The sequence below is a fragment of the Peromyscus eremicus genome, chromosome 2 (genome assembly GCF_949786415.1).
Source record: "Peromyscus eremicus chromosome 2, PerEre_H2_v1, whole genome shotgun sequence".
Classification (NCBI taxonomy): domain Eukaryota; kingdom Metazoa; phylum Chordata; class Mammalia; order Rodentia; family Cricetidae; genus Peromyscus; species Peromyscus eremicus.
This window is the reverse complement of record NC_081417.1, coordinates 117,551,143-117,612,090: the sequence shown is the minus strand read 5'-3', so window position 1 is coordinate 117,612,090 and position 60,948 is coordinate 117,551,143. Positions and strand designations below refer to the sequence as shown.

Below are 60,948 nucleotides of genomic sequence, written 5' to 3'. Positions count from 1 at the left end.
AGAAGTGCGAGAAGTCTCAGGTTCTGCAGAATGAAATCTTTGTTTACCGTTGAACCACAATTGATATTTTTTGTGAACTTCGACTCCCTGCAGGAGAGACCAAAAAGCGCATTCCAGAGAACTGAGGATGCAACAGGGCATCACTTCACGCGTTAAGAGAGCAGAAGGACCTCCGGGCCCGCAGCCGCGGCTCCCGCATAGCCGCTTGCTCCCCGCAGAGCGGGGGGGGGGGGGGGCAGCGCACACTCGTGCGCAGGCGCGCAGCCTTGTGCTCCGCCGCCCCGGCTCAGTGGTCCCGGGGTGGTGTCCCCGCTGCTCCCGGAGTCCCTGCCGGCTCCTGCCGGCTCCTGCCGGCTCCCCAGCTCCACTCTCCAGCACCAGCCCCGCCGCCGAAGCCAAGCGCGGCCCTTCCCTGACCCCGGGTGGCACCATGCCAGGGCAAAGTCCCCGAGGGTGTGCACCCCAGTGTCCCAACCCCTGGGCGGGAACGGCGGCGGCAGTGCGGGGAGCTGTGGCCAGCACAACCCGCGCAGTCCTGCCGCGAGCCGCCGGGTCCCCCGGGAGCCTCCGCCGCCACGCTAGGCCCGCACCGAGGAGCCGCGGCGCTCAGGGTCCGCGCCGCCCCGCACCGCCAGGCCCGCGCCCCGCAGCCCGCGCCCCTCCGAGGCCCGCGCCCCCGCACCGCCAGGCCCGCGCGCGCTCCTCCTCCGCGCCCCCGCACCGCCAGGCGCAGACCCCCGCCGCCCGGCCTGCCGGGCGAGCTCACAGGCCCGCGCCGCCGCTACCGCCGCCGCCGCCGCCGCCGCCATGGCGGAAGTCCACAGACGTCAGCATGCTCCGGTTAAAGGAGAAGCCCCCGCGAAATCCTCCACACACAGAGATGAGGAGGAGCTGGGGATGGCGCCGGCCGAAACGCTGACGGTCTTCCTGAAGCTGCTGGCCGCCGGCTTCTACGGCGTGAGCTCCTTCCTCATCGTGGTGGTCAACAAGAGCGTGCTCACCAACTACAGGTGGCCGGGCTGGCGGGCGGCGGCGGCGGAGGCGGCGCGGCGGGCGGGGACGGGGGTTCGAGCCCACCCGGGGATGCCCCTCGGCCGGCCGCAGCGGCGGGCTGGGGGCTGGGGACGGGGGTAGGCGGGGGTGGGACACAGCGAGGCCTGTGTCCAGGGACTGGCGACCCGCGCGGCTGACAACCTGGGGACCAGCGTGGCTGCACGCCCACGCGCCCGCCGTCGCCACTGTCACTGGGACTCCCGGGGCAGAAGTTTGTGGGGTGTGTGTGTGTGTGTGTGTGTTTCCCACCCCCAGATTTATTTAAAAGATTTAAAACCGTTGACGAGGGATCTCCGCCTTAACTTTCTGGAAAAATCAGCTGCAGGACGCCGAGGCAAACTGTAAAACGGGACAAGATGAGACAAGTGGCCGCCCTAGGCTACAGAAATCGAGGACTTTATTTTTGGATGAGGGGCAGGCAGGCATTGGTGTGGGTTGAATCAAAATGCATTTTAAGGTTGTCAGTGTGGAAGTTGAATTCACTATACCTTGAGGGCTTTCTGGCCGTTTTCAACCCCTTTCCTTTTCTTTTTTTTTTTGTAGATTTCCGTCCTCGCTATGTGTTGGACTTGGCCAGGTTAGTTGGAAGGAATCTTGGGCATTCCGTGGTCTGTGTTGTCAGAACTTCTGTGTGCGTCTTTATATGCAGAACAGTGCATCTGTGTGTGTTCTCTGTTTGCAGATGGTGGCCACGGTAGCAGTTCTCTGGGTGGGAAAGGCGCTCAGGGTAGTGAAGTTTCCTGACTTTGACAGAAATGTACCTCGAAAGGTAAAAGTGAGAAAGAAGGAATACTTTATTTTTATAATAAAGGAGCCATTCTGGCTTAAGGGGAAAAAAATCAGCGCCTTGCATATTTAAAACCGCAGTCTAGCCCCATCCCCACTCCACGAGGGCAGACAGCAGAGCTAAAGAATACAGGTAACAGTGCATGCCAGAGAAGTGCCAGCATCTCTTGAGAATGAACATAGAAAATCCTTCTGCTTTGATTAAGGAGTTTCTGGTAACAGATCTATCCACTTTAGTCACGATGCTCCTCTGTTATTTTTGCTTTTTTTTTCCCCAGAGGAGGGATGTTTTCATATTCTTCCCTATGCTTCTGTGAGACTCCGTGTGAGAACTAAATGCTTCCTCTCGTTCTGTGGACATGGGAGTCTCAGGCTCACACAGTATCATATTTTCAAGCAAGTGATGTTTCTGCCTCACGTGGTTGATCATGTTTATATTTCTGTGTCCTTTCTTCCTGCCACCCCCTTCTCCCCCTTTTCCGTCAGCAGTGTTGTGTATCAGAGGATAGTTAATGTTGTTTGGGTGTTTCATGGGGGTCAACACTGTTCATGAGAGCTAATCTTACGTTTCAAGTGGAAAGAATTTGACTACATAAACAGAGCTGTTTCTGTTTGAAAGGACTTTGTTGTCACGGCCTTTCTCACTGAGATTTGTTATCCTTTTCACTTTTCCAGACCTTTCCACTACCTCTACTATATTTTGGGAACCAAATCACCGGACTGTTCAGCACAAAGAAACTGAAGTATGGATAACTTTATTTTTCTAGTGGGGTTAAAATAATGTAATCTTAAACACCAATGTCATATTACTGTGTGTCATGATTGATGTATGGGGGGTGGGATTGACAACAAAACCACCAGGAAGCTCCCACTGTCAAATAATGAAGATCGGACCCAAGTTTTGGTTTCAAAGTTGTTTATTTGAAGCTAAGGGATGAATTGTGTTTTGTTTGCCTTCTTACTATTATGTTAGAAGTGATCAAACATTGTCAGGGGTGCAGTAGGTTTTCAGATTTATGCCAATCTTATAGGATTTTACATATATATACATATATATGTATATATTTATCTGTATACACACACACACACACACACACACACACACACACACATATTTTCCAGGTAGGGTCTTACTTTGTAGCCATGGATGACCTGGAACACACCATGTAACCCAGACTGGCCTTGAACTTGTGGTACTCCTCTTGCCTCAGCCTCCAAAATACTGCCCTCATGTATGGTTTAGGATTTTACTTCTGTAATACAGTTCATAAATACTATGTGTTTTAGGTGTGTTCCACACAGCAAGTCAGATGATGGACATAAGAATTTCCACAGGTTTCCTTTTAACACAAAGCAGCTAAAGTCTGATGGAATCTTGACATAAGCATGATTACTACGTCAACCCTGACTGTGTAACTGGAGAGCCATTCACTTTTAGAAAGGAGCAGTAGTTGTACTCCATGGCAATGCTACACAGTACCCGCTTACCTCCTAGGTCTTGGCTTCTGATTTTGTGGTGAGGGGTGTGTGTGTGGTAAATACACAGTGGGAAATAGTTTAGCAGAAACCTACATGAGCCAAATGAAGCCCTGACATAGTAAATGATTGTAAACAGTATGGAGGGGGGCTGGAGAGATGGCTGTGTGGTTCAGAACATTGGCTGCTCTTCCAGAGGACCAGGCTTCAGTTCCCAGCATTCACACCAGGCAGCCCACTTGAGATCCGACACTCTCTTCTGGCCTCTTCAGACACCATGGGCATGCGCATACCCACACACGTATGTAAAATTAGAAATAAAATCTTAACACAAAAACAGTATGGAGATCTATGAGGATCAGAGGCAAAGAAGTTTTTGTATTCTCCTTTCTGATTCTTTTTAAACCAAGCACCCTGAGAGAACGACCAGAATAACTCTGGGGAGAGTTCCTAGGAAGTCAGATTTGTCACGGGAAGGGAATCCTTTTCCATCTCATTACCCACTTGGAAAGAGATACAGGCCTACAGCAAAGTGCTGCTTATGTAAAATTTGCTTTTTTTAAACAGTCCATTGTCATCTATGCATTCACACTCTGCCTTTGATTGGCAGACAAGTAGAAAGCATTTTAGAGTGAAATATATTCAGAAATTCTTACATTGTAAGAGGCCGGATGTTTGATTAATGCAAGCAAACTGCTCTAAGAATTTAGAGGAATGTCCATAAAAACAAGTGTTTCATGGGTAAGATTTTCATAGACATTTTCTTAGTGGTCTAGAGCGTAAGAAGGGAAGTTAGGCCAGTGAGGAAGGAAGAAATAAGGAGAAAGAAAGAAATATTAAAGACTAATGTGGCTGGAGTCAGGCTATTTGCATAAATTTCAGAGTGAAACTTAAAAGCATATATTATTAGCCTGTGATAATAGATGCATGGTTTTACCATTTTGTAGTTAATGTTTTAAAGGCTTTTAAATAAAAAATATTTCTCCAGGCAAATGAGGTTAATCAGCATGGAACTTGCATACAGTCGGAAAGAGATTAGCGTTGTTTAAAACTACCGATTTGTAGAATTGTGGTTTACAATTACACACTTTGAAGCTTTATTTCACCTGCTTGCTTTTCTTTTCCAGCTTGCCCATGTTTACAGTTCTGAGACGGTTCTCCATTCTGTTTACAATGTTTGCTGAAGGAGCTCTACTCAAGTGAGCTTTATTTGTAATATATTGTCCTTGTTTGTAAGACTGACATTGTTATTTATGTGCATGTGTTTGTGTGGATGTTTGCCTGTGTGTGGTTGTTTGAGACCAGGTGAAAGAAAGCGTTACGTTCCCCATGGCTGAAGTTATAGGCAGTTGTGAGCAGCCTAATGTAGGTGTGAAGAATTTTAACTCAAGAGCCATTTCTCCAGTCCCATATGTTTATTCTTTAAATACTTTTAAACACCTTGAAAAGATATCCAGCATATGTGAAATATTAAATTATCTGTCTCGCTTCTACTTTAAGTTTTGAAAGCTTAAACAGGCTGATGACCTTGCTACCAGAATTAATGTAGTGCGGCAGGTTACAGACCACAGTTAGAAAACTGCCCGAACATGGGATATGCCGTCTAGAATTCTTTTGTCTGTTGCTACCATTGGGCAAAGCCAGGTCAGAATCTTAGGTATAGATTGTAAATAGTGTTCATATCTTGGCTACTCTTACTGCAAATGTGTGTGACCTTTTTCTACTTAAAAGAAACTTTGACAAGAAAATTCCAACTCAGTGATAATAAACAAATGGTATGAGTAAGAGAGAACTGGGTATAGTTATTTCTGTAACAAAAGGACTTTTTACCCCATCTTTTAAATACCTAGTTTCTTGGAAATATTTGGAATGTGATTGCATTTGGGTTTTTTGAGGAAAACATTCCCTTTGTTTTGTCCTTGATGTAAAATGAGTCTACATGGATGAACTCACATGTGTATATATTTTCAATTATTTTGTAGGAAGACTTTCTCCTGGGGTATTAAGATGACTGTATTTGCAATGATTATTGGAGCATTTGTAGCTGCCAGGTAAGACGTGGGCCTGTAGAGTTTGTTATTAATTATCAATAGTTATTAATTTAAATCTTAAGCATCTGAAAATTACTCAAAAGACTTCCAGTGTTAAGTCTTCTGGGCTATATTAGATCAAAGCTAGAGAAGTGGAGATTTGGAGAATTCCTAAAGTCAATTTATGTAATTTAGGATTTGATATTGTCTTCTGCTTGCTGGGCACATACCACATCCCATGCCACACGGTATATTCGGCATGGACACATTTATGTATTTTTTTCAATTCTGAGGGATATGGTGTTCCAGTTTTATAGTAGAAGAAACTCTTCTGTAACTCTCAAGGGCTAAACCAAGTCTGTCTGAAGTCAGGTCTGTGATTTTATACCATGTGTATCCTTTCATTTTGCATGCTGTTAAAGAAAGTAGTATCTGCCCTTCTCTGAGACGAGGCAAAGAGCAATGAATCTTTTTCCCTTGTGGAAAAGGAATAGAAGCATTGCCTCGTTTGGCCTTTCTGAGGACGTATCACAAATGTCTATTACATTGTTGAAGCTTTTCCAATGTTTTTAAAGGTTTAGTTTTAAAATATAGAGAGGAAGGCACAAGGTAGTGATACACTTTTAAGATGAGAAAAACATGAATTACGCTACTTTGATGATGACGTATTGTATACATATGCAGGCAGGCAGGAGGGAAGGTAGGTAGGCATGGGGAAAATACATACATACCCCAAGACTGAAAATTGAAAGGGTGTCTGGGAGCCTTCTAGACGTGGTCCCCAGCTTGGGGTGTGTGGGTAGATCTGCTGTTGTTACGAACCTGTTTCCCTTTGGGAGCCCATTGTGCGTCTTCGGCTCGTTAGATATGCTTTTATCATATGCCTGTGGTGCAAGTGTATGCGGTGGGGTGTCGACATCTAATTTGATCTTACATTAAATCTCCACTGAAATCCCACTCTTTTTAAAAACATTTTTTTTATTACATTTATTTATTTTGGATGTGTGTACATGTGCCACAGGGTGCACGTGTGGAGGTCAGAGGACAACTTGTGGCAGTCTGTTCTTTCCTTTCACTGTGTGGGTCCCGGGAATAGGACTCAGATTATCAGAGTTGCCTGTACCAGGTGACCCATCTTGCTGGCCCCTGAAATTCCATTTTTGAGGAAAAACAAAGAGGGCAGTGTCACTGGTTACTGGAGTTTGGAGCTGAGTCCCCTTCCCTCTGGCGGCCTTGCCTCGTTTTAGCAATGACGAGTTCAGTAATTCCACATACCTTTCTTAGAGGTGCCACACTGAACTCTGTGTATTCTAAAGTATTTCCTTGGTGTCAGTGAGAGCCAAAATTGTACTGAACAGCAAGGCCTCCTTGCATCTCGCTTTGGCCTGATGCTGCAGTGAGCTCGAGGATTTCCTTTCCTAGTTCAGCCACGAGAATGTAGTGTCTTTACAGAGCCAGAGGACTTGAGGGTGTCAGAACACACTGCAGGTAGGTAGACTCGGTCAGATTTTCATTTATGGCTTACATTTACTTGAGTTCTCGTGAGAATCACTCTCCTAAAGTGTAGGAACTTGGTTCTCTTGATCTCACTAGTTACACCTTGTCACTTCATTGAGCAGTTATTTAAGCACTTAAGTTCTCAGGACTTGCTTATATACTTTTGTGGTTTGATATCAGAGTTATCATCCATATCTCAGAAATTCTACCCAGTGACAAGTTAGTCCTATCTTGGATGTGAATCTTTGAGAAAAAAAAAAAACAAAACGGCTTGTTCACAGCTCCATCCTTTGACTTCCTGTCTTTGAAACCAGTGCCTTCTGCTTTTATAGACTGGGTGATGATGTTTGCTTGCTTGTTGTCTGACTTTGACTTTAGAGAAGTATACAATGAGCCAAAATGATTAGTGTGTGTGTGTGTGTGTGTGTGTGTGTGAGAGAGAGAGAGAGAGAGAGACAGAGACAGAGAGAGAGAGAGAGATTTGTTCTGAGGTAGGGTCTTAACTATGTAGTCCAGGTTGTCCTGGAGCTCGAACTATAGCCCACACTGACCTTAGCTCGTGACCCTTCTGCTACAGCCTCCTAAGAGCTGGTGTGACAGATGTATGCCACGATGGCTGGCTGGCTGTATGATTGACTCTTTGTGGTGACATGTGTAAGCACGGATGTTTCTCATAAAATTGCCAAATGTGGCCAGGCCTTAGGAAATGCTGGTAGCTGGTAAAATGCGTAAGGTCTGCCTGGACATGGACATGTTGCTGCAAGTACTTTAGGCCAGACCTGTTTAAAATTAACTGCATATTTTTAAAGGCGATCTTAAAGGGTTGCTTGTGTTCTGCAGCTCTGACTTGGCATTTGATCTGGAAGGATATGTTTTCATTTTGATCAATGATGTCCTGACAGCAGCAAATGGTGCATACGTGAAGCAGAAGTTAGATTCGAAAGTAAGTAGAACTCTACAGCTTCTCCATCGGATGCTCACCGATGGTGGGAACGTGTGGGATAAAGAAGCATACTCTGGAGGGTTGGGGAAGGACATAGGAGCTCTCTGAAGGTAATGTGTATATATGTTCATGCTAATATAATAAATTTATGTTTGCCAGGCACTGTGGCTCAGGCCTGTAATCTCTGAGGGAGGTGGATAGCCCCGTGTTCAAAGCCTGCCTAGGTTAAATAATGAGGCCAGCTACAAAGTAAAACACTAGCTCAAAAAAATATAAAAAAGAAAAGGAAAAAGATGTTGAAATCTCTTTAAATTAAATTGGGTTGTAATGCTGGCTTTTCTAGAAGAAAATTGTGTGTAAATATTGACTTAGAATAAGGTGGGTGAAATAAGAAATGTCCACAGAGAAAAGTGTCTTCATGATTGTGGTTGTGTTCTAGAAGACTTGGTGAGGGACCTAAAGAAATACAGGGAAGTTGGGGCAGTTGTGAGGGAAGTGAGTCCTGGAAAGGGCTATGGCACATGGATGCCTTTGAAGGCCGGGGAGCCCTGGGCTTGCTCTCAGAGAGCACTGCATCCCTGGGTCAGACCTCAGGTATGTACTCAGCTTTTTGTCTTCCATTGGCCGTGCGCACACGGGGGCTTTCCACACTGCTGTGTGCTTGGTCCCAGTCTACTCTACACATAGACACATTCAGTATTTGAGTCCTGTTTTGTTTGCTGCATTGTGAGGTTAAGTTACTGGAAGAAAACAGCTGTCTGGAGTTCAGCTTTCTCTGTCATCGAGCTCTTAGTGAAGCGGGGGTTGTCCTTAATTTCGTAATGAGCCTTATAAGGACTCACATCGATATTCATCTCAGATGTCACCCTCATTTTTCCTGAGCAGCTGATACGTGTTTATCTCATAACTGAAGCTTGTAACCAATGTGTGTTCCTGCTCATATTTTATCTTAGTAAGATGGCTTCATCCACTTGCTTCCTTGTCTGTATAGTATTTCTGAAAATTACTTCCAGTTCTTTCTGGAGCTCAGATGACAAGCAAAAGCAAATGTCCCACTCGGTAATGGTGATCCTGGTGGATTCCTGGTTGTTCTAGTTTTGAGGTGGTTTCCCATTGGCCAGGATTTTGCCTTTCCCCCAGAAAAGTGGAGTATAGATTATGTGGCTGTCCCTGCAGGTTTCCTCAGAGCTGTTTTTTCCTTTCCTCCACTGAAGACACTACAGATTTATGGCTGACCCTTTCTTTAAAATGCCTGCTTTTCCTCTTCCGCTTACCTGCTTTGATGTCTGTGTGTCTGTGTGATTACATTTTACTTGGAGTTACTAGTAACCATTTTTCATCCTTTTTAAAAAAGAGGAAGGAGAATAGCAATTTGCCCTCACCCTGATTTTACCGTTGGCCCCTTTGCTGTTTTACAAAGTAGATACTCAGGCAGGACTGCCATGAGCCGGCGGCTTCAGCTCTCTGAAGCCGTGCTGCCCAGCAGTCCTCTGTGATGATGGAAATCGTCTCTGCTCTCATTAGAGACATGACTTCTGGGAATGGGAAAAGTGACTGGTAGAGGTGAGAAACTAAATTAATGGTTTTGTGTAATTATAAATGAATTAGCTTCATATGGCTAATGACTACTATTTTGGACAACACAGTCTAGAATATATTCCAGAACATAGGACAAAATAAAGGTTTCAGAGTATTTTTGTCTTAGAAGAGAGCTCTTCAGTTCCACACTTAGAAATGGCTTTAGACTTACTTATATTAAAACTCTAAAGCTGCTGGGCAGTGGTGGCGTGCACCTTTAATCCCAGCTCTCAGGAGGCAGAGGCAGGTGGATCTCTATGAGTTCAAGGCCAGCTTGGTCTAAAGTGAGTTCCAGGACAGCCAGGGCTACATAGAGAAACCCTGTCTTGAAAAACCAAAAACAAACAAATAAACCTCTATGGGTCTGGGGTATAGTTAAGTTGATTTCTTTGGAGATGGGTTTTTTAATTACTTAATTAATTTTGAGACATGGTCTCTCTATGCAACCCTGGTTGGTCTAGAACTTGCTATATAGTATGGCTTTGAACTCACAGAGGTCTGTGTGTCTTGGCCTCTTGCATGCTGGAATTAAAGGCATGCGCTATCATTCCTAATGTAGCTTAGTATTACTTGCCTAATGTGCATGAAACCCTTTGTTTAATCCCTGTACTGTATGAGCCTGAGTCTCAGAACTCTAGAATTGGAGGCAAAAGGGTCAAGTGTTCAGCCTTGTCCTTAGCTATGTAGTGAGTTTGAAGCCTGAAATGTTTATCTAATTATTCTTTATCAATAAAAACTTGGGAGTCAGATATCGGAGAAAGAACCTGAATGATAAGAGAAGTGATGAGAAGTGACCAGTGACCTCCTCTCTCTTTCCTTCCTCCATCCAAAAGGGCCAAGAATCTCTCTAAGCCCTACCCTACCCTATTACTTCCTGCATCTCTCTATATGTCCTCAGTCCTCCAAAACCTCCATGGCTAATTTTGGTCAGCTAGAAGCTAGCTCTACCCTCTGATTCAAACTAAACTTTATTGGTAGTCTTGAGAGTGTCAGAATGCAATCAAAATATCCCACAACAGAAACCAGCCTGAGATATATGAGACTCTGTCTCAAACAAAACAAAACAAAACAAAACCTTTGGAATCTGGGTGTGTTAGCAGCATTGTAACCTGAGCACTCAGGAGGCTGAACCAAGACACTTGTGAGTTCAAGGCCAGCCTGTACTGTGTAGTGACATCTGATACACTTGCAGTGTCCTAAGGGAGAATGATATTTAAAATCATTAGAATGCGAAGGGAGCGATGAAGAGTATGGGCATTTGTGTTTTGTCACTTGTCAGTTACGTGGTTGGTATATGTGTGTTTGTATATCCTGCACACCCTCTGCTCCAGGCTAGTTTATGTTCTGGGTCATGGGCACCTGTTGTCTAAGGTTGTGTGGTCTCACTGTTGATCTTTTCCAGGTAGTACACAAAGAGGCACAGGTTTCTGGTGATACTTACAGTTATAACTTATCCACTATTTGGTTTAACCTAGGGCCAGTGTGATTACACTGGTTTTAGTAAATCAGAATTGTAACTTCAGGCCTGCTTATAACCATGGGCCAGTCAGCTTGAGTCCTTGGACAGAAAGACCGGGACCTATATTTCGGACTTGAATGTGATTATTTAAATTAAGACACTTTTTAACTTTAAAAACCATCCAGCATAATATACATATGTAATTGTACTAGTAATCTATGTATATTTAAATATACTTATCTGCTAGAACCAGCTGAAATAACTAATTGTTTACTACCTAGGAGCTGGGAAAGTACGGTCTGCTCTATTACAATGCACTGTTCATGATTCTTCCCACCCTGGCCATTGCATATTTCACAGGAGATGCACAAAAGGTAGGACTTTGTAATTATGGGTTATTTATTTACTGTTTATGGTCAAAAGTTAGACTTTTGGGTTGTTAGAAAGAGATGTGCTTATTAAGTGACCACAAACTGAGAAGTTACTCTTTAGATCCTTAGTCTGCTGATGTCATGCTAACCTGCCTTCTTGGCATAAACATTTTAAATATTAAAATGGCTCAGAATAGGTCTCTGTGCCAGGCCAGAGAAAGAAAAGTTTACCTTAAAAACACTGTTGATTGATTGATTTTGTACATGTATAATGTGTTTTGATCATATACACCTTCCCCTTATCCTCAATTATCCCCTCCCACTGCTGCCTAACCCCTTGTTTCAAACAAGATCCCCTCCTGCTGTGTGTGTGTGTGTGTGTGTGTGTGTGTGTGTGTGTGTGTGTGTTCATGTCCCATTGAGAATAATTAGGTGTGCTTGCAGGAGCATGGGTTAGGGGTTACTTATTGGGTAATTACCTATGGCTGCACTTCTACACTGCTGCCCTCCTTCCTGTAGCTGTTAACTGGGTACTCAGGAAGAGGTGAGACCTTTTAAACTCCTCCCTCACCCAGGATGGATTGTTGAAGGGCCGGTATATATGTGCAGATGTGTGTAGGTGACCACAGCTGCTGTGTGCTGAGCATCACAATGGCCGTATGTCCACAAGTGCTTCAGAGCATTCCTCCCTACCCTCTGGCTCTTAGATTGTATCCAGCTCTCTTTCATGTATTCCCTGAGGCTTGGACGGAGGAATTTTCACATTTTTATTAATCTGTAAAAGAGGAATGGAAGCAAACTATCCCTGAAAAATAAAAAAATTCTGAAGTATTAAAACTCTTGGAGACTCTAGAGTTCTGTTTCTTTGACAGGCATTTTCTTTGCTTAAATCCCACCGTGGCTCCCCATCACCATTAGGAGGGGCTTAGCATTACATGGTGCCTTGACCAGATCAATAGCAATTTATATAGTAGTCTACCAATTTGATGCAAAAATTTACTTAAATAAATCCAGAATAAAATAGCAAAATCAATCCTAGAGAATTTTTCTGTAGAATATGCCCATATTTATAGAACAACTGGTATTATATTGTTAGAAATCACACAGTTTTGTAAACCAAACAGAAATGCAAAATTCTGCCAGTGATATCTGCCCCAAGGTTCTGCCTCTCAAACTTGAGCTTCAGAATAAATATGTTGGTTAGGCTTTCTTAGGGCCGCAGACCATGTATCAGTGAGCATTTGAACAGAAGCTTTTGAAATTAAACTACTCATAAATTCTTGAAGCTGAGACAGAATTTTGGCAACATATGAAGCTTTTTGTTTTGCTCTTTTTTTTCAAGACTAACTCCCCCTTTTTTTTTTTAAGATTTTATTTATTATCTATACTATGTTCTGCCTGCATGCATGCCTGCACACCAGAAGAGGGCACCAGGTCTCATTATAGATGGTTGTGAGCCACCATGTGGTTGCTGGGAATTGAACTCAGGACCTCTGGAAGAGCAGCCAGTGCTCTTAAACTCTGAGCCATCTCTCCAGCCCCAAGACTAATCTTTTAAAGAGCTATCTCAAGTCATTCTGAATATAGGAATAGATGTTTTAATGAACTATGGCCTGACTACTAGCAAGCCTAAACATGGCCTCAAAGTAGAAATTACTATTGCTTTGACTAATGATGTTAAATCATTATTCTGTGACTTTGAAGAAAATGGGATGAGAAACTAACATTTCCTGAATCTTTATTGTGTACTGGTCACTTACATGAAATATAATCTTGCTTTCTTAATAGCTGTAGGAAGCTTAAGTTATCCCTATTTTGTTAATGTGGGAAGAGGTTCAGGACATTAAAAAATTTGCCTAAGGTCACACTGTTGGGAGATAAGACTCCTTCTGAAGGCCATGGTCTGTAGAGATCTGCTCCTTCTAGTAGACTCTGGCTGAAGCAACTTTTACTCTTGAGATTTAGAACAAAGGTGTAATAGATAATAACCTGTCCCTCAGGATAGGACAGATGGCTCCAAGTCTCAAGGCCAATGTGTACTTGAGACAGCTATAAGGATTAACATGTTTGTGTATGCTAAGGACTTAGCGAAGATGCAATTTCCATCAGGTGTTGACAAGTATTTTGTAGCTACTTGGAACTATTAGCCAAAGGAGGTATGTCTTCATTCCAAAATGATGACAATTTGTATAGAAGTTATAACATAATTTGTGCATATTTCAAAGTTCAGTAGCACTTTAATCCCAGGATTCAGGAGGCAGAGGCAGGCAAATCTCGTGAGTTCGAGGCCAGCCTGGTCTGTAGAGCCAGTTCCAGGGCAGCCAGGAATCTTGTCTCAAAAACGAGGAAAAATAACCAGAAAGAAAGAAATCCAAATAGATCAAAATTCAGTTAGTTCACATGTAGTTTGAATGTTCCAATATGGCTAAGCATGTTTATTCATAGCGTGAAAAGTTAATTTACCACATACAATAGGACTAGATTTATTTTCCTTTTCTCTTGTGTCTTTAGTCAGGACAGTACATTTGTATTTTCTTTTTGCTGTTTTATTTTTCTAATGACATTGTCAGATACAGGTCAATAGAATATATTTTAGAACACTGATTTTGTTGAGTATCAGTTCACCTAAAGATTTTCAAACTGGGATGATAAAGGTGAGTATAAAAGTGGAACTCACTGCTTTGTAGTCATATCCCGTTGTGTTTTGCATTTCACATGTTTGTTTAGATTCACTTTTGCTATTAATTAATACAGCTCTTATTAAACATTTATTGGGGTACAAATAGACACTGGCCATGCTGTTTCTGTAACACCCTCTGCTTCGTGCCCTTGTTGTCAATATTGTCATATAGGAAAGTGTTACCTGTCTCACTGTGTTGGACTCGGGTAACCAGAGAAAAGAGGATGAAATCACTGATATTCTTCCCTTTGAGGAGCATGTAGTCTTTCTGGGGAGCAGACCCACTAACATCAGAACTATACACTTGTGTAGGTTCTCAGGGAGAATTGTTTGGGGGAATCTTGTGTCTTTTTGTTGGGGTTAAGATAGATTTTTTCCATGTATATTTAGTTTATTTCATGTAAATGAAATAAGAACGTGTATAATGTAAGTAATGGTGTTGTGGTATGAATTAAATTTGAAGCTTAGGATGTGATCCTAACTTTGTGTTCTTAAATTCCCATGTATCTTTGAGACAAGTCACTATTTCATTTTATTTCGGAGCATCTTTCCTGTGTTAAGAGAGTTCTGTGTTAACATCTCTTAAAGATGTGTAAGAAATCTAGCTTAATGTTTAACACACAGGTGAGGTATCTGGTGTGAACCTGAGGTTGTGTAGGATCTAGTACTCAAGTGCATGCCTGTCAGAAAGTCTCATCTGTGTTCAGGTTAGGAGGAATTGGTGTGAGCTGAAACAGCAGTGTTCATTATTCCGGTAAAGCTAGTTCCTCGTTCTTAGCCTTCCTCCCTCAACAGCCACCTCCCCTTCTCATCTTCATCTGTAGGCCTGGATGGCCTAGACCTTGGTGGGAACATCAGGCCACCCTTGAACTGAGAGCAGTTCTCTTGCCTCTACCTCCTAGTACTGGGGTTGTGGTTGTGTAACACCATACCTGGCTGGTTCTTGGTTTTCTTGCCCACCATATACAACAAGAAATGCTAACCTGTTTGGAGGCTTGTTTTAGAGACATGACTCAGAGCAGTGACTTAGAACAGTGATTGTTAGGTGGAGCCAAGATGACCTAAGGCATCCTTAGGACCCAAAGCGTATTACAGGACATTGACTGTCACACTGTCAATCACACTTGTCCAAAGGCTTGTTTCAAGGGGTCCATGATAAAGTCTGGGATATGTGGCAGATTTCAGGTGTTTAGTAAGTTGGGCTCATTGTCAGTTTGTGTCTTTTGTAGGCATACTTTCCGTGTGTATGTGTGGGGGGGGGAGGTGGTGGTGAATAAATGTGTATAGATGTGTCTACTTTCTATAGAATTGATGCTTCATGTGTATGACACTTTATCTTTAAGGCTGTTTGCAAGTAAACAGTTTGAGCCTTCTGGCTGGAAGTCATACTTCACCTGTAGGGTATGATGCATTGTACCTGACAAGATGCTTCATAAATAATTTTCCTTGATCCTTGTTAAATACTCTGAGGAGGGTTGTTACCCAGTTTACAGAAGTTAGGGGGATTCTCAAGGATGTACAGTGATAGTATTTAGATTAGAACCTCTCTGATGCCTGCAGAGCCCTGGCTTATGTGCCTGGCTGCATGTGTCTCCCACAGCCATCTGCTGCACCTGCTGTATTTCTGGCCGGGTTGGGACTTCCACGTAGGACCTTCTTCCAGGACAGTGCAGGAAGCACCTCAGTGCCGCTGAAAGAGTGAGACCAGAGCAGAGTCGGCACCATGTCTAGGCCCTTATTTGCTCACAGCCATAGCATTGTTGTTCTGTGATGATTAAGTGCTTATGTGCCGGTGGCTGTTGTGAAAAGAAAGACCACGTACCTGCTGAAATGGAGCGTTTGATTCCAGAAGGTGAGACAGATTGTACAGGAATCATGTAGTAAGAGCTGTGAAGGGAAATCAGTCGAAGAGGGAATGATGAGAAAGTGCTATTTTGAAAAAGATGGTTAGGGAAAAAAAATCTCACCTGAGCAGACTCTGAAATAAATGGACTGAGAAATAGTTTATATGTCTCTGGAGAGTAACCTGGGCACAAGCAAAAGCAGATTGTGAGCCTTGAGGAGCTTAGCACTGTCTGAATTAGTAAAGACCGGGAAAGGTGAGGTGGGCCCTTACTGAGGTGGAGGGGGGGCCTGAAGGTTCTGTCCAGGTAGAACTCACAGTTGAGCCCAGGATGGCTGCAGGAGCAGATCCAAGGCTAGATGGACGGCTGAGAAGCCAGAGACCCGGGGAAGCTCTGCTTTTCCTGAACACGGAAACTAGTGCTGAGGAGGACCCGGGTCTCTGTTCTAAGACCAGTGCTCTTGCTCACCCCACCGTCCTCCTTCCTGCTCACATCTAATTTAGGCTTCCATCTAGACACAGGCATTTGGAGTTTCTTCTGCAGGCAGGAAGAAGTCGAGAAGAGTTTGACTTTAACTTGAAAAATGCAGAAGACTGACAGCCTCTGGTCCCACTGTTGATCATTGCCTGCCTGTGTATAAATCCTCTCTGTACTCTCACTCTGCTTTGTCACATGTAAATGAGTCACTAGGTAGGACCCTGCTGGAGCAAAAGGTATGCTGGTCTGGACACTAGGCTCTGTTCGCACAGCTGGTGTGAGCCCAGCGCCTGAGATAGTCAGGGCTGATAAACCGCTCTCACCACTAGACCCCAGAGCCACATGGTACAGGGATGTTTACATTTTCTGGGCTATTTAAATAAAGAAACTCTGGAAAAATAGAAACCAATAAAGTAACCCAAACCTCTTTTTTAATGCATGTGTGTAGGAACAGGGTAAGTATATTTTTTTCTATTGTGGAACCATGCAAAAGTACTTAAAAACTATACTTTATAAACTGGACCATAAGAAAAAGAAAGTATTCTGCAATGCATCTTAAATTTAAAAATAACTAGGGCAGGTGGGACAAACCAAATTGTTCTCATTACTCAACAATAAGGCCAGGAAGCAAACTGACGCCAAGTCCGATCAGGCAGGGAGACTTACTTTTTTCACTAGCAGTCTAGGGAGAGGGCTCTGAAAGGTCAGTTCCCAGAGAAGCAGGAGTGGACACAGCTGGTGATGCTGTGGGCATAGAATTTAAGTAAGATTTGGAGCTCAGACACCCTAAAGTTCTGTATAAATTACAAGACAAGATCCAACCGAAAACTCATCCCAGGGAGCACATAGTACAAGGGCTGAAATCGGACTCCTTTGTGTGTGGCTCTGTTCCTCCCCTCCCTTCCCCTTCTCTCCCTCCCCTCCCTTCCCCTTCTCTCCCTCCCCTCCCTTCCCCTTCTCTCCTTCCCCTTCTCTCCCTCCTCTCCCTTCCCCTTCTCTCCCTCCCCTCCCTTCCCCTTCTCTCCCTCCCCTCCCTTCCCCTTTCTCCTTATTTGCAAAATCTTGGGATTGCTAGAAAGGAAAGGACCAATATACTTAGCACTTAGTTTTGGAAAAGATGCATCTTACAGAATACTCTTAAAAAACAAAACAACAACAACTAAAACCAAAACATATCGAGACTTGGTTTGTACCTGTAATCTCAGCATTTGGGAGGCTGAGGCAGGAGGATGGGCCTGAATTTGAGGCCTGCAGTGTGAGACTGTCTCAAAATCAGCCAGCCAGCCAACCAACCAATGGCTAGCCATTGTTGGAAGCAGGAGGATCACAAGTTCAAGACCATCCTTGGCCACATACTGAATTTGAGACTAGCCTGGACTATATGAGACCCTGTGTATTATACAGAAATCATCTTACTGTTATTAAAAAAAATCTAATAACACAGGTGAAAATAGAATGGGTATCATTTGACTAGTGATTTTCTAGAGCGTTTATGCCCTGAGCTGCCACCGCCAAAAGGAACACAGCAGCACAAAGCCAGCATTGAAAGTGGCCAGGGTTGGGCCAGGCTTCCTGGCAGCACTCTCGGCTGGGTGTTCTCAGGTACCTGTGGAAAAACAGACCCTGCTGTGGACCTCACAAGGCCACTGCTGGAGCCCTGGCATGATGGTGTCTTCGTTATGTTGCCACTTGAGTGGCCTGGCGCAGAGGAGTTCAAGGAAGAGTTGCTGTCCAGGTCTAAGTAGTTACTAACCATTACTTCATTACTAAGTAATGAAGCCGTTCAGGTTTCCCACTTAGCCTGTTTGAGTTACTGAGTTTCTTTAGGATCTCTGTGTGGACCACACAGGTTGATTTCTTTTTGAGACCCTGTAGTATTTCCTCCTCAGACAGAACTCTTATTTCTAGGCTTTGGTGTTCTCCTTGTAAAACAAGTGTGTTGGATCAGAAATTCTTTACATACGTAGGGATGGTTCTTTCTCAGCTTGTATATTCCTTAGCTGTTCTTGTCTTTGAGGTGGTGCCTTCTAAACTAGGAGCAGTGACTCAGTAGGTAAGGTGGGACATGTTTTGCTACCACACGTATGTGTATAGGTATTAGAGCCCCGAGGGCAGGGAGGAAGTAGTGAACCAGTCTAGGCTCTAATTTTCCATGTAAGCAAGGAGCAGGAGCAGAGGGAGAGAGGTTGTGGCAGATGTTAGAGTATGCTGTGGAGTAGGTGGGTAGCCCGGGGCACTGCCCTCGGCCTAACTTTCCTGAGGTCAGGAGAGAACTGTGGAGATCATTTGTACTGCCATCATCCTTCTGTCTTGGCGAGGAATTCCCTGGCAGTTTACTTCTGGGTTAGGACTCGAGCTCTCTTCCCAGTAGTTTTCCAAGTGCAATGGTATCATTCTCACAGTTCTTGCTTAAATTTATAATGCTTATTTATATGGTTTGTTTATTGTGTGACAGTTTCATAATGTGTACAATGTATGTTGATGATTTTTATCCCCTGCTCCCCCTCTCACTCTCCATGGACACTCCTTAGCACGTCCCCTTTCCACTGCCATGTCCCCCCTCTTCCCCTCCCTCTCTCTTTTAAATTCGTGCTGCCTGCCGGAATAGTGACTGCTCCTGTTGCCTTGACCTTGTGCAGGAAATCATATTGCAGCGAGTTCATGAGTGCAGCCTTCATAGACGCTCGCCTCCCCTTTTTAAACCGGTTTAATTAACTAAAGAACAAAGATTTTCAAATATGTTTATTTAACCAGCAATCTTATTCTAACCAAGTATACCTGATTTCCAGAAGCAGCTAGTTTGTTTGCCCTTTGCCTTTTGATTAGTGTGTGATATTCCTGGTCCCTGTGTTCTGAGTGGCCCGAGGTCATGTGCTGTACCACCAGCACCCGCAGAACTAGGAACTTCCTCCAGAACAGAAGGAAACTCAAGGAAGCAGCTTGTGTCATCTGTGATCACAGCAACCACTAAGCAGATTGGAGACTGCAGGCCTTTGACCCAGTTCCCAGTCTGTTCTGTGCCACACACACAGCTTGACCAGGCTGGCCACCCTCTCCAGAATGCTCTTTACAGGAGTTTTCTCTAGAGGCAGAAGTTTTGTTTTGTTTAAAACCCCCTAGAATAGACCAAGTCCATAGTCACTGTGCCTTCTGTCTTTCCTCTTCTAGGAACTACAAAGGTTTGCATACCAGCTGACCACTGAGAGAGAGCAGTGGTAGACGCACAGAGAGTAATATCTCTGACTACATTCTGTAAATATTTCCTTCTCTCAGTAGGCCCTCTCAAAAGGCAGCTAGAGTGGACTTTTTTCTACCTCTGTAATACAGTTGAGGCCCACAGAAGTCACATGACTTTTTCATAGAAGTAGAGTTCCTGCTCTTTTGATGGGTGGTGGTGGTACTGGGGATTGAACCTGTGGTCTCACAGTTGCGAGGCATGTGCTCTGCACTGACGTACACTCCAGCCTGAACTAGTTTTAACTTGTAAGAGTTGCCATATAGAGGTAGAAAGGAGAAAAAAGGGCTATGTTGTTTTCCTGGTAGTATATGTTAATACAGTGGGGGAGAGTCACTCCAACAAGTGGTCTGAGAAATTGCACCCTAGAGGACCTCCATTTAGGTCATGACTGTAAACAAGAAAGGAAAAGAATTTCAGAATGCGGATGGAGCAGAGTTAGTGTTTGTTCCATCCTGTCTGGAGAAACTCTGTTATAGTAGTGCTTTTAGTTCTGAGTGAGTGGAGTTACAAAGTATAGCAACAGAAGTAAAAGGACAAATAGTGAGTAGCAGATAGAAGAAGCAACAGAAAGCAAAACACTGAGTCAGATGCTCACAATGTGCCGCAGAAATGGTTGGCATAGCCTCATGGAGTCCCACAGAAACTGACTGGGGAAGTTGAGGCAGGCAGCTGGAGTCCTGATTGAGCTTTTCTCCTGGGATGTGTTACTGACTAGGGTCTTGAATGGATTCATTTTCTCTGCCAGTTAAAGAATTAAAAGGCAAGAAAAACTCAAGTGCAGCAAGTAGCAGCAGCGGGAGAGATCTCAGACTCTGCAGTCAGCATCAGTGGGTGAAGAAAGGTTTTTGTTAGGGGTGAGGAGAAACACAGCAAAGCTCACCGAGAGAAGGCCCTCTACGCAACAGAGGGAGGACTCAGGACTCGGAAGTCTTTCTTGAGACTGGAGTTTTTAAGGATCTCTGAGCTATCTTTTTTCCTTAGTTTAGGGTTGGTCAGTTTGAACAAAGACAGGGTTGGCTGATAGGCCCACAACTTTGGCAGAAACATGGCCTGATCCAGACTTGAACGATTCAGCAATCCATCACCAGAGGGCCAGACTGGCAGGAAAAAAACCACATGGGGCTTTGTTTTATGCTGCCAGGTCAGCCATCTTGGAGAGGAAGAAGCCACCATCTTGGAAGGTTACCATCTTTATTACCTAGTTATGGCCCTCTCCCCATAGTCTTCATGTCAGGGACTCCAACAGATGAGCTTCCAGTCAGAGCACTTTCTCCATGGATGAGCTTCCTATTCCCATTGCAGACGTCTTGATAGCATAAACAGTAGTGACCTCTGTGGGAAATGGTTCACCTTTTAGCTGTTTGCAAGGACACAGTGTTTTTGCTCTCTAGCTGTTTTGTTCTTCCCTCTCCAAGTTCAGCCTGTCTCTGGACAAGAAGCCCTAGATTCACTTGAAGCAAACATGCTAGAGAGTGGCTCTCCTCCTGCCTGATGCAGGGACCTTTAATACAGTTCTGCATGTTGTGGTGACCCCCACCATAAAGTTATTGTCATTGCTCCTTCATGACTGTAATTTTGATACTGTTATGAATCATAATATAAATATCTGTTTTCGGATGGTCTTAGGTGACCCCTGTGGAAGGCTCATTCAACCCCCAAAGGGGTCGCAGCCCACAGGTTGAGAACTGCCGTGCTGGAGCCTGGCCTAGGAGAGCCCCGCAGGCTTCCAGAGTCTGCACTTAACAAGCAGACCCAGCACGTGACAGTTACATGTTCATTACAGTTGTGAGTTTCTGAAGAGAACTCAGAGAGAGAACATCTGTTAACAGCAGGCATCTGTATGATTTTGTGGCTTTTGACATTTCTCAAAGGATGTAGTTTACCAGGTTAGATGATTGTTGGTGCAAAAACAAGCTCTCACCTTAAAGCCAATAAAAGGTACTTTATTCTAGAGCCAAATGTCAGTGACTGTGGCCCAGGAACACATATTCATGTTACCCCAAGTGCAGTGTTCCTTGTGGAAGCAGTGTCATGAAGTTTTATGGTTTTATAGAACAAAGGAAGCCATAAATCAAGGCAAGTTTAAGATATATTGGTGGGTACGTCAGGGAGGCAGTTACATTAAGATGGGGAAGTTTGTCTATAGGCCTCACATTCTATCTGATGATACTCTTAGCTTTTGGGTTGGTGGATGCTAGTGATCTGCTACATTAATAGATTCCAAAATGTTTTTGTTTGGTAGTCACATGATATTAGTTCCTACACAGAGGTGGATAAGGAGTGGCTGTTCAGGGACCTAAAGGCAGCCTGAGATAAGGTAGTTAGCCTCTGGACATGCAACATTCCAACCTCTCTATTTCACTGCAGTTCTAATCGGTGTATCAGTCTTTGCAGACACAGCTTTTTTTCCGGGAATTCCCCTTGACTAAATTAAGCAGTATTTACAAATTATGTTTTTTTTTTTTTTAAGATTTATTTATTTATTATGTATACAGCATGTTTGCCTGCAGGCCAGAAGAGGGCACCAGATCTTATTACAGATGGTTGTGAGCCATCATGTGGTTGCTGGGAACTGAACTCAGGACCTCTGGAAGAGCAGTCAGTGCTCTTAACCTCTGAGTCATCTCTCCAGCCCCAAATTATGTTTTAAAATTAAGTGAAAAATTAGCTGAGAGTGGTGGCACATTCCCTTTATCCCAACACTTGGGAAGCAGAGAAAGGCAGATCTCTGGGAGTTCAAGACTAGCCTGGTCTACATAGAGTTCCAGGCTAGCCAAAGATGCATAGTATGACCCTGTCTGAAAAAAAAAAAAAAGTAAAAATATATGAGCTGGCTTGCTTCTCTTAAAGGATTATCTTTTGTGAACAAAAGTATAAAGTGGTTTGGAGCGGCCTTGTTCAGGTTTACTTGAGAGAGGCGAGCTGATATGGGCAAAGCCAATGATTACATGCTTTCTGGCCCAAAGCAAGCATGATCCATTTGTTGTTTTTAAAACCTGCATTTGAGGTAAGAGGATTTTAGCATCTTAGTGGTTGTGTTGGAAGCTTTGACTCTCAAACCAGCAGGACATGCAGAGTAGACCTTATGGCTTCTTCCCTTTCCAGTCTCTTACAGACCCTGGTTTTCTTTCTTGCTCAGTGTAGATGGGATGACTAGGCTATAGGGCAGGACACACACCTCCTTGAAGGATAATTGTGTTCTTGACATTTCTGAGTTTGGAGGCCTATGTGTGTTGTAGGGACTGGTTGGGTCATATTTATCCTGCAGCTGTGTTTTCAAGTGGCTGTTGCTTGAGTAGTTACAGCCAAAGATCTATTCCTGTGCTAAAGCCAGAATGCAGCAGGCTGACTAACTTTCTCCAGAAGCAAGCCAAGTACTTGGGGAAGGGGGCAGGGATCCCATGAGAATTGTTTGTCTCCTTTTGAATATTCATTACTGGAATAAATTCTAGTGTTCCATATAAAGAGAACCTTAAGGCTTAGAGTATACAAGCCCAGGCCTATATATTAGCTCTCTGACCTGCTGTTAGTGTTGTCTTCTGGGGATAATAAGACTGTGACTCTCCATCTTACACAATTGTTGTGGGAGCCAAATAGTGTGATTTGTGCAGAAGCCCCCCTCCCCCAATATCAGGCAGTACTTTGACTGTTTTGGTTTACTCTCATCAATGGCAAACGTGAATAAACCATCCTTAGCATAGTTTCCCAAGGTGTCAGAATTGCACACCCACATTTAGAGTTAAAAAGAGAAGGAACTCAGGGACATGAAGCCGATTATTTTTCACTCACAGGTGGCTCATAGGCTCATGTGTGTGACTTACGTATAATTAAGGATATTTACTAAGAATGTACCTAAAAACGTATGGAACTCAGTCTTTGGAAGACAAGATTTTAGAGGGGCCAGAGAGATGGCTTAGAGGGTAAAGGGACTTACCATCAAGCCCACTGACCTGAGTTCGATCATTGGAACCCACATAGTAGAAGTAGGGAACCAACTTTCCTTAATTTTCCTCTGACCTCTAACACATGGCATGTGCATTCTCCTCCCCCAAAATAAGTAAATGTAATTTTTGGAAGAGCTGGGGAGATGGCTCAGTGGGTAAGAGTTCTTGTTTTGCAAGCATGGGAACCTGAGTTTAGATCCCCACCATCCAGATTTTAAAAAAAAAAAAAAGTGAAACAAAAAAAACCAGGCAAGGCTATGAATACTATAACCCCAACATTAGGGGGTGGAGACAGGTAGAACTCACTGGCTAGGCATCCTAGCCAAAATGGAGCTTCCATGGTTCAGTGAGAGATGCTCTTTCAAAGCAACAAGGTGGAGAGTGGGAGTGTAGCCTCTGAGGTGTTGCTCTGGCCTCTGCATGGCCGCATGTACACATACAGGCTTGTGCATCTGTACACTCGGTTATGTATATGTCTCCCACACAGAGCAAAATATTTGGGCAGATGTTTCATAAAAGAAGAAATACTAATATTATGTAAGCACATTTTAAAAATGCCCACTTGTTAGTCAATAGAGAAATACAAATTAAGATTACAAGAGACCACTTCCTGCTTGCTAGATTGGCCCCGTTCTAAGTGGATCAGAATCAGGGCAATGAGAATCCCAAACAGTGCTAGTGAGAACCTAAACTTGTATAGCTAATTTGGAAAACAATTTGGCAATTTCTTACAAAGTAAAGATAAACTCACTAAAAGAACCATCAGTTAGTTGTACGGTCCAGGTTTTATATAAGATAAATGAAAGTGTGGCCACAGATGTTGCTCAGAGGTTCATTATTGCAGGTTTATTTTTAAGAATAAATTATGTGGGAGCAGTGCAAATGGAAGTCCATTGAGTAGTGGTTCAGCAAACTGTCTTATATTTTCTGGGTTTCCACGCTGTTATTGCTGATCGTACAAGTGAGTGCATGACCTGGATGAATCAGTGTTCTGCCAGAGCAAGGAGGAAGACTCAGAAGAGTTTGTACTATGTACTTGCTCTACCTGAAGTTGTTGGACAGCAAAACTGTCCTTGTGGTACTGAACTGCAGCCAGAAGATAGCATTGGATCCCTGGGGACTGGAGTTACAGATGCTTGTGAGCTGCCTTGTGGGTGCTGGGAATCAGCCCCAGCATGAGATTCTTGGGGAAATTCCCATTTCTTTGGGACCCATTGTTTCATAGTCCTTGACAGTCAGGTTGAGAGACACATGTGTGTCTTTAGAGTGTCTTTATTTCTGCCAGGCCTGTTATACTAGCAGAAGTACTTTAGAGGTCTCCAGGACTCGAATAAGGGAGATATTTGATTGTGATGAGCAGGGGACATTATTTGGGTTGAGTATAGTATTGTCCTTATCTTGCCTGTAATAATGATTATGTACTTTATATTTGTTGATTATTGTTTTTATTATTATTATTACTTCAAATTGGTGTTTTTTACTTTTATATACTATACCTCAAAAAGAAAAAATCATGAACAAGTGAATAACTGCTGTGCTAGGAGTATGATTAGGTAAAAAGTGGGTCTTCCCGTGGTAGGTCACAGTCTATAGACATGTTGGAGAAAGACAGTTGAGAGATAAGAGCCAGAGAGGGAAGTGCTGAGGCCCCACTGTAGTGCTTCATTGCTGGCTGCCCCATGATGGAGCCTTGAGTTTAGCTTGATGAGTGAACAGAAGTCAGTGTGGACAGGGAGGGCATTCCAGGCCCAGGCTCTCGGAGGTGAAACTTCATCTTGTGTTTTGTGAACAGGGAGAGCCTGGTATTGTGGGCTTTAGTTGGATGCAGGTTGGCACAGAGATAGAAGGTGAAATGTTCCTTACATTTGCTTATCCCTCCTCTGATGGAAGATGATCCTGCCTTCCTTTTTGGGTTCTTTATGTTTTGTCTAAAAACAAACAAGCACTAAAAACAACAGAATAACAGCTTCCAAGGAGGAAGTTTCTCCAGAGCGGCTTCTGCTACACAGGTAACTTAAGGACACACTTGAGCTTCTGTGCACTACAGGACAATCAGGAAAGTCTTTCATTGACAGCCACCTGTAAAAATGATGCACTTAGGCAGGTGTGACTTGGATCTTTAAGGAAAGATTGGTTCCTTAGTACCAAGATGGAGAAGTTCAAAGTCTCCTCTACATTTCAGTTTGGAAAGGCACAGACCTGCAGACTGGTTCAAGTATACATATCTGCAATTCTTTTTTTTTTATAATATAGTATTTTACTTAATTCTTTGAGCATTTCATATATACATATGATTTATTTTGATTATATTCACCCTTTATTTTGATTATATTCACCCCATGCTTCCCCTATTTTCTTATTTTAAATTTATTTAGTTCTATTTATTTATTTATTTATTTATTTTGTGTGTGTGTGTGTGTGTGTGTGTGTGTGTGTGTGTTTGTATGTGTATGCTACATGTGTGAGGTGCACATACATGGTGGCTGGAAGAGTGTCAGGTTCCCTGGAGGAGGTTTGGGAATTGAACTCAGGTTCACTTGAAGACCAGCAAGTGTTCTTAACCATTGAACCACCTGTCCAGTGTATCTCCCAGCTTCATATTCCTTGCCCTTTTTAAAAATAACTGACAAAAGTCCAGTTTGTCTTTCCCATGTACTCATGGGTGTGGGACCATCTACCCAGTGCCACACTGTTTAAAAATAAACGGCCTTGCCGGGCAGTGGTGGCGAATGCCTTTAATCCCAGCACTCGGGAGGCAGAGCCAGGCGGATCTCTGTGAGTTCGAGGCCAGCCTGGTCTACAGAGCGAGATCCAGGACAGGCACCAAAACTACACAGGGAAACCTTGTCTTGAAAAAAACCAATTAAACAAACAAACAAATAAATAAATAAACGGCCTCTCCTTCCCCCAGTATTGAAACTCCTGAGTATCACTCTTAGTCCTTGGAGTGATGTAGCAGAGAGATGACAAATGAACAGAAGGATTCCAGTCAATAACAGAGCTGTTGGGAGGCCTGCTCTACAACCCAGTGTTTCCTTGTGTATTGCAGGCTATGGAGTTTGAGGGCTGGACGGACACCCTGTTCCTTCTACAGTTCACCCTCTCCTGTGTGATGGGGTAAGCCTTTAGCAGATCATTTCCTAGAGAAGCAGGTTTCAGAAAGTTGTTATGGAGTTCTTCTCCCTTGTTTCTGAGTGTCTTGTTCAGTTTCCTGAGTGTGTCACGTTCTAGATCCTGGTGGCTTCATATCCCCTGGGAATAACTGAACCGATGATCCCAAGCCACACATAGATGGATGGAGAAATGAAACGTACATGTATCCACCATCCCACTGTCTGATAACAACCATTCTATTTCCATTTGTATCGTTTTGTTTTCCTCACCACTGACATCTAACGTATGTCATTGTCCCTCACCTGTGAGAAGGAAGGCTCAGAGCTTGAGTAATTATCTAAGTTAGCATGGCTTAGTGGTTGGCAGTGGTGGCATTTCAGTCTGGGGCTACTTGACTTCTGTGTAGAAGGGGAGAGGGTCTGTGCATTTTCCAGGTCAGTTAGGTTGTAGCTCGGGACTGGACATGTACACAGTGAGGCCGTGCTGCAGAAGCCGCAGTGATCTGGGCATTACAAATGCTGTTGGGTAGTTGTCGAGCAGACCTGCCACACCCTCTTATATTCTCATATAGTTTCCTTCCATTATTGAGAATCCATCTTGCCTTCATCCTGGCTCTAGGGTCACTTTATCCTAGTGGCAAGTGCCCGAATGATAGAGGCCTGTGAGCCTGAGCATCCTGTCTGACTTGTGTGAGTTAGCAGGAAGGATGCTCTCTACAGAATCCTCATCATTGTCAATGAGATGTTCATGGTTTTGGTAGCAGGAAAAACACCTGGTCAGAAAATAGACACGTGTTTCTCTTGAGTTCAGTTTCTAAGATCTGCAGCTATGGAGAGGCATGGAGAGCTCTCATTTGCTCAGAGCCTGCATGCCTGGCACTGGTTGTTTCTCTTGGTGAAGGATTGTGGGAAAGTAAGCTCTAGCCTGTAACAGACCCTTTTCTTCTCTGCCCTAGGTTTATCTTGATGTATGCTACAGTACTCTGCACTCAGTATAATTCTGCTCTTACCACAACAATAGTTGGCTGCATTAAGGTGAGATGAGATAACAATACTGTTTCTTTTTGGAATCTGCTTTATTTAAAAATGTTCCTCTAACTTAAATACTTGGGGGCCAGTGAGATGGCCTAGTTGGTAAAGATGCTTGATGCCAAACCTGACAACCTGATTACAGTGTCTAGAACCCACGTGGTGGAAGACAAGGATTGGCCTAGCAAGTTGTCCTCTGACCTCTATTTACATACTGTGGGATAAGTCCTTCCCAAAATAAATAAGTAAAAACTGTTTAAATTTTTTTAAAATTAAAATTTGGCTATGGGGCCAACAAGATGGCTCAGCAGGTAATATCACTTGCTGTCTAAGCCTGATGACCTGAGTTTGATTCTTACAATTCATGTCAAAGTGGAAAGAGAGAACTGACTCCACACAATTGTTGTCCAACTGCACGTGTGTCCCTCTCCTATTATATACACAATAATTATAATCAAATAAAATTTAAAGACTCTGTCAGTAACCTTGAGTCTCACAGCCTTCTTCCTGTGCGCCAGCTTACTGGCTGGCACCCTGTCGTGGTCATTTCTGAACTAGTTCATAAGAACTTAGGAAGGGCATGGCCTCTGGTTGAAGGAGTGTGGGAAAAGTCAAAGCCGTTAGTTATTGTGGGAGAGAAGTTGACTGCTTCCTGACGGAGTAATAGCCCCGTCCCTTCAGCCCCCAGTGAGAGTGGTTGCGCTCCAAGCACTGCTTTTCTTTGTGAGGTGAAACCTGCCAGAAGCTGATCAAGGGGAGTTTCCTGTCTGAGCCAACCCTCACATGGCCTGACATTTCCTATGATGCCTTTCCTCCTGTTCCATTTTACTTGAGGAAGAATCATTTGTCTTCAGGCAGAAAAGCCAAGTGTACTTGAGCATTGAGTGAATGCTCATCGAAACCTGGGGCCTCTTTTATCAGACTTGGTGATTCTAGTTCTTCAGGTTTAGGAATGCCCCCATGCTCAGATTCCTCAGCAATCAGCAGAGTGGGTTTGCTTTCTGAGAGCGGCTAGACCAAGAGAGGTGATCTGTGACCATTTTGGAAAAGGAAGGCAGTTGCCACGCTTGGTAGTCAGCAGTGAGGGAAGGGAATGCTGAAGGAAAGTCTTGACTGTCTTTAGAGTTTTCTCTGTACCCCAGTGGAATGGGCATTGACCTTATGAGAAACAGCAGGGGTTAAACCTCCTGAACATCAGGAACTCCCCATCATGGAGTCAGAGTTTGATATGATGAGTTCTAAATGCTTCCCAAAGAGCATTTCATTAGAAAGACAATTTTCAAAAGATTGGTTTAATACGTTTTGTACCCATCCCCATGCTGGGGATCAAACCCAGGGGTCTGCACATGCCAGGGAAGTGCTGCCCCGCTGAGCTGCACTCCCCAATCCTTGAACACACAGCCTCGGTTTTGTCTCCCAGGCTTATCTAGGACAGTCTATATACTAAGAATGTGGCATTCCCGGCTCATGGCAGTTTACTAGCCAGGAAGGGGAGGAGCTCAGGAACAGGGATTGACTTACTGTGTGAAGGAAGGAGAGAAACTGGGGAGGCATCAAAAGGTTGAAGCTTTAGGAAGCTGTATTCTGCTTCTGAGTGTGAGGATAATTAAGGACTCAGAATGTATTTGTACTTGGGAGTCAGAGAAAGGAGTTAAAAAAAAATCTTTGCCTTTTATTTTTAACTGTTTTGAAATTAAAGTATAATTATATCATTCCCCCCTTCCTTTTCTTCTCTAGACCCCTTCCTTCCACCTTGTATCCTCTCAAACTAAAAGACTAATGGCCTTTTTTCCTTTGTTATTGTTTTACACACATATCACACACACACACACACACACACACACACACACACACACGTACACTGTCTCACACATAAATAAATACATAAATACAACTTTATCAGTCCTCCTAATGTTACTTATATGAGTAGGATCCCAGGGCTGACCACTTGGTATTGGATAACAAATTGGAGGATTCATCCCTGGGGAATACTATTGCCTTTAGTTCTTTGTCTGGGGCTGGGGATGAGATTTCCCTCCTATTGAGTGGGCCTTAAGTCCAATTAGATAGCTGTTGGTTACTGCAAAGATTTGAGTGCCACTCTTGCAACCTCTGAGATCTTGCCATGCTGGTCATTGTGCTTCATATGTGTCACAACTGGGTAGGATTATTGTTTGCTTCCCTCCTTTAAAAGTTTGCCTATCACCTGCTGGTACTGTGGGAAGACTTTCAAATTGGATCCAGCTCAGATCCTCCAAGTCCCATGTCCAAAGTGCATGGTGTCTTTATCAATCAGTACTATCAAGTAGAACTGATTTTTAAAATGTTATTTGTGTGTGCGCACTCATGCACACACATACCATAGGGCACCTCTGGGGATCAGAGGACAGCTTTTGGGAGGTCAGTTCTGTCCTCCTACCATTTGGGTTCTAAGGACTGGACTTAGGTCATAGGCTACTGAGCCATTTCACTGGTCCACTAGAAGTGATTTTAAGTATAATACTTTGAAATGACTTCTTATATTTTTTGTTTTATTTTGATTTTTGAGACAGGGTCTCTCTATGTAGTCCTGTCTCTCCTGGAGTTCCCTATGTAAACCAGGATGGCTTCAAGCTCACAGAGATCCTTCTGCCTCTGCCTCTTGAGTGCTGGGATTAAAGGTGTGTGCCACCATGCCTGGCTCTACTTCTTGTTTTTTTAATTTAAGATATCCAGGAAAAGTCCTCAAAAGACATTCTGTGTTTGTTGGTCAAGTCTCCATCTTCCCTTTAAAAGAAGGAAAATGCTTGTAGTTAAGCGACCTTCTTTACTCTCCCCTCACAAGTCAACAGTTAGCCTAATGGGAGAAAAAAATCATGTTGGCCACACCAAGAACCAGAGCAAGTTTGAGGATGTGTAGTATTCTTCATGTAGGTGAGTGTTTATCTTTGGGAGATACAGACTGGGGAAAGGCTCATGTTAGAGATCCCTTATTCCTGCTCTTGCTACACACAGATGGTAGGCCTGTGTTGGTACTGTGTGCTTATACATTTTGTACTTGACTCACATGGACATTTCAAAACCTCAGTTAGACTTACGTAACAATATATCACTATTTTCTTTTTAGAATATATTAATAACTTATATTGGAATGGTCTTTGGTGGAGATTATATTTTCACATGGACAAATTTTATTGGCCTAAATATCAGGTAAGTAAAAATATTGAATTAAATATAAGTACAGCGGCAGATGGGGTTTAGATACTCAAATAGTGTCACAGCAAAGTATTGAGTGGTTCATTCAATTGTAAATATGTTCATTTATGAAACAAACTTATGGAGTGCCTGCAATGTGGTAAATATATTTTGATGTCTGTAGCTAACATTTTAAAGAAACAGGAAATGGTTCCATATTCAGTGCATAAGATTTAGAGTTGAACTTCCTCTTCCTTGCATCCAAAAACAGCAATTTGTTTATTGAACTTGGTCAGGTAATGCTCTCAAGAAATTCAGGGATAAAAGCCACCAGTTCTATTACAGTTGTGAGTATCCGACTATAGGTATGCCACTACTTTTAAAAAAATTGTTAATTTTGTGGGGCTGGGGAGATGGCTTAGCAGTTAAGAGCACTGGCTACTCTTCTATAGGACCCAGGTTCAATTTCCAGCACCCGAATGACAGCTCATACTATCTATAACTCCACTTCCTGGAGATCTAATGTCCTCTTCTGTACTCCACAGGCACCAGAAAAGCACATGGTATATAGATAAACATTCATACACATAAATAATAAACATTGTTTTAAAATTGATTTTGTTATTTGGCAGTTTCAAACACGTATGTAATATATTCTGATTTCTCTGTACTCATTCCCTCTGTCAACTCTTTTTCCTATCACCTCCCCCTTGCCACTGCCATTCCTTTTCCCTGACTTGGTTTTTGTTTTGTAACCCATTTAATTTAACCAGTGCCATTTCCGTGACCATTGGGTTGGAGCTATCCATAGGATCTGGTAGGTTGTCAGCAGGTACTCATGTGAAGGCGGTGGTTCTCTGCTCCCTGAGTCTATCAGTAGCAAATAGCTCGACAGTGAAGGCTGGGGCCCCCTGCACTTCATCCCTGTTTGACTGTGGATGGGCCATTCTCGTCCAGAGCCAGTGCAGGCATCCATCGCTGTGTGCGAGTTCATGGTTGCTGTGACTGTGTCTTGCCCAGGAGAGATGACACTGCACAGCCTCTGTACCTTCCAGCTCTTCCCTTCTCTCCTCCCTTTCTTCTGCAGTGTTCCCTGAGCCTTTGAGAGAGTAATATAATAATAACCTTGCTAAGAGCTCAGCATCATCAGCCAGTTACTCTCATCATGAGTCTCTACCTCACTATTGTTCACTGGAAAGAGAGGCTTCTCTGATTAAGGCATAATGTTTATCTATGAGTATCAACGTAAGTATTTAGAAGGCAGCTTGATGCTATGTTCATTTGTTAAACAGTAGTATTCAGTATCCCCATCCCCCATGATTTCTTTTGCCATGAGTTTTTGACCAGGTTTACAATACAACATGGATTTCCTCCTGTGGAGTGGGTCTCAAATCCAACCAGAGGGCAGCTAGTTACCCCATTACAGCAGTGATGCCACTCTGCACAAGTGGGCACATCCCTCTTGGCATGTTGGTCTAGTAGATTGCAAGAGTCCTGGCTGGATAAGAAAACTGATGTCTGTTCTCCCCCAGTAGCCTTGCACTTAGTCCCTTCTAGGACTGTGGAAGCTACCTAGCAGAGAGGACTCTTCCAGCTCAGTGCCTGCTCGATTTGTGTGTCTTGTATCTAGGGTACCTGGTGTCTTCAGCAGTAGGATCTTATTGTTCAGTTCTGGTGGGCAACTAAAAGGGATGGCAAGGGCGTCTATGTTTTTTGGGCCTCTGGAGTCTCCCTGTCCAACTGTTTTAAGGAGGCATACCATACCTGGCACTAGGGTTTTTGTAATAACTCTTGGCTTCTGGGACAGCTTTTTCCAGCCGTGCAGAAAATCTCCCTTTAAACGCTCTCTCTTTTAGTAAGTACATTTTTAAATTTGTCTACAAGATAGTAAGTTTCCATATAGCTTTTTCATATACCCTTCATTTTGGTTCTTTCCTCCCCCTCCCTGTTTAAGCTTTTCCATAACCAGTATTCCCACTCTCTGCTTTCACATTACCTGTTTCCTAACCCCTTCACTCAAGGCTCCTCCCTCCCAATCGCCCCTTTCTACAGATACTCCAAGTTGAACACAAAAAATTAGAGATTTGAAGCTAGAATCCACATGTGAAAAAGAATATGTAGAATTTGGTTTTCTGTACCTGGTTGCATCATTTAATATATTTTTTCCATTTTCATCCATTTAACTGCACATTCATAACATTTGTTTTTACAGCAGAATAAAACTCCATTGTGTATATGTATCACATTTCCATTATTCAGTCACCAGCTGATAGACACTTGAGCTGATTGCAGGTCCTAGCTATTGTGGATAGAGAAGCAGTGAACATGGATGAGCAAGTATCTCTGTAGTAGAGTCCTTCCAGTATCTGCCCAGGAAAAGCTGAGTCATATGGTGGCTCTAGCTGTGGCTTTTGGAGGAATGTGCACACTGCTTTCCATAGTGGCTGCATCAGTTAGCTCCCCACCAGCATCAATGCCTATCTTTGAACTTGGTGTGCCACCCTCAGTGAAGGGTTGGTGGACACTGTATCAAAGCCGCCTTTCAGTTCTAGGGGTTGAATTTTGTGGTCTTAAGTATTATTTATGTGCCTATAAATTATCCAGTTTATTTTGGGGCCAGACCTCTGTCCTGACGTTAGTCTTGTCTCCTTGTAGCCTACTTGCCACCTCTAGCTGACTTATTCCAAACCCAGCTCCTTTTATTTCCTCCTGGTCAACTCTACCCACAGTCCCGGCCTTCTTCATTTCTGGAAACTCTTCCCTTCCAGGTGAAAAACCAGTCTCCATTGTGTGTAGGAAATATTTTAGAAGTTATTTTTACTTACATTTATGTATATGTGTGTGCATCTGTGAGTGAGTGTGGGGATGTGCATCCTGGTGCTCAGTCCTCTCTTATCCATGGGTCTGGGGCTAGGAAGCTCTTTCACTGCCTGAGCCATCTCACCAGCCCCTCATCTTTTTAATGATCAGCAAGTGATGTAAATTTCCTAACCTTGCACCTCTTCAAGTGTAAAAAAAAAAAATACTACATATTTGCCTTATTAATAAATAATAGGGAGATTAATAATAGTACTAGCTTAATAATCTCCTTTGACTTTCCTCTAAAGTTTATTTGCTATCTACTTGGGATGAGTTGGCAGGGGAATTGGTGAAGGATGTGTATCTTAGTCACTGTTCTGTTGCTGTGAAGAGACACCACTTAACTGGGGGCTTGTTTACAGTTTCACAGGTTTAATCCATTAATCATGCCAGGGAGCTTGCATGCAGGCAGGCCTTCAGGGAGAAGTAGCTTAGAGCTTTACATTCTGATCCACAGGCAGAGAGAGAGAGGGAGGGAGGAAGAGGAGAGGCAGACAGACAGACACACTGGACCTGGCATGGGCTTTGAAACCTCAAAACCCATCCCCAGCAATACACCTCCTCCAACAAGGACATACCTCCTCCAAGGAGAGCACACCTCCTAATCCTTCCCAGCAGTCCACCAGCTAGGAACCAAGCATTCAAACATCTGAACCTGGGGGTGCATTTTCTCAGAGCACCACTAACTATGTGGTTTCTGGAGGTTGCCCCTTGAAGGGGTGTGGAGTTAAGAGTAGATGATGACTTTTGTTTGTCTGCTTCTGAGTTCCAGTGTTCTTATGTGTTACGGATGAAACTAACTTACTCTTGAGTTAGAAAGACAGAACCCAATAAGATTCAAATTCAGGCATCCCAACTCCTGTTCAAATGTTAATTTCTTTACAGCTTTTGGCAAGGAAAGTATAGTGTTTAGTTTTTTCACTTTTTCTTTTAATTGAAATTGTCTTTATTATTTTTACGGCTATATTTATTTTGGTTGCTGTTTTCTTTGACTAGTTAGTATGCAAAGACGGAAGTTGTGGATATTAGCTCTGTATTTTGCAAAAGCCAAACTACAGAGACTGTTGAGTACATTTCACTTGTTTAGAAATGATTTCAGTTCCTCAACAGACAGCACTTTAAAGGAAACCACTAACTGAACCATATTCTTGACGAATATATGACTAAGCCTGAACAGGTCTGGCTCCCCTGCCTTGTTTCTTTGTTGTATTAGGGAAGGCTTGAGAGTCAGGCATGATGGCTCACCTCTGTAATCTCAGCAATGGAGGCAGGAGGAACAGGAATTCATCCTCCGCTACATAGCAAGTGGTCACCAGCCTTAGCCACATGAGACTCTGTCTGAAATACCAACCCAAAGGAAAAGTTGAATGTCCCCCATCTGGCCTGGTTCAAGTGCAGGAGGCATGGGGCATGCTTAGTAGCCTTCCAGGTGCCACTCAGCTTTGGTTCTGTGCTTCAAGGAGGTGTTCATGGTTCATTAGAGTACAGTTGAACCTGTCTGCATCTTCTCTAATGCTTTTCTCCTGTGTCCAATTCCTCAGTGTTTAGCCAAGAGCCCCTCCCCCCAAAAAAGCAATGGGGAGGGTAGGAAATAAAAAGTGGAGACAGAACTTGCTCCTGTGCATCCATCAGAGTCCAGACTCTGGCCCACGGCCCAGGCCTGAAGAATGTAGCCTTCCTGAATAATGACACCATAATCTTAGAGCCAGGCAGGCCAGAATTCTTTGGCTCTTTGGAATGCATCTTGTTTCGTCATTAAAAAATTAACACGTGATTAAATAATTAAATATAATGATTTATTCTTTCCAGTGTAGAGTGCTATCAGTTTTGACAAATGCATTTAATCTCTGTTACCCTTTTGTATGTGATGGCTTCTGTTCCCTCAGATCCTGACAGAGCTCTTTCTATCCATAGAGCTTCCAGAGTGTGACATGAATGATGTGTATGGTATTTCACTTTCAAGTCTGGCTCTTTCACATGTTTTCCAGCTGTTTTTGCATGTATCAGTACCTCATACATTTTTATTGCTGAGCACACTATTGGATGTTGGATGGCTGTATTACATCTTTCAACATTTGAAAGCAGTTGGGCCATTTCCAATTTAAAGCTATTATGCTATTATGTATTATCTTCCATAAATACTTGCTTAGAAGTTTGTGTATGAACATAGGTTTTCATTGCAGTGGGATACATACTTAGAAATAGATTTCCTGGGTTGTATAGTAACACATTTAACTTAGTAAGAAATTAGAGGCTAGAGTGTGACTCGGTGCTAGAGTGCATGCCTAACATATGTGAGATTGGATTTCCTGGAGAGAGGGAGGGAGGGAGGGAGGGAGAGAGAGACAGAGACAGAGACAGAGACACAGAAACACACACACACAGAGAAAGAAATTACTATCCTTTTTTTTTTCCCTCCCAACACGTCGTTGGGGCTGCTTTGCATAGCCACCAGTAATGTGTGGAGTTCTGGTGCTCCGCACCCTGGCCTTGGGAGCCCCTCTTCCAGCTCTGTCATGCAGTCTCACTGTGACCTTGTTTCTCCCAGGGTTGATGATGTATTGGGAAAGGCTTGAGAGTCAGACATGATGGCTTTTTTCAATGCTGCCATGCCATCAGCCTATTTTCTTTAGTGAAGTGGCCGGTCAGATATTTGACCATCTGAAACACTAGGGTCATGTCTTCTCATGCTTTTAGAGTTATGAAAATATAGCATATTCTAATTTGGGGCTTGTCTTTTTATTTTTTTTATTTTTTTTAATTTTTATTTTTATTTTGCAGTACAATTCAGTTCTACATATCAGCCACGGATTCCCTTGTTCTCCCCCCTCCCGCCCCCCTCACCTTCCCCCCAGCCCACCCCCCATTCCCACCTCCTCCAGGGCAAAGCCTCTCCCACGGACTGAGATAACCTGGTAGACTCAGTCCAGGTAGGTCCAGTCCCCTCCTCCCAGGCCGAGCCAAGCAATCCTGCATAGGCCCCAGGTTTCAAACAGCCAACTCGTGCAATGAGCACAGGACCCGGTCCCACTGCCTGGATGCTTTTCTTTTTATTAATAGTATAGTTTTTTGAGGGACATGGCGTGGTGAGACAGGGTTTCTCTGTGTAACAGCTCTGGCTGTCCTGTAACTCACTTTGTAGACCAGGCTGGCCTGGAACTCACAGAGATCTGCCTGTCACTGCCTCCCGAGTGCTGGGATTAAAGGATGCACCACCACCGCCCAGCTGATAGTATGTTTTGAAGAAGGAATTTTTAGATTTGATGCAAAACAAGTTGGCGATGTTTTCTTCTGTATGGTACTTTCATTGCTGTGTCTGAGAAGTCTTTGCCTGACTCAAGTCCAGAAAGGTTTTCCTATTGTGTCCCAGATGATTTTGTTTCAGGCTTCATAATTGTTCACAAAGCCTGTTTCCAATTAATTTTCACTTATTAAAAAGTGTGGATTAAGATGCTTTTTAATGTATTGTGTAAACAGACATATTCAATTCCTTCCATGTTTTTGATTAAAAATAAAGTCCTAATGGCTACCCACTACAGCCTACATTCTCATAACACTATTTTATAGGTGGTTTTCTGTTTGTTTGTTTGTTTGTTTGGTTGTTTGGTTGGTTGGTTAGTTAGTTGGTTGCTTTTTCTTCTTTATATCAGCTCTGTAAGGGAAGCTGAGAGCTAGAGAAAGGAACCTGAATGCACTGTGAAGTTAGGTAGTGAGCCTGTTTCTCTATGCCAGGAGTGTGCTGGACCACAGTAGGTCCCTCATAGAGGGGTCGTGCAAGTAAGTCATGGCTCGAGGACTACAGTCCAGAGGGCTGGATTCCAGAGTCTAAGTTACACGTTCAGTAGAGGAGTGAGTAAGTTCCTGTAGCCTCATGAGTCACGTGTGCATGTTACCACTTAGATTGCCAGCTTTTGAGGGCAGAACATTGCCTCTCTTGATTACGTCATATATATAGTTCATTCCTAGCCCACAAGAGGCGTCCAGCCCTAGCGATAACAGCGAAACACTGCCAGTGTTTTCATGCGTGTTTGTGCAGTTGTGCAAGGCCCTGTCCTTTGTATGGCTCCCGTGAATGTCCCATTTCACAGAGAGACCAAGGGGCTTGCTTGCCCCCAGCTGTCTAGCTGCCGAGTGGGTGGTTTGCAGCTCATCTTCCATGTCCGTATTCTTCACCTCAGTACTGTTTGTCTAGTAATAGTCAAGAGACAAATATATTCTGTTTCCAGAGCTTTTCATAGTATGTATCCTGGAACCTTTTTTGGGGGTGGGTAAGAGAAGCCACTTTCCTATGGCGCGCATGGGCAGACCCGAGTCTGCAGACTCTATGATGTGGTGTGGTCCAGCTGCAGAACTGCTTCCCAGGACATTGTTCCAGTAGCTTTGCCCAGCACCTGAATCTGTCGTGCTCTCATGTGGGTCCCTTCCTTCTTTCCTTAGAATTGTGTGTGGTGTTTTTAGTGTTTCTCCTGAGTGCTTCCCTTCTTCTAGATCCTTCTGGTCCAGTCTTCTGAAGTACGCGCCTGAGCTTTCCTTTATTTGGTGGCTGTCATTTGGAGAAAGAGAAGGACATATTTGTATTCCTTTAGTGGCTGCTGAGGTCAACCCTGCCAGGCTGTTTATGGTTGTATAATAGTTTCTCATTAGAGTATCTTGGAGTTTTGAACAAGTTGTAGGGAAGCCAGCTAGCTCTTTGGTAGTATCTCAGTGGGAACTGAAATGGAGCAAACTCCTATGTGCTGCTGCTGCTGCTGCTGCTACTGCTAGCTGCCTCCTGTTCCCTCTTCATGACCTGACCTCCTCTTTTGTAAAACGTGGGGTTTCACTTCAAGTTGTCTGTCCTGCTTGCTTCTGCTCCTCGCTGGCTTGAGTCAGCCTATAGTAGGTCACTTTGTAGGAAACTTGGAAATGTGAAGAGATGCCCACAGGCTCGAAAACTCACCAAGTGTGCTTTCCTAGTTCTAGTGGGAATCTACTCAGGGTTAAATTTTCTTGAAGAGAGAAAAAAGGATGGGGGAGGGGCGGGTACAGGAGAGAAGGTGATGGGCGTGCTTTAGTCCTAAGCCTCAAAGACCGAACCAAGCACTCTTCTTCCTCCATGCCTTAGAAACCTCTTCCTGACAATAGCCAGCAGTGGAAGGAGGAGATGCCAAACAAGCATTCAGGCTGGCCTCCTTTTCCCTTAACGGTTCTCTTTAAAACCCATAGATGTGCATGGAACCTCAGCAGAATTCTGATGTGGAAGAGGCATTTGTCTGGCATGTTAATAAAGCACTCGATATCCTCGTCAAGGTTGTGGGTGCCACAAACATCTCAACAGGGTTTGGGAATCTTACAGTTTTTTTTTCCCCCTTCTATATTTATTCCTGGGCAGTTTCCCAAAACTCCTTGGCAGATGGAATGGTTCATACCCTAGCCAGACTTCTGTGACTAATACACTTCTATTTTTGAAGTATGTGCAAAGACCAACACTTACTTTGGTATAGGTAGGACATAAGAGATACCTGGGAGGCAGCAGCTAGCTTTACATTCTGGTCTCCTCGCTCGCCTTCTCTCTCACTACTGTTGTGTCTTTGTTCTTCACGCTCCCGTGGCAGGTGGGGTAGAATCGGCTGTTGAGTATGTTTGATCCTCAGACTAAAGCAAGTGCCCTCAGACAAGGACAAACCAGAGAGGAATGTCCTCTTCAGGGTGTCTCATCTGGCCAGGAAGAGTGGTTTATTTATAAACAAATGTGTGCTCAGAGCCTGGCTGACGCAGCCGAGGTGGAGCTTCTGGGATGAACCAGAAGCTCTCATTCTGGAGTTATCCTTATTGTAGACATGCTTGCTCTGCTGCCTGGAGAGAGAGTCATAGAGAAAATGAGGTGAGAAAAGCCAGCTTGGAAGGGTTGTGGGCTGCATTTCCTATTCAGACCGGAACGAGGAGTGAGCCCCTGAGTTCAGAGAGAGGAGCAAGCCAATGGCCGTGAAGTGCAAGTGAGTCTGGAATTTCCCAGAGCAAGGAGGCCTGCATGGCAGGGATGAGCAGTGAAAGGAGATGCCATTCTGCTAGTTAGAGGAATAGATTAGGGAGGACTTTTTGGTCATTACAAAATTATTTTGGGGAGAAGGAAGGATGTTGGTGGAGTTGAGTGTAGTGACATGTAACTTAGTTTTAACGTTTGGCCAGTGTGTTGAGATTAGCCCGAAGGAAGAGAGGAAATGTGGAGTGATTGTGTTATGGCAAGCATTCATGTAGAGATCCTTCTGCAGTTCAGGGTGTGGGGAGCACTTCGGTGGTACTCACAGCAGTGACCAGGCACCTTTGGACCTTCCTGGGAAGAGCTTGCAGGGCTTTTGTTAGGAAGGAACTACCCAGACTGTCAGCAATTCAGGTGCTGCTCCCAGGAAGTAAACTCTGCCAGGGTTTGTGTGGGAGGCTTCACGGAAGGATATTTGATAGGCCTCGGTGTTCTCACTTTTACTCCTACTGGTTGGCTACTGTATGCTCTTAACCTTCTGAAATGGTTTATTATCCTATTATATAGCTTAAGTGTGTAGTTTAATGTATAGTCCTAAGGAACTAATGCCTTTACATGATTCTTTAGCTTAATTCTTGCTTTAGTTCTGAGGGGGCATGGACCATAGTCTCTCCCGCGCAGGTAAGGGAACTAAAGTAACTTGCTCTGTATCACAGAGCTCAGAGCTTTGTAGATGCCCGAGTCCACAGTGGCCCCGTGGAGACAGTGGCAATCAGCTGTTTGCTTGGCCAATAAGAAGGAAGGTGGGAAGGTCCTCTGCAGCGGCGTGCTCCAGAGGAATAGAGAGTGATCTTGCCTCTGTTGGAAGACTGCACCGGGAATCAGTTATTTGGCAGGGATTGTATTGTTTGGAAATAGCAGAATCAAACTCTTGATTCATAGGTTTTAAGTAGATTGGCATATTTTGCTTATGGAATGCAGAGCTGTGGGCCTAGACTCACACACAACATGTCAGTGGTAAATAATACATGGAGGCAGCAGAGACTGTAGAATTCTTGTTCCTTGCCATGGGGTTGCTACACTGATGGATTTTATAGACTGAGTGTCTAACTGTTGGAAGGTAGTGAACATGGCCATGACTTGTGGGTCTTGGAGGTAACTTTTCTTTTTAAAAAATATGTATTTATTTTGTGTGTGTGTGTCTGTGTGTGAGTGTATGTGTGTGCAACATGTGTGTGCAGGAGCCTGTAAAAGTCAGAAGAGGGCACTGGAACTGGAGTTATAGACAATTATGAGCCACCATGTGGGTGCTGGGAACAGAACTCAGCTCTTCAGCAAGAGGAGTCAGTGCTGTAACCACTGAGCCATCTCTCCAGCCCCTTTTGTTGTTTTGTGACAATCTGATGTATCCCAGATGGGCCTCCAGCTGACCGAGGTGGACTTGAAGTCTGGCCCTCCAGTTTCCACCTTTGCAGTGACTTTCCAGGATCCCAGGCCTCTGTGCTTTCACTCTCCTGCTCAGACAGTATGCTCCTACCAACCCGTTTTATACAGTGCTGGGGATCGAGCCCAGGGCCTCTGATAAGCTAGGTTGGCTGTCTCCCCACTGAGCTCCACTCCCAGCATGCTATCAATCTAGAAACCATGGGCTGTGTGATCGAGGTGTATCAGCCCAGATGCTCTAGTGTCCGCAGATTTCCGTAGATTCAGACTTGGAAGAGGTGAGTGGTGCAGTTTCAGGCTAGACTGCAGTGATCTAACTAGATCCCTCTGTCTGTGGGAAGTGTGAAGGCTGCTTCTCCTGCTGCTCCTCCTCCTCTTCTTCCTATTCTTCCTCCTCCTCCTGCTCCTCTCTCACCCCCCAACTGTGTCTACCACAGCAGGTCTCTGAATTATAGTGCTTGGGTCTTATAGAGCTTTGTGCTCAAGTTTTTAGAAAGGCTTGTATAATGATTGGCTCTTGGTTTTGATATGCATATCCATGTTGTTGATGAATATTCAGTTCTCACCAGGTGATTCATGAATTGGCATTTCTGTAAACCCAGCCAATGGAAGACCTGCAGGCTCTTTTGGATAGATTGCAGCCATTTTCCTTCATCCCTTGCTGTGGACTGAATGTTGCCTTCCTCCAATGTTCATGTTCTAGTTCTGACTCCCAGGGTCAGTGTTTTAGTAATAAAGCTTTGGGGGGTGGGGTGGGAGGTAGAGTTTGGAGATGAAGATTTCTTGTGATAGGCGTCCCTAGCAAAGAGAGGACCCCTGCTGCCTCCTTCATTCAAGGGCCCAGTGAGAAGGCTCCCTGTCACATATACATTCCACCTTTATTCCAGCTCCATACTGGGGGAAGCAGATGTTTGTTGCTCCTGCATCATGAGTAGGCTAAGGTACCTATGACTCAACCACCATGTGCTGATGCTTCACCTCTCCTCTGTATCAGGGTCAATAGAGAAAATAGAACAGAAGTATCTTATATTTTTTTATAGTGAGATCAAACAAAGCCTTGCTTATGCCATGCAAGCACTCTGCCACTGAGCTACAACCCCAGCCCACAAGTATATTCTCAGTGCTTGTAATCTCATTTAATCTTCCAGATAAGCCTAAATGTATAGTGGCTGCCTCCGCCTCCTTTTCTTTCTTTCTTTCTTTTTTTGGTGTGTGTGTGTGTGTATGTGTGTGTGTGTGTGTGTGGTTTTTCAAGACAGGGTTTCTCTGTGTTAACAGCCTGGGATTAAAGGCGTGTGCCACCTGGTGCGTTGGGGTGGTAGTCAGTGGTGGTGGTGATGGTTAATCCCAGTACTTGGGAGGCAGAGACAGGCAGATCTTCATGAGTTTGAGGCCAGCCTGATCTACCCAGCAAGTTCAGGACAGCCAAGGCTACACAGAGAAGCCTGTCTCGAAAAACCGAACCAAAATAATAAATAAATAAATAAATAAATAAATAAATAAATAAATAAATAAATAAATAAATAAGAGGCATGTACCACCATGCCCTGCTCACAGTGGCATTCTTACTCTGTACAGAGATGATGCTTCAGAAAGATTAGTTACTTTTCCTGGGGTCTTAGAGCTAGTAGTACACTCAGGATTTGGACCAAGACCCAACTCTGGTCCAGGATTGTTTTAGTACACCAGGGTAGAATAGGGTCTGGGGATATGCATAAGCCCTGCCATGCCCTAAGCCTGTACTTCCTGATGTTCCTGTCCAGGTGAAAGGGCTCAGTAACAGGAAAAGTGAGAGCATTGTTTTAGGTTGTCTGGGGTGTGACAGCGTAGGAGAAAGTAGGATGAAAGAAGGAAGGGGCAGTCCTTCTCCATTGTTTTGGGTTGGGGTGGGTTTGGAGGAAAGGGAATTGACTGTCATGGGGAGATGTACATGTGGTCCTCAGGGAGTTTTTAGCTTTAGCACGAAGGCTTGGTCCAAGGCAAGCTCTCAGGGAACTCATCTGCCAGAAGTAACCCGCTGGGAACAGACTGGTTCCAGAAGGGGCGGATCAGATCCTACCTCAGCGTGATGGAAGAGCTGCCAGGTGAAGGGAAGGGGGCAGCAGGAGCCCCTGGCGGGACTCCGGGATAAAGGGAAGGAAAACAGCAGTTTCCATCCTTACCGCAGAGTGCAAGCTCACAGACTAAGACAGGGGGCTAGGGGCTGGAGAGGTAGCTCAGAGGTTAAGATTACTGGCTGCTCTTCCAGAGGACCAGGGTTCAATTCCCAGCCCCCATGTGGTGGTTCACAACTGTGTGTAACTCTAAACTGGGGGATCCAATATCTTCTTCTGGTCTCCTTTGGACACCAGGAATGCACATGGTGCACAGACACTCATTCAGGCAAAACTCCCCCCCCCCCCTACACACACGTAAACGTAAATGAATTAAGAATAAGGCTTGGGAAGTTCACAAGCTGATGATGACAGTGAAGGACTGGGAGCTGTGGTGTCAGGTGCAGTGGAGACAGACTGGCCTGGCACCCTGACGCTGAGCAAGTTTCTTACAGCTTGAGGACTCCCTTTCCTCTTCTGTCAAATGGGCACCTTGCAGGGATGTAGCAACTTGGAGGGATAGCCAAATGGCAGGAGATGCATGAGCCTGCAAACACACCGTGCACGTCATCACGTCTGCGGGAATCCTGCTAGGAAGGAGGTTAGACTAAAGGAAGCTTTGTGTCATGTGGCTGGAGGGCTCAGAGTGGCTGGTGGTACACTAGCTCTTACTTCCCCTTCCTTCCTCATGGGAGCCTGAGGTTGGCCATTTTCACTCCTCTGAAGCCGCCCTAGGGCTGGGACATCAAAGCCCAGAGGAAAACAGAATGAGTTTTAAATGAGCAACATGTTGATCAGCCTTGTAGCCAGGCCGAAGCGGGGCCAGATCCAGGGCAGGAAATTTTTAAGGGGAGAGCCCAGCCCAGGCTCTCAGCTGGCCTGTGACCCAGTGGAATGAGTACTGGCAGTCTCAAGTGAAGAGTCCCACAGCGGTGCTGTTTCTGTGAACTCTTCCGGCTTATAGCTTAGTTTTAGAGGCAGGAAGTTTTGAAGTCCCCTCAGAGAATGAACAGGGATCATTGTCTCCACGAATGCAGTCTGGGGTGCGGTATACGAACAGGTAAGGCATGTTAGTAACTAACTGCCATAGGCCAAGAGCTCAGGGAAATGTTCTCACTGAGCTTGCTTCTTACTAGAGAGGAACCACCCGGCATCTTAGAACCAGCTGCAGCCACAGTGGATGGTTTGGGTGCGTCTTCCAGATCTGTCTCTCTTCTAATACAAACCGAAGCACATACTCATGTTCATGTAATTCATACAGAGGTGACCAGCATTTAATGTTTCGTACGTTTTTTTCTCATTTAACATGTCATTACCTGTTTCATTTCATAGCATTTTAATGGATGTATAGTATTCCATTGTGTGAATTTCTGTAGTAATTTCCCACTGCGGGGCACTTCACTTTTACCAGACTTTTCCCCATGACAAGTGTCACGACTCACTCCTTCCCTCTATTCCCTTCCTCATGATGGCTTTCTGTCTTGCAGTATTGCTGGAAGCCTGGTGTATTCTTACATCACTTTCACCGAAGAGCAGCTGAGCAAACAGTCAGAGGGCAATAACAAGCTGGACACTAAGGGGAAAGGAGCCGTATGACCTGATGGCCCCTGCTCGTGTACCCTGAAGACACTGAGGCGTCCTGACTCGGGACTGATATTCCTTTGCAATTGTATGACTCTAGGACTGATTGTTGCCTTTGAAAATTTCTTGACCGTATGTTAACTATGTTTAAATTAATTTATGTCAGACTGGAAAATGTACTGGGTGGGTTTTAATTTATTTTTTGTCTCAGACAGTGAAGCATCAGTGTTTTGGAGTCTTCTACCCTTTGTTTGCTATCCAGGTGACCCTGGCAGTGTATACAATGTGTTTTGCCAGAGCTGCCTTCCAGTGGGCTGTCCCCAGAGGCAGTTTAGCTGGAAATGCAGCTGAGATCTGAACTTTCTTCTTTTTTAATTGCATTATCTCCATAGTATCATTACATTTGCCAAAGGTAACAGCTTTGGCACTAAAAACCCCACGAGGCTCTGAAGGATTTTGCTTTCCTGGATTGTGTGGGGTGAGCAGAGCGTGCCTTGGAATGTCTGATTCCTCTTTGTTCAGTAGAGAAAAGCAAGGGGTGGAGAAAGCTGACCATTCCTCAGTTCTTCACTCAACAGTAATGCAGTGAACATAGATAGCTGTTGGGCCTTGTGCTGAGTGCAGGGATGCAGAGATGAGTTGGTGGTGGTTCAGAAGCTCTCTCCTGCCGTGGACTGAATGTAAGATGGAGAACTTGATTCTCTGTTCAGCTAGGAAACTCTGCGACTGTGTGCCAGGCACTTCAGCCCTCTGGAACTGCAGGCCTGTGAGGTTAGAAGCACCTGCCCTGCCTATTCTCCTGAGATCAGAGCCCACAGTGAGACACTGAAGAGCTACAATCTGTATACAGCAATGGCTCAGCTCCCACTTCTCTGAGAGGGACAGATAGTCAAGGTGGCTGCCGTCTCTCCCCATGCCTTCATCATGTGGGTATAGTTGGTACTCTTTGGATTCCTGTGTGCAAGTCCTCATCACAGGCCCAAGGCCCATGCTTCTGAACTGGCTGGTCTGAGGGAAGAGCTGGCCAGACCTCTTTGTATTGTTGGGACTTGATCTCTTTTGGGCAAAGTCTCTCCCTCCTTAAATGACAAGAGGCCAGCTCTCCCCTGCAGGAACACCACCTGTACCTTCAGCCCTGGGATGCACTGGATGAGCATCTCGGTGGATTCCTCATTCTGAGAGAGCAGCTGTGAGTAGACATTGCCTGCACTGCCCCAGGGAGGGATGTTTGCCAGAGCTGGGTGGCATGGCTCAGAGACCTCCCCTGCTGTGGAGGAGGCTGTGTTTGCTTGGGTCAGCAGAGTAGATTGCCTCTGCTTCCTTCGTGGGCAGCTGACTGGATGCTGTAGGCTTAAACAGCTTGGATTTTTGTGTCTCATTGGGGGAATATGAGAGTTTTGATTTTTTTTCCCCTCTATTTGAAAATTTCATCTGTAGGCTCCACCTTGAATATAAATTTTATAAGAAAGCACATTTGCAAGTTTTCTGCAATATTGTATCAGGAATCTGTGGAAGATTTTGGTCAGTAAAGCTGAGGCAGGGTCTCCACAGAGTGTTAGTGTTTCTCTCTATTGGTCAGTTCACAGGCACACTGAGGGCTTTAGGCCTGGGCCTCTTTGCTTTCCTTATTGGGGGCTCTTTGAGTGAGAGAAGACTTAATGGCCAGCAAATGGACAAATAAATAGGACATAGTCTGGCACTCTCCAGTGTTTAGTTGTTCAGCCAGGGGTCCGTCCTTAGTTGAAAGAATACAAATGAAAGAGCTCAGTGATTTGTAAATAAGGCCTGTCTGCACAGTTTTGGGTGACACTGATTTTAGGCCCACCCCAAAAGAACAGTGTTTCCATTTCAGAGGACTTGGTCCTCGGATCATCATGTAGCTCAGATGAGCCACGCAGCTCTTAAACTGCCTACCCTGAGCCCTCCCATGACCTGGATGCTCTTTCTTCCCACATCTGTGCAGTGCTGGTTTCTCCCATGAACAGGCTGTAATGGAGTTTTTTCTTCCCTGGGGAGACACACTGAGAGTGAGTGCAGTTCCCATTACATATGGCACACAGCAGACGTAGGGCCAGCATCCTCTCATGGAGGACTGCGTTCATTCAGTGCCAGTGACTTAGGGTAACGTGTTTCCCGAGAAGCACAAGCCTGTGCCTCCTTGCGTCCAGATGCTTAGGCGACAGTCTTTGTCTGCTATCTTTTTGAAAACACAAAATATTTCTCTCATAGCCACTGTGATTCTGCTTTTTAAAAAGAAAAATATTTTCATATTATGATGGCAAGTTTGAAAAAGCGAAAACTGTTTTCTCTCTCCGTGGGAGACAGTTGCATTTCAGAGTGGTGATTCAGTGAAGACTCCGCTGTCACCCTAAGGTAGCTTCCAGACCTTCCTCCCTCACCTCAGCACTAAACACACTTGGACTGGCTTCCTCAACCGCTGGGCGGCTCTCAGTAGTCCGTGGTGCGTCACCTTTCTGAGCCGTCTACTCCTGCTGTTCACAGTTCACCTTGTGGAATGAGGAGAGACTCTAGTGTTTTGTTTTTTAAACTTTATTTTGAAAATATTTTTTAAAAAGAAATCTACTGGTTAGATTTTATTGTCACAGAAGTGTTTTTAGAGATTATTTTGTTCACAGATGTCCCCCTTCTCGGGCTGATGACTGACTTGCCCACATGTGTCCATCTCTGACAATGTTTCTTCAATATAGATTTTATTTACCAATATACTTAGTGTTTTTAAAAGGTACTGAGCATTGAGGTATGTAAATCAGGTGACATAAACATGACAAATCATGTGCCTAAATATTTTTTTAATGATGTCAAATAAATACTTTTTCTGGAAAATGTGTATTAGAATTCCTTCCTGCGTCGAGAGCAGTTGAGAGCTGGGGTCTGCTGATACTGAAGAAGGTGACATGTGGGTGCTTGCCATCCAGAGGTGGTGACACTCTTCAGCATTAATGCTTTGCGAAAACAGCACCCGTGACTACATAGTCTCTGTCTGTGACGTGCCTGTGATGAACTGGGAGAGAAATGCTAACCTGTTTACAAGATGTTTGCCCTGCTTGATCAGTGTTTTTAGTGTTGAGTACCTCTACTGGGTAACAGTTCATGAGTAAAATGCACTCAGCAGGACAGCCACTTTGCTACAGTGGACTCAACAGAGATAGAAGTACATTAAAGTATGGAGAGGGAGGAGCATATGAAGGTATTTTTTAAGAAGTTACCATCGTGACTTACTGCAGGTGTGCAGGCCACAGAGCATGTCCATCTTGCTGTGCAGTTGTCCCCAGGTCCCTTCACTAAACTAACGCTATGGGCATTGGACAGACGCCTCCATTTCCCCTTCTTCCAGGCCCTGGTGGCCCCAGTTCTTTCTGTTTCTCCAAGTTTGACTGGCCTACTACAAGTGGGATTGTGCAGTATTTGTCTTTTAGGGACGAGTGCATGTCACATAGTATGTCCTCTAGGTCCCTCTCCGCACCACACATCAGGCTTTCCTTGAAGGCTGGTGCTGCTCTGGTGTGTCCTCAAGCACAGCTCATTGATCGTCATGTGGGCGGGACTTTGGTCGGCCACGCTGCTGTGAGTGTGGTTCTGCATGCGTCTTGTCAAGAGTCTGCTGTCAAGCCTTGTGAAGATTGCCCTAGTCAGCTCGCTACAGCCGAGAGTCACCTGAGAGGAAAGCTTTGATTGAGGGATTATCAGCACTTCTCAGGGGTTCCCATAGGTGGAACTCCATCCATCCATCCATCCATCCATCCATCCATCCATCCATCCATCCATCCGTCATCCATCCATGAAGCCATATCATCTTTCATAAAGTGTAGAAAGCTCCATTTGCTTCCTGTGGGACTCATTCAAACTCTGGCACGTCTGAGTCAAAGCACCTAAGATCAGCACGCATCATGCTGGGTGCTGTCTGACCTAGAACTCCTTGGGTGACCTGGGTGGTTGTAAGTGCCAGTGCTTACTTAATGAACCACACTCTGCTGATAGGGTTGGTGGGAATTAAAACCAGACCCAGTTGGACGGTTCTCAGCAAGACTGAGGCTGAGACAAGTTTATTGCCAGCAATCAGACCTTTTATACCCTTATCCGAAACAATACAACGGCAATTGCCAGGATCAATACAGTGGTAGTTGCTAGGATAAAAAGACAGTCGCAAGTGATACAGGGTTCACAAGATTAATGTCTGAGACCAGTTTTCCTGTCAAACTCCTGTATGCTTGGCTGACTTCTAGGAAACACAGAGATACACAGGCAGCCTGAATGCTCTACTGCCTGAGGGAGGGCCTCAGTTTCCCAGGAACTGAACGGCACACCGTGCCCAGGAGCCATGAACTCTTACCTGAAACACCTATGCTGCATGCCTCTGAACGCAACTAGACCAGGCTAATGATTCCCGGTAGGTGGTGTCATGCTCATCACCGCTGTGTCTTGTCAAATGTTATTTTTTTATTATTATTATTCAGTGTTCATGGATTTAAAGCTGGAGAATAAGCTAGTGGTGGTTTGAATCAGAGGTGGCCAGCAGCCCTAGCTTCTGGCCGTTTGGCCCCTGGTGGCAGTTAGGGTGACAGTTTGCTAAGATGAAAAAGCAGTGTGGGCTGAGGGCTGACTGTGTTCTTCTGCTGACTGAGCGCTAAAATATGCCTTTGGGTTGGTATTTAGTCATTACTTATTTTCCTGATGGACAAATGATTTAAGCAAGGCTAAGGGACTTGCCTTGCTTCCGTCAGCAGGGATATTTAAATCAGGACTCTGATTCCAGCGAAAACCCTTGTCTTCCCAGGCAATGCATTCCAGGTAACACTGGACGTTAGGAGGATAAGACACGAAGGTAGAGTCGCCTCGTGTCTGCTTCTCCTCAGGTGTGTTTCAGTGGTGAGTACTGAGCACAGTGTTGACAAATGGTCCCACACAATCGTGAAAGTGTGTTGGGAAATTCTAAATATATTTGGGTAAAGGGATTTCTCCTGGAGAAGGACTCCCACCCTAGCTTGCTTTCCATTGCTGTGCTAACACCACAACCAAAATCAGCTTGGGGAGAAAGTGTTTATTTCATCTTACTGCTTACAGTCTACCATGGAGGGAAGTCAGTCTGGAACCTGGAGGCAAGACTGAAGCAGGGGCTATGGAGGAACACTGCTAACTGGCTTGTTCCCCATGGCTTGCTAAGCCTGCCTTCTTACAAGACCCAGGACCATCTGCCAAAAGGTGGCACCACCCACTGTGGGCTGGGCCCTCCCACGTCAACCACGTCAATCATTAATCAAGAAAAACGTTCCACAGATGACCGCCCAACAGGCCAATGTGTTAGAGGTAATTTCTCACTTGAGGTTCCCTCTTTCCAGAAGACTTTAGCTTATCTCAAGTTGGAAACAAACAAACAAAAAAAACCCAAAAAACAAAAATACACAGCACAGTATCTTTAGAGAAATAGTATTTGAAACTAATTCTTGAAGTTGCGTTTGTTTGTGTTTGTGTATGCACATGTGTGCATGCATGTCCATGTGCATATGTGCCATGGCGTATGTGTGGAGGTGAGAGGACAGCTTGCAGCAGCTGACTCTTTTCTTCTGCCACCTGGTGATTGCACTCAAGTTGTCAGAGTTGAGTGTAAGTGCTTTTACACACTCAGCCATCTCTCCAGCTTTGAGCTGATTATTTACAACTAGGATTTGGGAAGACACCATAGGAGATATCTCTCTAGAATTCCAGGGTCCCTGTGGTGGTTTGAAAGAAAATGGTCCCCAAAGGGAGTGGCACTATGGGGGGGGGAGGTCTTGTTGGAGGAAGTGTGTCACTTTGGAGGCAGGCTTTGAGGTCTCACACATGCTCAAGATACCGCCCAGACTCTCAGACAACTTCCTGTTGCCTGCAAGATGTAGGACTCTCAGCTACTTCTCCAACACCTTGTCTGCCTGCAAGCTGCCATGTCCCACCATGATGATAATGTCCTGGACCTCTGAACTGTAAACAAGCTACCTTATTTAAATGTTTTCCTTTATAAGAGTTGCTGTGGTCATGGTATCTCCTCACAGTAGTAGAAAGCCTAACTAAGCCTCTGTCCTTAACTTCTTGTCTGGAAAATGCCCACCCCTTGATAGTATAGTGCATGACTTCATCCCTCTGTTTCCCTTACCAGTGTGTGTGTGTGTGTGTGTGTGTGTGTGTGTGTGTGTGTGTGTGTGTGTGACTGTGTGTGTGTGGGGGGAATGTGGTTCAGATGAAAAGAGTACTGAGGACATGTGAGGCTCTCGATGCTCGGTTTCATATCACACACAAAGGCCATATTGCTGTCTTCAATCATATTTAAGTTTTATGAAGGCAGAGATTTTGGTCTATTTAGTTCCCAACCCATGCTGGGCACACTATAAGGTACACAATAAATATTGGTTGAATGAAAAGAATTCTTGATAGTGATCACTTTCAATTTTAATTTTTAGTTTTAAACAACTTTGAATGTTTAGTGTGTGCTTTGGAAAGGCAACATCAACTGCAGTATTTGCATCAGCTACAGGTCTCAGGTGACATATTCCAGAGTCTGTGAGAGGTGGTGGTGGTGGATGTGAAGGGGCCAGAATGTGACTCCACCTTAGACACAGAGCAACTCAATTGAAGAAAATGACCTAAGCCTGAGTCCAGGAAGTCCCCTAGCCAGGTTTAGCCAATCAGCCAAACAGTTTCAAACCTGGCTTATAAGGCTGGAGGACCCAAGTTACAGGATATGACTGTTATTGACTATATATGACGGAAAAGCCAGCAATGGGAGGAACTGTTACTAGCCCCATCCAATCAACATGTGCCACATATAACTGCTCTTTGACTGCCCAATTAGTACAGAGATTAGCTCACCATATTTAGAATTCTCCAAGTTCACTTAAAAGGGGTTTGCATGCCTTTGTCCCCGGTTGTCATCCCCATTTTGTGTGGATGATTGACTCCTGCACACTGGCTATTTCTGCAGAATAAACACTCTTTGTGTTTGCATATTATTTGAGTCTGGGGTCTTTCTTCAGCGATTCTCGGGCCCCAGCAGATGCAGTCGATACAATTGAAACCTGGTGGTGGGACTGTGCTTACCTGCTAAAAGGCATAAAAAAATGGAAAAGCCATCTGCCAGTCAGACATGGCCCGATGGCTACCAGTGTGACTAAGCTGGCCAAGCTACCCGAGGGAGCTAGCACTACAGATTACTAGGAGGGTAGAGCTGTGGAGGGGCAGACGGACTAAAGAGGACAAAATGAGAAAGCCAGTGGGAAGGCACCCAAGGGAGAAAAGGTGGATTTTGGTGATTTTTACAAGGCAGAATTAAGTGGTGATGACCAAGTCTGCTTTAAGAAATTGTGAAGCTATGGTAAAGTGGCCTGGAACAAGTTATAACGTGACATTTAAATAGGTAAATAAGATCCAGGGAATTTCCCCCTAGGAAATCACATCCTCTTTCTACTGTTCAGCTCTTTGACTAACTCTAGAGTGTCCTAGAAGACACAGCATCCGATTCCAAATTCCACCTGGCTAATAGTTTTACTCCTGACGTCTAGTCACTGCATGATGTACAGTCTTCTTTCACCCCACGTAGCCATTCCTGTTTTACTACATCAAGGTTCACATTCCTGCCACATTCAGAACCCACTGGCCCATTCTGGTTTTCCATTTTGAAGAAATTTCCCTTTTCCAAAATTCACACTTAGAGATGGAAGGTAGATAAGTCTGTAGACATCTATCCTATGATGTGTATCTTCCTTGAACACAAAGATGCACCTTAGGAAACAAGTGACCAGAAAGAGATCTAACTTCTCAAGGTGTCCGTTTCCCCATTTGGAAACTGGAGGGGACGTGAAACCTGGTTTACAGTGTGTATAACACAATGCCTCTGGAAGCCATAGCTCAGAGTGGTCAGGGTTATCTGCAGGCTTGTCTACTGGCGATCCTTGCCATGATCAGCACTGTTTCTTTGGGGAATTGGCTTTTCTTAATCTTGTAAGCCAAAGGACTCAGAAGGAAGTCACCACCCTATGAAGATTAACCTGCATACCCAGAACTACAACTGGCCAAAGGATAACTAACAGAAACCCGAGACTCTGGCCTTGGAGGTTGACCAGTTCTGTCATGAACCCATATAAACTATTAAGTGTTGTGAAGGAAAAGGACAGAGGGGTCCAGCCCTAAGCTGCATGGTATAAGGCTGCAGAGCCCTAGACAAGGTCCTATTTTTACATGGTGGACCTTAGGTTTTCCTTTCTATAAAAGGACAGGGCTGCATACAAGGCTGTAGGATACTGGTACTCAATGTATGGGTTGTGACTCCTTTGGAGTAGTATATCAGATATCCTGCATATCAGACATTTACATTACTATTCATAACAGTAGCAAAATTAGTTATGAAGGAGCAACAAAGTAATTTTATGGTTGGGGATCACATGAAAACTTTACTCAAGGGTCACAGCATTATGAAGGTTGAGAACCACTGATCTAGGGGGTCTCCTCTGGACCACGGCAGGCTCTCCTTGCCCAGTGCTTACATTTTGGCTTTCTTCGAAGTATAGAAGGGCCAGAGAGTGCATGTCAAAGCCATCAGCTAGATGTTTTCATTTGCCTTTCTTACTTTCCAGGTGAAAGCTAGCAAAAATTTGGAGTTAACTACAAATCCCTAGTTCTGAAACCCACAAGGCTCTGAATCTAGCCTGAAATTTATTAACTATGGTGCAATTTAATGTGGACCTACGTGTTTTGACTGTAGGTTCTATTTTTACAAATGTGCTCCCAATACTTTGAAAAATACCTTCTTCCTCTCTGGAATGCTGGCTGGAGGGTTTTAGGTAAGATTGGTCTATATCCAGTTGTGGGATGACTCATCCCTAACAGGCTTGAGGGCCAGCTAGCCCAAACCAGTAAAAAAGATTACTTTCTGAGAGCCAACCTGGGTCTGCCTAAGGGCCTTAGCAACAGCAGTGAGCTCGCAGCCCTGTGACACCAGTCCCATACAAACCATCCTTATTTTACCTGGAACCAGCTTAGGGCTCTCCTTATCACAAGATTGCCAGTGTCCAGATCAAGAGATACCTTGAAACATGGCTGAATTTGGCTGAAAAAAAAGAACAGTGTTATAAAAACAGCTGTCTTTGGGCTAGGATTCTAAATAAAATGTGACTATTCCCTCGTATGGACAGAAATAAAGTATGAAGTATGGTTAAAGACAAAGGAATACAAGGCCAAGCTTGGAGTGGTTTTTCTCTGAGGACTGTTTGAAATAACGTTGGTTTTGCTTTCTCTGTCCGCTCCATGGATACCAGCTGACACTGGTGGCCTAGAAGCACGGCCCCAGGTTCTAGCTACAGGTGAGTCACTTCTCAACAAAAAACCGTATCTCAGAAAGAAAAGGACATTGCCACTGGAATACTATTTCTCTGTGTTGAAGCCACAAATGGATTCAGACCCTCTGTTGAGCCTATGACTGGGGCTATGGTGACATTCACTTCATCTCCTATTAAATGTTTCTCCTCACCACACCTCCCTGCAGGTCTAGGCAGAATATTTAGTCATGGGAGCACACAAATACCAGGGGGCCATGATCCTAACTGGGAGCCATTTGAGGAAAGGTTTTCAAAACATTTCTGTAAAACCCGTGTCTCCGGCTCTTTTCACTCACTGGCAATTCCGACAGAATTGAGCTGTTCCACTGTGCTCGGCATTTGCGCACCCGTTAGAAACTTTGCAGACATAGCCCAAGCACATTTACAGTCTGTTTTCTAAACTGCTCGCAGCCATCTTTTAACACCGGAAGTCAATGTAGGCAGTGGAATGGATACCACACCGCAAACATCAAACTCCCAGTTCAAAAGGTTGGAAATCAGGGAGTATTAGCCACCCCAGTAAATCCCCATCACCTACAATGTATGTGTTCAGAGGGGATTAGTGAGCTATTAAAACCAATTTAAAAGGGCACACTCGGAATGACTAGCGCTCATGTTTATCTTCCCCTTTGACCCAAGGGGAAGACAAAGATACTGTCAAGTTTCTGGAATAAGTCCAGTCCCTGTTTCTTAGAATCTGAAGCTGTTCAAGTCAGGGCCCAGAATCCCCTCCTTCCAAAGCTAACCAGACAGTCCTCAAGGTACTTCAAAGTCCACCTGCTTTCAAGAGGAGGCACAAAAATCGCTTCTCTTGGAATTACCCGAACTCCACTGCAAACTACCTTTGAGTGTCCAGAACATATTGAGTTGATTTAGCCAACCAATGTAAACAAGGATGAGAAAACGGTTATGTTTACCACCAGACCAAACCTCCATTAGGCCACAGAGTGGTCCTCTGCACACACTGTTCACCAGACAGCACTGAACTATACACAGCTGTTCAATACAACCCGCTCTGTAGTAGGTACTAAAAGTGAATGGTTCTGGGTGGTGATGGCCTGCGCCTCTAATCTCAGCACTCGGGAGGCAGAGGCAGGTGGATCTCTTGTAAGTTCCAGGCCAGCCTGGTCTACAGAACAAGGTCTAGGACAGCTGGGCTCACAGAGAAACTGTCTCAAAACCCAAAACAAATAAAAGGAATAGAACCACCACTTATTTCGCATTGGTCAGATTCTAACACATCTTAAATTGAAGAAAACACGTTTTAGCTAGAGTGTTGTAGGAGAATCTTTTTGTACACTGAAGATGTGTCTCTGCTAAGGCACTTTCTGATTGGTTTAATAAAGAGCTGAATGGTCAATAGCTATGCAGGAGAGGATGGGTGGGACTTCTTGGCAGATAGGAATTCTGGGAAGGAATTAGAGAGGCGGAATTTCACAGCAAGAACCAGAGGAAGTCAGACGTACAGTATGTGGCAGAATGTAGACTAATACAAATGGGTTAAGTTTTAAGAGCTAGTTGGGAACAAGACTAAGCTAACACCAATCTTTCATAATTAATAAAAAAAATCTGTCATTATTCAGAACATGGTGGTTCAAATTAAGTCCAATCACATTAGAGTTCTTCGGCAAAGTTGTGGGTAAACTCAATTTCTCAACTTCACCCCTGCTGTTCCTAGAGTGCTTATTTTGACCCTATCACTTGTCTATAAGACATGAGAGTTTCTGAAGCCAGAAGCTTAGTGCCTGGCACCAAACCCAAACATTTGCTGGATTTGGAGGATATATGGGAATATAACAAAAATTAGCCAGTTCTTAAAATTTTGTGTATGGGTGTTTCACCTGCATGCATATCTATGTACCATTTACCTACAGTGCTCAAAGAAGCGAGAAGAGACTGCCAGATCCCTTGGTCCTAGAGTTATAGATATTTTGAGTCACCACGTGGGTGCTGAGAACCAAACCTAGGGTCCTCTGGAAAAACAGCCTCATCAGTTTAGATGGAGGAAAATTGGAATATGGTTCAAATTTGCAAAGCTCCAGTGTTCTGCACCAGATAGTGTGTACATACATATGTATATATATATAGAATTTAACAGTGTCTCATTTAGCCCAAGCTGACCTCATAATTGCTGTGTAGGCAGGCAAAGACCTTGAACTTTGATCCAATCCCTTGGCTTCTACCTCCCAGGAGCTAGAACTAACAGGTTCTAACAGGTAGCCTTTGAATCTGTTCAAATTATTTATTTAAAAAAATACATCCTACTATACATCCTACACTGGAGGTGAGGTAGGAAGAAGTCAATTCAGATAATAAAATACATGAAATCAGGTTAACTTGGGTAGACCATCCTGTATAAGATTTTGAAGAACCCTGGATTTTTATGGTAGATTTTTCCAAGGAACCAGAATTATGAGACATAAAGAGAAAAAGAAATCATTCAGTTAAAAATAAAAATCAAGATTAAAATCTGAAGTCACTCTTCCCATGTGCTGTAGATTTTGACAATGCCATTTCAATGACTATAAATGACATTGGAAAAGCATATCTGGCTGATACTGATGACTGTCAGTTACACACATGGGTATGCTAGCCAGTACACTTAGACTGTTGGCTATGAAAGTGAACCAACACTCAGGTATTCCACATGCCACCCTAGATTACTTGCCCATAGAAAAGTAAGTATTGTGACAAAACAAATCTTGCAAAAAGTGTGATATGAACTTCATTGAAAAAGAGAGGAACTAAGTATTTTTAATTATATAGTTCAGAGAAAAAAGAGGGTAATGGAGGTCTTCGGAGTAAAGCCTGTCTGGGGAGAAAAAAAGACAAAAAGTATACCCCCTTTCCAGGTACAGTGGTACTCATTTTAAATTCCATCACTTCAGATAGAAGACCAAAGTCAGTTTGCGATACATGTCTAAGTAGGCTGGGCGCACAGCCTTGATCCCAGTGCTTGGGAGGCAGAGGCAGGGAGATCTCCAGGTTTGAAGCCAGGCTTATCTACATAGATTTTTCCAGGACAGCCAGGACTACATAATAGATAGACCCTGTCCACAAAAAACCAAACCAGACACTGTCTATAAAAAAAGAAGCCTAAAGAGAGGCAGAAAATAATCATCCAGTGTCAGGTACCTAAAACCAGGAGCCACTAAAAACTGTTCGGTGCACTGTGCTGGGTGTGGAGGCAACAGGGACGTTACACACCTGCACTGTGTGTACCCTAAACCATAGAGATTAATAACTGATATAAAAATAGAGTGAAACTGAACAAAAAATCTATAGCACATCACACAAGTATGTTTACAAAAATATTTTAATGAGCATATCAGAATGGCAGAAGGAAATGGGAGAAGGGACATATTTTACAGTGCAAAATTATTATGCAGAAATTTAAAAACATCTAATTCATAATTTTGAATGCCTACTTAAATATTACTTCAAATACATTTTAAAGCTCAACAGATTTTGTTGAACTGAGTTACAGATTTTGAACCTTATTGAGAATACATCATAAAATATTATACATTCCAAATGAAAATGACAGTGCTTTGCTAGGACCTACATAACTACCAACAAAAACTCTTCTTTTTGAGACAGTGTCTCAGGTATCCCAGGCTGACCTCAAACTCACTGTGTACTTGAGGATGGCCTTGAACTTCTGATTCTCCTGCCTCCACCTCCCAAGTGCTGAGATTATCGGTATGCACCACCACACCTAGGTTATGTGGTACTGGGGATGGAACCCAGGGCTTCACGCATGCTGGTGCAAGCATTCAACCAACTGAGCTACATCCCCTGCCCATAATGAAAGGCTTTTCTCATCTCAACTAATTAAGAGCTCAAGAGTTATGAAAAGTACTAAATCTTAAGCAAATTAGATTCATGATATTGTCAAGATGTTTAAATAGTGCAATGACTTCTCAAGTTACAGTGGTTGCATTGAAGAACCAAGGGTAAAATCCCTGTAGAAACACAGAACACAATAAAGTATTTGGAAAAAGCTGAGCATCACGTATTAGTGGAATGTCTTTCATTATGCATACTTTAAAAAGAAAACTAAGGTTTATTAACATTTATACATCTGGCACACTTGCCATCATGCCTGAGAATTTCCTTAAAATGTTCCTGTAACAAGTTTCAAGAACTCCACAAACTTGCACACCAGATGGATCTTTAAAAAGGTGGACATGACACCTCCAATATTGCAATGATTGAGAAGCACGACATCACTGTTCTTTTAAAACATTTTTTAAGACCATCTGTGACAAAGAGCTAGGATGGCCTGGACTCACTTAATAAAATATGCTTTAGAAAATAAGACTATAGCTGAGTGTGGTGGGAAATACCTCCAACCTCAGTATCAGGGGGCTGAGATAGAAGGACTGTAAGTTCCAGGCCAGCCTGGGCTACACAGTGAGACTGTCTTAAAAAAGAAAGGAAAAGAAAGAGGGAGGGGAGGAGAGAAGGGGAGGAGGGAGACAGATATGGGTAGGGGTGGGTAGGGAGACAGGGGCCGTGGCTATTTGCTAAAGCTACTTGACCTACTGCCATTCTGGATAAATTAATTTTTTCTCAGTAAAACAAACAAACAAACAAACAAAACCCCCTCATGCTTCTCAGTACTTCCATCTGAAACTGATTTACTGGGTATTTATGCAAAAACAGTATATGTATATTATACGATGTGTTGTCAAAGTGGCTTCCAATACTGATTGGGGAAAAGAAAAAGTTATTCCCATTGGTTAAGGGAAGCAGTCTGGACCAACATAAGAACACTCTGAGGGATGAGGCCTGGACGGTCATTCTCAGTGCAAACCTTTACCCAAGCTGCATCAGACAACTGACCCAGTAAAGGGACCACATATCTGTCTTTAAAGCATTGGCTCTTGAACTGAGGGCTGAGAAAAACTGAAAGCAGCATTTGGGGATGTGTCTGTGGGAGAAAAAGAGAGCTAATAATCCTTTAATAAAAAAAGTTTGGAGATAAATTGGTCTATCAGCTGTATAAAACTACATTTTATAAGAAGACTTTTAGACTGAAAATAAAATGGCACCCATCCTTACAAGGCTAGTGTACACAGATAATCCTTTTAAAAAACCACACAGAACAAGGATAATTTTGTATCTGTTTCATTTTGGAAAAACAGTATCAAATCTGACAAACTGGATTGTAACTGGAAAGGTCTGAAAATTCTTAAAACCATTATTTTCTCATAAAAATCAATATTGCTACCTGTCAATAGTTATTATAGATGTGACAATATTTCAAAATCACCTGGCCTTTCCTTTCTGTTGACTTAATGAAAACAATGGAAAATCTTATAGTGCACGAGAGTAATAGAACAGGATTCTATTCAGCACAATACATTTACGCATTTAAGCTAACAGTAAGTCTTTGTTTTGCTTCAAAAATAATTTTGAAAATTATAGCAAATGCACACAAGCTTGCAGTCTGAGTATCATGCTGAACTCCAGAGGCCCCAAATTATTTGTCCATAGGTATAAGTTTGAAAAAAAAATATGTTTATAATTCTTTATGAATGCTTTTACCACCTGGATAAGAAACATGACTTGGTTAACTACACACACTTAAAAATTCATTAGAAAAATCTTAGCAAAATAAAATGAAAGCTGACAGACTCAGAATATCAGTTCCTCTCATAAAAGTTTACCAACTGTACAAGTTAAGAAAATTATACAAGCTTTTTGTATTAAGAAAGGACAGCTCAGTCAAGACATATGTACTGTAAAAATCTTTCAAAGGCTACAAAGAATCTGGAAAAATACAGAATGTATTTCTTAAGCCCAGATAAGAATATGGAAAGACATCATTGATGTCAACAATTTTACAAATACAAACCTGACTTGGTTTATTTTTAAACTTCTACATATAAAAATCATGCTAGCATAACCTTCAGGATTCATGAGGGTTTCCTTAGTTCAGTTTGTAAGGAGAGAAAAATGTCTGTTGTAAAGACATTTCTAGATAATCAAAAAATTGGTATTGAGCAGAAACCCAAACTTGTCCCCCCCCCTCCCCGACTATTCTTCCTCTTAAAAATAAGGAAAAATTACCTTTTAGTCAAATTTATGATTAGTATCTCAAATGAGAAGGTACAGGTAAGTCTTTGGGTCATTCAAATTTACCAATGTTTTTATATCCTTAAAGAGGTCTTCAACAATTTGAAGTAAAAGAACTTGCAAAAGGTGGAACTATGAATCCCATTTCTTAACGTGAGGACTCAATTCAAACACCAAGATTGAACCAACTACTTCAAGGAATCAGCTTTCTAAAGGTCACCCACCAACCCTGAAAATTGTAGTCACACCAGAATTTACTGCAAAGAAAGTAACACAGGCCTAGGACTTAGTCGTTTGTGTTTTCATGTTCCTCAAACTTCCCATGCGAGACTGCCTCCTGGAAGAACTCAGACGAAGCCGGACTTTCTTTCCCACTGCTGTTGACCCGCCGCCTTTTGGCAGGCCTCTCATTTTTTTCATCACAATCATTTTCATTTCTTGCAGTCATATGGGCAAGTTTTGGGTCAGTGGTCAGGTTATCTGCTTCATAACCATTAGTGTCCATATCAGTATGAAGTGGTTTCTTATTTCCACCTGTTGGTCCATTAACATGTAAGCCTTCAACTTTTACTTCTTCTTTGTTTAGTATTTCACCTGGTCCATTAGATGACACACCTACATTTGGAGAAAGATAAGTGACACTTAATGAAAAAAGCTAAATTCATCAACTATTCTAAAATAGCTGCTATAACAGGAGTTCTCACTGAGGAACAAGGAAAGCACCAAATCTGAACATACTCATGGTGTGAAGTGCAGCTCTACTGCTTAGCAGGTGATACCTAGCCAAGTCTTCGCAGGCTACCCATCAGTTTCCTTACACACCACGAGACCCAAAGCAAGAGCATGTTACACAGTCATTGTGAAGATAAACTAAA

The 60,948-nt window shown here is 43.8% G+C and overlaps 2 protein-coding genes across 9 annotated transcripts in view; one reads left to right on the top strand and one right to left on the bottom strand.

The window, feature by feature from the left end:
* The first annotated feature begins 807 nt into the window (after nucleotides 1-807).
* Nucleotides 808-47,471, top strand: Slc35d1 (solute carrier family 35 member D1). Its single transcript, XM_059254598.1, has 12 exons — nucleotides 808-1,010; nucleotides 1,597-1,630; nucleotides 1,736-1,822; nucleotides 2,515-2,582; nucleotides 4,443-4,514; nucleotides 5,298-5,366; nucleotides 7,683-7,785; nucleotides 11,104-11,196; nucleotides 26,426-26,493; nucleotides 27,446-27,524; nucleotides 30,625-30,707; nucleotides 44,534-47,471. The coding sequence occupies exons 1-12, from the start codon at nucleotides 808-810 to the stop codon at nucleotides 44,640-44,642; spliced, it is 1,068 nt and encodes a 355-aa protein (XP_059110581.1). The 3' UTR covers nucleotides 44,643-47,471.
* An 11,635-nt stretch (nucleotides 47,472-59,106) lies between these two features.
* Mier1 (MIER1 transcriptional regulator) overlaps nucleotides 59,107-60,948 on the bottom strand; it is a 57,268-nt gene continuing 55,426 nt past the window's right edge. For all 8 annotated transcript variants that reach the window (XM_059254597.1, XM_059254590.1, XM_059254591.1 and 5 more), the window contains one exon: nucleotides 59,107-60,688. In XM_059254597.1, coding sequence (XP_059110580.1) covers nucleotides 60,360-60,688 — 329 coding nt within the window. In that variant the 3' untranslated portion in view covers nucleotides 59,107-60,359. The remainder of the gene's footprint in view (nucleotides 60,689-60,948) is intronic.

What these genes read in the sequence shown, in the direction of transcription:
- Slc35d1 (XM_059254598.1), top strand. Translation starts at nt 808, where the DNA reads ATGGCGGAAGTCCACAGACGTCAGCATGCTCCGGTTAAAGGAGAAGCC. An exon ending in ACAGAAATGTACCTCGAAAG is followed by an intron (nt 1,823 to 2,514) that starts GTAAAAGTGAGA and finishes TCACTTTTCCAG; the next exon opens with ACCTTTCCACTACCTCTACT. An exon ending in CAATAGTTGGCTGCATTAAG is followed by an intron (nt 27,525 to 30,624) that starts GTGAGATGAGAT and finishes TTTTCTTTTTAG; the next exon opens with AATATATTAATAACTTATAT.